A 72,089-nucleotide genomic window follows, 5' to 3' on the forward strand; every position below is an offset into this window, starting at 1 on the left:
GAGGGGCATTCGCTATACTTTCTCAAAACATTGAGGGTACAAACGTCGACAAAAAAAGAGTCGGGTTGTCTTTTGCACATTGGCGATACATCAGGGGCAACAAATGCATTTAAGCCTTTTTTTTGTACATTAGAAAGATAAAATGCATCCGGTATGAATTGATTCCTGGACCTTCCCCTACCCAACCCATATGTTCTCCAGCTCCTACCACTTGAGCTATCCTATATAGAAACAATTTTTTTCCTAAATTAGAAAACAAATCAAATATTAGATAAGTATGATAATGATAGAAGGATAAAATTAGATATTAGAATGTGTGAGATTATTTTCCAAAAAAAGAATGTGTGAGATTAAAAATCAAAAGCTGCTGAACTTGTCTCCAAATTGGAGAGACAAGAAAAAGGAAAAAGGGTCCCACCAAAAAAACAAGTTCTTTCTTCTCTGTTGGGACACCAAAAGGAGATGCTTGTTCAATCTTATGCCTAACAACATAGCGTAAATACAAAGAAATTTGTTTTCTTGTTTGGTACTTCAGAAGATACGCCAGCAAGAGATTAATTAGAAAGGTCTAGAGAGAAAAAAGACCAATATATAATTGCATTGAAAATGAAGTGACTCTAATGAAGACTTGCATTTTAAATGAAAGGTTTAGTTGAAGAACTCGATATTGCAGGACTAAATTAAAGTTACAATAAGGTTATTCTTTGCTTGCTTCTGGAGATCAGAGAAAGGGGGAATATTGTTCATCATCAAACATAAGCATGTTTTTTAAATTTTCCCAAATGCGGTAAGAAAACAAAAAACTAATGATCTACTTATAATTATTCTGTTTTGCATTTTCAATTTTCTCAGATGCAGACAATTCCCGTTAAACAGATGCAATGAAATGCATTGAGACAAACTGACAAAGGAACTTCACATAATTTGGACGGGGTTAGTAGCTGATCGAATTCAATCCCTTTTGCTCATACATACAAAGAATGCTGAATTTATATATTTTCTAATTTTAAGCCTATTTATTGAAGCCTTTTTCCAACTTTTAGCTTGTAATTCTAGCTCCGTACAATCTTCTGTTATAAACTTATATTGTTAATAAGTTTTTCTTTCGATAGTTTTAGGTGTTTTGCTCAACAGCAGTATTTTATATGATTACATATTACCAGAGCTTGTTTGTTAGAACTTAGAAGTAGACGCAACATTTATTAGAGCCTGAGTTCTTTGCAATTTTATATAGGATTGCAGGTTTTTCTTGATATGCAAAGAATATATATTAATTAAGCACAAGGGGTGCTAACCCATATACAAAGAGAGAAAAGAAAAAAAAGAGGAAAGAAATTAGCAAACTAGTGAAAAACTACAGCCTCAATAAAGATAGGCCGGCCAAAACGCAACCCTCAATTACAACAAACTTATGCAAAATACAGTAGGTAGCCATTGCGCAAAATCCCTCAAAACGTTAGCAAGTCAAGCCTTGTGTACATGTTGCAGCATTAAACCAGCACCTGATGCTCTTTTCCACACCAAACTACCAACTAGCAATGAATATAATCATTAAACCAGCACATGTTGCAGCAGTAAACCAGTACCTGAGGCTATTTTCCACACCAAACTATCAACAAGCATTGAAAATTCAACAAGCATTGAAAATAATCAAGCCAGCAACCCCCACGGCTCCTCAAACAATCTGCAACCTCTTCTAAAATAAAATGTCATCTCCAAACCAAGATGTAGAAGCCGTGCTCACCAAGTTGAGAACGCAGCAGCACAAACAAGTTGAATAGTAACACAACAACACTACACACATAACAGCAACCCCCCAAGACATCACAGAGGGTGAATACAAGCGTCCAAGCAATTTTTCCATTCAAATAACGAAAACTCCACCCCCTTCACCTTATGGCGGACCCAATTCCATGAGCGAAATTGAATCATATCTAACAAAGAATCCATATCAAGCACTGCATCTCTAAAAATAATGTCATTGCGTTGGAGCCATACCGTCCACACCACAGCAAGCCACACCACAATCTCACCAAATCTTTGAGATCTACTCCAGCCATGGAAAGCAAAATGCAGCAGATGATCACGCGGCAAATCATATAAGTGTAGTGGACCACCTGTCCAACTATTACAAAGAGCCCAAACCTCACGAACCCTTGTACAAGATGACATCAAATGGGCAGCCGTCTCCAACTCTACATGGCAGAAAGCACAACGAGCATCATCAATACCTTGAAGCACTCCTCGGCGAAGCAATTGTTGTCTAGTTTGAAGTCTATCCAACAACAAGCGCCACGCAAACGCCTTGACGTTAGATGGTACAGGAGCTGCCCACAACAGTTGCATAGCTTGATCAGGTTCCTCCTCACCATTATCCTGCAAAACAGAGTAAGCACTATTAGTCGTATAAGGCCCCCATTGGTTTGGGGACCACAACCACTTATCACATTGGTTTTCTACCAAGCTCACACCACTCACTGACTCACACATATTTAGGACCCACCCCTGCTCTCTCTCACTCAAACCTCGCCTCCATCGGAAATTCCAAGACCACGCCCCATCCACCCAACCACCCACCTCCTTAATAGTAGCATATTTTTGCCGAGACAGATTAAAGAGTCTGTGAAAGCGATCCCGAAGCACACCACTTCCGGACCAATTCTCCAACCAAAACGAAGTTGCATCCCCATTTTTAACAATTTTAGACAATCCCAGTTCAAACCAATTCACTCCAGAACCATCGAGGCACACTGCTTGAACCTCCCTCCACCAGGGAGACACTGCTGTACTCCCATTGTTGTCCAGCTTAGCTTTAACAACTTGACACCATAGACAGTGAGGCTCCGTTAAATAACGCCATCTCCACTTCCCAAGTAATGCCCTGTTAAATTTAATCAAGTCCTTAAGCCCAAGGCCCCCCACTTCCTTGGGTTTGCACACCCGATCCCAACTTACCCAAGCAATCCTCTGACCATCCCCCGAACCACCCCATAGAAAATCATGCATTATACTCCTGCATTCTTTCTCAACACCCACCGGAATTTTGAAGAAAGAAAGAAAGAACAATGGAAGTGAAGACAAGACACTCTGAATCAAGCAAACCCGACCTTCGAAAGATATATGACGGCGACGCCATGGATTAAGTATGGCTCGCATTTTCTGAATGATCGGAGTCCAAGTAGAAGACATATGAGCCCTGCTGCCCACCGGGATACCCAGATAGACAAAAGGAACTGTCATAACCTTACAGTGCAACAATGAGGCCAATCTGCTAGTTGTTCTCTCATCCACAACAATCGTCGCCAACTTACTCTTATGAAAATTAATCTTCAAACCTGACACCAACTCAAAACACCGCAAGATACATTTCACCACTCTGACATTCTGAACTGAGGCCTCCCCAAGGAATAAAGTATCATCTGCAAACTGGAGAATAGGCACCTCCACTTGCTCTCCGACAAGGTATCCTTTGAATTTACCCAAGTGCACTGCTTGCTTAAGAAGACCATTTAATCCCTCAGCTACAATCAGAAAGAGGAACGGTGCGAGCGGATCCCCTTGTCTCAAACCCTTCTCCATACTAAACTCTGATGTAGGACTCCCATTAAGTAGAACAGAAACTGAGGCAGAATGCAGACAACTCTTCACCCACTTAACCCATAATGGACTAAAGTGCATTCTTTCCATCATATAAGTGAGGAAGTCCCATTCTACCGAGTCATAGGGCTTCTCATAATCGACTTTAAACACCATAGTTGGCTTCTTTTTCTGCTTAGCCTCATGGATAACCTCATTTGCAATCACAACACTATCCAGCATGTTCCGCCCACCAAGGAATGCAAACTGACTCTCCCCTATAATCTTCCCCATGACCAACTTGATCCTGTTTGCAAGAAGTTTAGACAGCACTTTGTAGATGCAACCAATCAAGGAAATAGGCCTGAAATCATTTAATTGTTGCGGGCAATCAACCTTTGGCACAAGAGCAATGAATGAAGCATTACACCCCCTTGGGTCAAGTTCCACTACGCCAAAAATCATGCAATACCTGCACAAAATCAGATTCAAGCAAGTGCCAGAACTTCTGAATGAACTTGAAATTAGACCCATCCGGGCCTGGGCTTTTGTCCCCACCACAATCCCACACAGCATCTTTAATCTATGCTTTCTCAAAGACCGCTGTCAACAAGGCATTATCAACTGAATTCAGCACTCTAAATGGCACACCATCCAGTGTTGGGCAAGCTCTTTGTGTACTCGAAAATTTAGCTTCAAAGAACCGCTTAGCTTCCACCTTCACCCTTGCTGGATCCTCTTCCCAACTCCCATCTACCATAATACCCACAATAGAGTTAGTCTTCCGTCTCCATTTAATAGAAGAGTGAAAGAATTTAGAATTTCGGTCCCCTTCCTTAACCCATTTAGAACGAGCTTTTTGACAAAGAAGAGACTCATGATGCTTCAACACACCCCAAAAATCAGAGATCAACTGTTGTCTAGCACCAAGTTCTACCGTGCTCAAGCCCACCTCTTCCTCCTTTTTATCTAGCTCGCTGATTTTACACACAACCTCATGCCTCTTAGTTCTCAAATCCCCAAACACCTCGAAATTCCATTGTTTCAATGCAAGCCTCAACCTCTTCAATTTTTCCTTCAAAACTAACCCAGACGACCACCCATGAACCTGTAAATTAGACCACACGTTTTCCACAAACACGGGTAGTCTAGCATCTTCCAACCAGTAATTCAAGACCCGGAATGATTTTGGGCCCCAATCCTGAAAGACCCGCCTCAAAAGGATTGGACAATGATCTGAAATATCACGATCCATCACCAACTGCGAACAATTAGGCCACCACTCCAACCATGTATTTGAAACCAAAAACCTATCAAGACGGCTTCTCGCTTGACCGTTAGGCCTGAACCACGTGAATCTTCTACCCTGCAAAGGAATGTCCATCACCTCCATATCTAAGATGAACCTATTGAACTCCTCCATCTCCCTGGCATAAGTCACAAAGCCTGACATCACACCCACACGCTCCTCTGCATACCGAACTGCATTGAAATCTCCTGCAAGACACCAACACTGGATCAAACAGCTAGTTTTCCATGTTAGAAGCTAGTTTTCCATGTTAGAAGTTCTGCCCATAATTGTCTCTTATCTGCCATCGCACATGGTGAGTACACATTGACAATTACACACTCTTGACCACCCCAAGAGCCAATCAACCCGATAAAACTTGACCCTTCAACGCATTGAACTAAATTGAAAGCCATAGCATTCCACACACATAACAGTCCTCCTCCTCCATTTGTTGCTGCAATTGCCCTCCACTCACAGCTATAGTCACCCCAAACTTGAGAGCAAAGCCTTTGATCAACAACAACTAGTTTAGTCTCTTGCAGACAAACCATATCAACTTTTTCCCTTGCAAGCATTTCTCTAATAACTCTTATCTTACCACTACTTCCCAACCCCCTCACATTAAAAGAAATTATCTTCATCGGACACCATCAACATCCCCTGTTTTGACCACCACACTCTTGTGTGCTGCACTCCTATCCCTTGATTCAAGCTCCACCAATCTTTCAATCACCTTATTCTCATCTCCTGAAAAACACATACCCAACTCCTTACCCATGACCCACATCCCTTCTGCCTCTTCTTTCTCATCAACTACCCAGACTGATTTGTTTATCTTCCTCATACATGGGTCAGAAATAGTGGGGGGCTGCTTGAGGGGCACATGGAACGAACCTGGGGATTCTGACCTTGGCCTGTGGAATTCGACCAGCACCGCCCATCAAGAGCCTTCCCTCGCGACAACTGCTGCTGGCGAGAGCTTCCCGCTGTCCCTCCATCACCGTGAAGCTGCGCCTCAGGGGAATCAACACGCGTGGTGGGTTTCTGAGTTTTTGGGGTTCAAGCGTTTAACCCACACTCAACACGCATCCTTCTGTAATTATCTTCTGCAATTAATCCTTTCAGACCCGCCCCTGAATGAAAGACCCACCCATCTACCCTCTCCACCTCACGATCCAGATCAGTTTGTTTCTCCAAATTTAGTTTTTGTTTGGGCCGCAGATTAGGAGGAGGAGCTTGGACCCTAGCTGGCCCATTAGAGACCCCATCTGAAATATTAATCCCAATATTTGAATTCTGTACCTGATTACAAATTAAATGGGCCCCACCAGAACCAGAACTAGTTACACCCTTAAATATCTCCCCCGTTATTGCTGGACTTAATCTATCATCAATACCCACCATAACTCCCTCAGGAATAACAGTTGTTGTTACTTTATTTTTCAATCTACATTTTTTTATTGAAAAAATAGTGCATCGGGAACAATATTATTATTGTGTTTTAACAAGAATAATTGAAGTAATGAATGTTCAAGAAACTGCAGCCAACTGTATTGATGTAACTTCAATTTATACCATTTCTCTCTCCTCACGCTCTGCTAGGGTTTCTAGCTGGTGACGTTTGTGAGAGCGTTTCCCCAAGTCCTTCTTGGCCTTACCTACCCCGCGTGGGTTTCCTTTCCCTTTTCCTCGTTTCCTTCTCCCTTTTCCTCGTTTTTTTTTCTTGCTTTTTCCTCGTTTTCTTTTCTCCTTTCCTCGTTTTTTTCTTGCGTCTAGTGCCTTACCTACCCCGCGTGGGTTCCTTTTCCCTTTTTCCTCACTTTTCTTGCGTCTAATCACTGACACCGCTTCTGACCTCTGACTGGGTCAGATCTGCTTTTCCTTTCTCCATTTTCTCCTTGCATTTATTGCTATGGAGCGTAGTAGAAATACTATGTTAACTAGTGAGGAAACCGAACCTTTGGTGATTACGGATCTGGCTGACGATGAAGACTCATCTCCTACAGCTGAGTTCTGGCTTGTGGGTAGGGTGGTCACTCAAAATAACTTCAACGTTCGAGCGTTCAAAACCACCATGGCTCAAGCATGGAAAGTGAAGACGGGTGTGGAAATACGAGAGGCTGGAAAGAACCTCTTCACATTTAGGTTCTTTGAGGAGAAGGATCATGCTTGGGTTCTGAAACAAAGCCCTTGGTCCTTTGATCGAAACATTGTTGCTCTTCAGATCTTGGATCCTCAAGAAAATCCGACGGAGGTGGCCCTTGATCGGGTTCCTTTTTGGGTCAGAGTCCACGATCTCCCGTTGGCTTTGCGCCGAGAGTCGGTTGCAAAATCGATTGGTGACTCGCTGGGGGGCTACATCGCCTGGGACAAAAACGAAGACAATCGTCTGGGACAATTCCTGAGATTTAGAGCTTGGGTGAAGGTTATGAGTCCTCTACGGAGAGGAACAATGATCGCTCGCCCTGGGAGGGACCCTGTGAAAGTATGGTTCCAATACGAACGGTTGGGTAATTTCTGCTATGTCTGTGGAGGTTTAGATCATGGCCTCAGGGATTGTGAGGCCTCCGCTGGAGATGAAGATGAGATGGATCTAGCGGCTTTAGCTTTTGGATCTTGGATGCGCGCACCACCCCTGCGTGCCAATGTGGTTTCTGGTATCCGGGGTTTGGCTTCTAACTCTGGCGTACAAAGTGTGAGTGAGTTTCGTTCTAGCACTATTCCAGATCCTACCTCACCCAGGGGTGTCAATTCTTCTGAGAAGGAGCCCCCTGTGCCTTCTGATGTTTCAGTAGAAGTCCTGGCTTCTACTTTGGCCAAGGTTATTGTGCAAAATCCTCCCCAGGAAAGGAGTGTGTCTTCAACCCAACTTGCCCTTGTTCCCGATATTAGTGACTATTGTGCTGCTGATCTGGAGAGCAATGAAGACCCCTTGAGGGTCACTGAGGACTCTAACGGGAAGACTACTACCCTGGGTAAGGTTAGTTGTCTGAAGGAGCCTCCCCCAAAAGAGGTTCTGACTGGAAGCACTCCCCCTCATCCCCCTGGTTCTCCTGAAGACTCTGCACCGAGCCTGCCATCTTCTGAGGCTAAGGTGGAAAAAAAAGGGTCAACAAAGAAATGGAAGAAGATAGCAAGGGAAGTTCATACAGGTACCAGTTCTGAGCCACACCATGAATTTGTGAAAAGAAAGTGTGGTGTACTTGATGATCCCATGGTACTGGACCCCAATGAATACAATTCCCCTCTGAAAAGAGTCTGTGATGAATCAACGGTGGAGGCTGGAGCTCAGCCCCGCCAACAGCCATGAAAATGCTATCGTGGAACTGCCGTGGATTGGGGAATTCACGAGCAGTTAGAGCCTTGTCAAGGCTCTCCTTAAAGTTTCATCCCCAAATTGTCTTCTTAATGGAGACTAGAAGTTATGTTACTGAATTTGATCATGTAAAAATTGCTATGGGTATGGATTGTTGTTTGGCCATGAGTTGTGCTGGTCCTGGTAGAAGGAGATCAGGGGGAATTGCTATGCTGTGGAATAGCAGTCTAGATGTGAGCCTCCTCTCCTGCTCACCTAACCATATCAGTGTTGTGGTCACAGATGAATGGGATCAGAAGTGGTGTCTAACAGGGCTGTATGGTCACCCTGAGGAAGTTAATAAGGTTCATACTTTGACTCTCCTTGATTCTTTAAAATCTCAGTATCAAGGCATGTGGATTTGCATTGGGGACTTCAACTTAATCTGTGAGTCCTCGGAGAAAAGAGGAGGAAGAATTGCAAACCTTGCCCAAATGGGTCAGTTTAAGGATACTTTGGCAGCGTGTGGTCTGGCTGATGTGGGGTATACGGGTTTCCCATTTACATGGGATAATGGAAGAGAGGGTGACCAAAATATCTGTGAAAGGCTCGATAGATGTGTGGCAAACTCAGAATTCACTGCTAATTTTCCCTCGATTATTGTGGAGCACTTGGGTAAATATGGTTCTGATCACTCAGTCCGGTATGCCATATTGCTGAATGGAGAGCCTAGAGATTGGTTTTCTCCGCATAGAGGACTGCGCCAAGGAGATCCGATCTCCCCTTATCTGTTTATTCTTTGCGCGGAAGTCTTTGCAGGTCTAATTGATGAGCAAGTGGCTCTCAACAATATTCATGGGATTAGGATTGCCCGTGGGGCTCCTCAGATTTCGCACCTCTTCTTCGCCGATGATAGCCTTCTTTTTATGAGGGCAAATTTGGTGGAAGCAAATCATACTCTTGCTTCTATTAAAAGATATGAGGAAGCTTCTGGACAAAGGGTAAATTTTGACAAAACAGAGTTGTCTTTCAGCCAAAATGTGCAAGAACAGTTATGTAATCAGATCCGGCATAGGATGGAAGTTAAGGTTGTAGACTCTCATGACAAATACCTTGGTTTGCCAACGATTATTGGGAGATCCAAGAAGGCTGTTTTCCTCACGGTGCAAGAGAGGTTAGTGAAAAAGTTGAAGGGTTGGAAAGAAAAATTCCTTTCAAAGGCCGGAAAAGAAGTTCTTCTCAAAGCAATTGCGCAGGCCATCCCTACCTATATCATGAGCTGTTTCAAACTCCCAGAGAGTGTGTGCGCTTCTATGGCCTCTCTTATGGCAAATTTTTGGTGGGGGCAAAAGAATAGTGAGAAGAAGATTCATTGGATGAGCTGGGCAAATTTATGCAAACCTAAAGCGTGTGGAGGGCTGGGTTTTAGAGATTTCAGAAGTTTCAATGATGCTCTGTTGGCTAAGCAAGTTTGGCGCCTTCTCCATCGAGAGGATTCTCTGTTGTTTAAGTGCCTAAAAGCAAGGTACTTCCCTAGGTCCTCTCTTCTTGATGCTCCCGTGGGTTTTAGACCAAGTTTTGCATGGAGGAGTATCTGCTCAGCTAGACCTATCATTAAGGATGGGTTTGTTTGGAAAGTGGGTAATGGATAAAAAATCTCAATCTGGGAGGACTCTTGGCTCCCAGGAACTAACTCAGGTCGGATTCTCAGCCCAGTTAAAGAACTCCCTTCAAATGCCAAAGTAGCTTCCCTCATTGCTAGTGACCAACGAAAATGGAATAGTGATTTGGTGGATCATATCTTTAATGTTGCTGAAGCGGCTAAGATTAAGAATATCCCCCTTGCATGGACTGATAGAAACGATATGCTGAGTTGGAAGTACACAGTTAGTGGGGTATTCTCTGTCAAGTCAGCTTACTCCTGGATCCAGCAACAAAAAGCGTCCCTTATTGCCTCTTCCTCTTCTTTGCGAGCTGATTGCAATTTTGTCTGGAAATTAAAAATCCAAAAGAAGGTACAACATTTCATCTATCGCTTACTGAATAGATCACTACCCTGTCAACAGAATTTGAAAAGAAGAGGGGTCCTTGTGGCTCCTTTGTGCTCCCTTTGTGGTGATTGTCTAGATGAGACCCCGGCACATATTTTCCTGCAATGTGAGTGGGTTAGACAGGTTTGGTTTGCTTCTGTTCTGTCTATCCGTTCTGGTGATATTCAGCTTGAAGTGGATAAGTGGCTGCAGCAGATGGCATCTTCTAATGGAAGGGACATAGTAGAGCAAATTGCTATGATTCTCTGGAGCATTTGGAAAACAAGAAATGATAGTTTGTTTAAGAGAATTAACCCTGTAGTTGGCAAGACTCTAGAGATGGCGGAGAGCATGAGAAGAGAATGGCTTAGTCACCACCCCCTGATTTCAAATTCAGACAAGCCCAGCCCGGCTTGGTTACCACCCCCAACAGGTTTTATGAAACTCAATTTTGACGCAGGGTGGTCGGGATCGAGAGGTACAGGATTTGGTCTGGTTATTAGAGATGAAAAGGGAATTTTCCAGATCGCAGCTACTCACTATGAGGACTTCAGACTGGATCCGCTAACTGCTGAAGTTTTGTGTCTTCGCTGGGCCCTTAATCGTGCAGCTGAATGGAACTTGGAAAAAGTGATTGTTGTGTCTGATTGCCAGCAGCTTGTGAAAGCTTTCCACCATCCAAATGACTTCCCTGTCCTGCAACACATTCTACTGGATAGTTATCAATTTGGTCCTAGTTTTAATTGTTTTTCTTTCCAATTCGAAAGTAGGCAAACCAATGTAGTAGCTCATGCACTAGCTGCTGAGAGTTTCTTGTACCACGACAGCACTTGGTGGGGTGACCCCCCTGTGGGTATCCTGTTACATCTTGCTGCTGATTTTCCTGATCAATGATTAAAGTATCTTATTGCATTCAAAAAAAAAAATGAATGTTCAAGAAAAGAACTCACTTATTTATTCATTTTTTAATTTATATTTGCCTTCCTACATTTAATGTGATATTTGTTGTTAATAGAACCTAGATTAAAAATTAAATATCTATGTGAAGTTGGGTAAACATTTGTGGGTGATTTTCATCTATTGTGCTTGATTTAGATGGAGAGCATCTCTACAGATTTGGCAAAGCATGGTGCAGAGAAACTAATTGACAAGGTAATTACAGAATTACGTTATGTGTGTTGCTACACATGTATTGTTGAGGATTTTGAAAAGGCAAAGAGAAGGTTGGAAGCAGAAAGGAGGAGTGTAGAACAACGTATCCAAGTGGCAAAGGGAAGAGGAGAAGATATTCAAGTCAATGCTTCTTATTGGGAAGAGCAAGCTGATGAACTCATTAAAGAGGACGCCAAAACAAAACTCACATGTTTTCCTAATTGCATAAGGAGATATAGAAGGGGAGGGGAACTTTCGAGTAAGACAGAGGAGATTAAAAATTTGGTGAATGAGGGAAACAAACTTGAAAATGTTGGACTCCCTGCTCGCCTTCCAGGTGTTGAACGTTTTTCTTCTCAATATTACATCTCTTTCAAAAGCAGAGAGTCCCAATATAATGAACTTTTGGATGCTCTAAAAGATGACAACAATTATATCATTGGATTGCAAGGGATGGGGGGCGTCGGGAAAACTACATTAGCAAATCATGCGGGCAAAGAACTCAAGAAGTCAAAACAGTTTGACCATGCCATTGTTACTACAGTATCATCTACTCCTAATATAAAAAAGATTCAAGATGATATTGCAGCACCCTTAGGCTTGAAGTGGGAGGATTGTACTGAATCAGAGCGGCCTGGGAAATTGTGGAGCAGGCTAACCAATGGTGAGACCATTCTTCTTATATTGGATGATGTGTGGGACTGGCAACATGTCAACTTTGAAGAAATAGGGATTCCATCTGTTGATAATTTCAAAGGTTGCAAAATTCTAGTAACCACACGTAATGTGCATGTATGCAAAAAATTGGGATGTGAGAGGATAATTCAACTAAATGTCTTATCTAAAGATGATGCATGGATCATGTTCAAAAGGCATGCCAACATAACTGATAGTAGTTCCTCTAAAACATTGCTAAATACGGGACGAGAAATAGCAAAAGAATGCAAAGGATTACCGGTTGCTATTGCAATTATTGCTAGCAGTTTAAAGGGCCAACAACGTCAGGAGGAGTGGGATGCAGCGTTAAAATTCTTGCGGAATCCTTCTGGATCCATGCTCGGTATTGATGAAAATTCAGTTGAAATTTATAAATGTTTCAGGTTTAGTTATGATTACATAAAGGATGAAAAATCCAAGTGATTGTTCCTCTTATTTTCTGTATTCCCAGAAGACAAGCAAGTTCCTAATGAACTTTTTACTAGATTTGGCATAGGAGTAGGCATATTTGGGGAAGTTGGTGGCAAATATGATGATACTCGAAGCCAAGTAGTGTTAGCCACAAATAAACTCATAGATTCTTTTTTACTCTCAAAGGATCACGATGGATTTTTGGCAATGCATGACTTGGTGCGTGAAGCAGCCTTATGGATAGCTAACAAGGAGATTCAAGTAGTGAATATTTCTAACAAGAGTCAAAAGTCGTTGGTTGAGAGTGAGAATAACATTAAGTATTTGTCATGCAAAGGAAAGGGAATAGATGTATTTTCTTGTAGGATTGATGGTTCCAAACTTGAAATTCTAAATATCTTCATTGACGACGAGTATGAAGAAGTTTTCATCCAAGTCCCATTTTCATTCTTTGAAAATATGAAGAGGCTTCGAGTTTTATTTATTTATGGTGACAATTTTTTTTCATTACCACAATCAATTCAATTATTAAAGAATATTCGATCTCTATTCTTTTCTGGATTAAGATTACGGGACATTTCCATTCTTGGAAACCTGCAAAGTCTTGAGACTCTTGAATTCCATGATTGTTGGTTTGATGAATTGCCACCTGGAATTGCAAAAGTGGGCAAAATTAGATTGTTGAGGTTAAAGTCTTGTCACTGTAATAATCCATTTGAAGTGATTGAAAGATGTTCATCGCTAGAAGAATTGTATATTGGTTATATTGATTTCTTATATTACAGTGACATTCTCACAGTCACAGTGCATCATTTAAGAACTCCATTGCAAAGGTACTATATATATGATTCAAGCGCATATGAAGACATGGATGCTTTTCCTTCTCTATCAAAACTAGTGTCTCTATCAGCAAAAGGTCATCGTGTTTTCTCAGAAGAAACAATGAAATACTTTGTTCAAACAGCCGAGGATCTTCGATTGGAAGAAAAGGAATGGAGAAACCTTATACCTGAGATTGTTCCGATAGATGAAGGTATGAATGATCTAGTCAATCTTAATTTAAAATATTTTCCACTACTAGAGTGCCTCATTGACATTGCGAGTATTGATGCTCATGGACAAAATGTCCTCTCTAAGTTGGTTGAACTAACACTAGAGGGTATGGATAAATTAAAAGAACTATGTAATGGTCCTTTTCCCTCTGACTTTCTGAAGAGTTTAGAGAGGCTGGAAATGGATAAATGTGACAATTTGCAATGCACACTACTTAAAGGAAAGCTTTGATCATAAGTTTGAATCAAGACAAGTCAAGGTATGTACTCTATTTTCAGTCTATCTTGTTGTTTGTGAAATTAATTCATGAATGATTTCAATCTTACTACCTTTCACATGGTGCATAAAGAAATACATATATAATGACCTTATTGATCAACTACATTCATGGAGATGGAACTTTTATGTCCCTACTACCTATTCATTCATTGTAGGATCAAAGAGGGAAGGAGAATGTTGAGGTGTGTAAATCCAATGCACAAAACATTTTGTGCCTTCATGAAAGGGTTGGACAACAAATGATCCTACAATTACAAAATATTTGCTTGTATGAATTGCCTCGGATGATGAATCTTTTTGTCGGTCCTAAAAATTGTTTTATTTTCCAAAATCTTACAAATATAAAAATTGTAAGATGTGAAAAATTGGAAATAATTTTTTCCAATTCTACTTTAAGAAGTCTACCAGAGTTGTGTTATCTACTAGTAGAAGATTGCAGAGAATTAAAGCAGATCATTGAAGATCAGGATGCGGAGGATCGAAAAATATCAAAGACATGCTTTCCAAAACTAAAAACACTCGTTGTCATAAGTTGTAACAAGTTGAAATGTGTATTTCCTGTCTCCTTATGTAAAGAGCTTCCCGAGATACAGATTCTAATTATAGACAGAGCAAATGAGCTTGTGGAAGTATTTGGAGGTGAAGGTGATCGAAATGTTGACATACCAAATCTTATGTTTGTAGTTTTTTACAAACTACCAAGCCTCTACCAAGGGAATCAATTTCACACTGTAAGGAATTGTTTGGTACAAAATTGTCCAAACCTCTCTTTGACTTCAACAATGAGGAGTATCAAAGAACTTGAAGATTATTTTTTTGGAAAGATAATAGGTACACTTTATACTTTATAGATAATTTTTTTAAAGCATTGCATACTTATTGCTAACGATGACATTTATATATATGGTTGGAATCATCAAATATAATTCAACATGTGATGCGTTATCTTTGTCATGGCATCTTCTTCCAAATACAATCAATATTGAGGAGTGGCCTTTATATTTTTACTAATAGAAACTCTATTATTATATGTGTACAATGTTAAAATAATAATATAGAACATTTCATGTTTCACTTACCTAAAAGCTTAAGTTTTTTATAAAATTAGTTCTTGACATAGTATTAAAGTCATTATGACCAAGCAGTCTAGAGTTCGATCATTTCCGCCCTCAATTCTTCTACTTAAAAGTTGTATTTCAGCATATGGTAGGTGGTGAGCTGTGAATTGTCCATGCTTCAAGCTCATGCGGGCTCTTGCGTGAGGGGTGTGTTAGTAATGTATTATAAAACTATAGGTTAATTGTCAAATTAGTCCTTAAATTTGTAAGCAAGTTTGATTTTAGTCCCTCTAAGCAAAAATGACGTTTAATAACGGTTATTTTTACAATTACTGTCGGTTTTTAAGTGTCAGTAAACACCATTTTTTCTCAGAGGGACTAAAATCAAACACGCTTAAAAACTTATGGAGTAATTTAACCATTAACCTTAAAACTCTTTATGTGGCTTTTACCCAATAGTTTATGTTTTTGAGATAATAGGTTCTTGAGAAGATATGAAATTAAAGGAGAGAGGAGTGTAATTTACGTATCTTTCGGGGAGGGTAATTTACTCTTGGTAAACACACATAATTTAAATCTTAAAATTTGAAAATGATGATTTACATATGGTAGAAAATTGGAGGTTGCGATTTATTTTTATATTATGTTTTTTATGAGTTAGATGTTAATATATATTTTGTTATAGAACTTCTCGTGAGTTATGAGAATTTTTGGAGTCTACAACCGTACCTCCAAAAACTACAATATGAACTACAATACATGGAAGATCCTCAAGACTCTAACACCGATGACACAACAGCTGAGGATTTTCCAGTTGAGCCCGAAGTTCAAGGAGCATCAAGACGTGAGTTGACTTCTCCGCAGGCTGAATTCAAACAAAATGAAAATGGAAAAATTAAACCAAACAAGTTCACTTCTGTGGAGACAAAAACAAAACAAGCAGCAAAGCAAGAATGTGTTGAAGAAGGAACTACACCGTTTAATCATTCAGAATTAACAACTTCATCATCAAACCAATTACTTACTTCTGAGAAAAAATCATATTCACAGGTGAGAATAGATTATCATATACATTTGAGTTTTCCAATGCATTCTTCTGCTTGCAAGTAATGTTCTTGTGTTTGTGAGTTGTTAGTTGTAATGGGATTCAATTTCAATGACTTAAATTTTCTTTTGTTCTTCCTATAATTAAATCAGACATTTGAATTAAAAAAATACATTAGTTAATTAAAAGAGGGTGATAATCCTAAAACTATAAGGCTTCAGAAATGATGCCGACATCATTTACTTAATTATTTTAATTTTTACAGCAAGATGGTGACTGTCAAATATCCACTCCTTCTTTTTCAACTTCCAATATACACCATTCTGCCGCCAAAGGCACTCAAGAAAATACTAAGATTGATGAACCAGGTGAACTGAAGGCTCTTGTTTCTATTTGCTCTTCTAATACTATTCCATTTCTCTCTTGATTTTTAACTCTTTTCTCTCGCTCCATTTATTTAGTTTCTTCAAATTCTTGTTGTTCATCTTTCAAAACAAAGCATTTAGCTACTAAAGATGTTGATGTTAAAAACTTCCAAGAAAATACTAAGACTGATGAGTTAGGTGAAGACTCTTGCATCTTTTTTCTTTTCTTATATTACTTCATTCTCTCTTGATTTTGAACTCTTTTCTCTTCATTCCTTTATATAGTTCCTTTAAATTCTTATTTTTCAACTTTCAATACTCTGCCACCAAATATGTAGAAGATTATCAATAAAATGTTGAGCTTTATGAGCCACGTGAAGAATTGATCTATTTTCCTTTCTTATATATATTACCCCATTTCTCTTTTAATTTTGAACTCTTTTCTTGCCTTCTTTTTCTTTAGTTTCTTTGAACCCTTATTCTTCATCTTTCATTGTAGAGCATTCTGCCACATGTAAAATTGGATACTCTCACCACAAATTGTGTGTGAGGTAGACAATGTTATTTATAATAGAAAATTACAGAATATGCTAAGGAATATTCTGAGGCATATTACAAAATATAAGCTTCTTGGAGTTTGGCGGCTGTGAGGTCTCTCCCTCTCTTGCATCTGCCTCCGGCTCGTTGGAGTGGTGGTTGTTGGGTTTGCTCCAAGCCTGTCGTTTCCGCCTCCTCAGTTGCTGGTTCAGTCGCAGTTGGGACCTCTTCACTTCTGGAGAACATGCTGGCTCTGCCAGGGCCTCTTCCTTCCTCGGCGGTGCCCTTTGCTAGGGGGGTGGAAGGCGCTGGCTCTGTGTCTGTCGAGGTCTTGTCTGCTGTGGAGCCTGCTCTCCAGCCTCGTCGGCGTGGCCGTCCCAAAAAGTTTCCCCCTTCCTGCGTGAGTGCTGCTCAGCCTCTGGCTTGCGTGGAGGTGCAGGATGATGTTGAGGGCTTTTCTCCCTTGGCAGCGTCGGCATCTCTTCCGGCGTGCGGTGGCCCTTACTTTACGCGGTCGAAAAAGTCGTGGCTTCTCGGCAAAGTCTTGGGGCTTGATTTTGAGGGAACCGACCTAGAGGCTATCCGAGGGTTGGAAAAGGTGTACGAGGATCACTCCAATGCTTGATTTGTGTAGTTTTCCGGGCTATATTTTGGGTTTTCTTTGGGTGTGTTGTTGGTTTTTCCATTGCTGTACGGTTTGGTTTTTAACCCGGTTTTGTTCCTTTTTTCGGCCTAGTTGGGTTCTCTTTTGATCGTTGAGATAACTCGTTTTTTTGGGTTATCTTCTCTCCCTGAGGGTGTTGTCCTTAGGGGTTTTTTGTGGTCATTAATAGATATTCCTTCATCTTTCAAAAAAAAAATATAACAAATAATAATAAAGGAATATCCTGTAGGATATTAGGTCTATTCATCTCTAACACCCCCCCCCCGCGTCAAGCTTAGCGTTGGATTGAGACCAACTCGAAGCTTGGATCGAAAAAGCTCAAACAACGGACGAGGCAGTGCCTTAGTGAAAATATCAGCAAGCTGGAGAGAAGTAGGCACATGATGAACAGCTAAACGACCAGAAGCAACCAGCTCACGAACAAAGTGACAATCCAAGTCAATGTGTTTGGCATGCTTATGAGCCACAGGATTCTGAGCCATAAACAATGCGCTTTGGTTGTCACTGAGTAGAAGAGGAGTCGCTGATAACCGAACACGAAGCTCATGGAGAAGATTAAGCAACCAAACGAGCTCGGAAGCAGTATTAGCCATAGCTCGGTACTCAGATTCACAACTAGAGCGAGCAACAATGGGTTGTTTCTTGGCACTCCAAGACAATAGATTATCACCAAGAAAAATAGCGTAGCCATAAGTAGAGCGGCGAGTATCCGTGCAGCGAGCCCAATCAGCATCACTATAACCAAGAACAGCGGGGGAAGAGGTACGACGAAACGTAAGACCAAAATGTTGCGTGCCACAGACATAACGAAGAATACGTTTGACAGCCTGAAAATGATCTATAGTCGGAGCCTGAAGGAACTGACTAACCGTGTTAACAGCATATGACAAGTCAGGACGAGTAATAGTCAAGTACTGCAAGGCCCCAACCAAAGAACGATAATGCGTAGGATCTGAGTAAGCCTCACCAGAACTAACAAGATTGGAACCAGCAGCCAAGGGCGTCGAAACATGACTGGCCTCAAGCATCATAGCACGAGAAAGCAAATCATGTGCATATTTGGCTTGCCCCAAGAACAAACCATCAGAAGTATAAGTGATCTCAAGACCAAGGAAGTAGCCAAGCTTACCCAGATATTTAATGGCGAATTCAGCATTAAGGCGAGCAATAAACTAAGTCAGAAGAGAGGGATCACTACCAGTAAGAATGATGTCATCCCTATACACAAGGAGATAAAGTGTAGTATGTCCTTTGTAGAAAAAGAACAAGGATGGATCAGCCCGACTACACGAAAAACCATTACGCAGCAGAAAAGAACTTAAGCGCTGAAACCAAGCACGAGGCGCCTGTTTGAGGTCGTAGAGGGCCTTGTTCAACCGACACACATGAGTGGGGAAACGAGGATCAACAAATTCAGGAGGCTGTTCCATATAAACAATTTCAGTGAGATGACCATGAAGGAAAACATTTTTGACATCCAACTGATGAAGCTGCCAATCATTAAGCACGACAAGAGATAAAATAAGGCGTTCAGTGGTAGCTTTGACAACCGGACTAAAGGTAAGTGAGTAATCGAACCCTGGAATCTGCGTGAAACCCTGAGCCACCAAACGCGCTTTTAAGCGCTCAACAGTGCCGTCACTATGAAATTTAGAGCGAAAACCCCATTTACTTCCAACCACATTGGTAGTGAAAGGGCGAGGGACCAAAATCCAAGTACAATTCTTATGAAGGGCAGAAAGTTCATCCTCCATGGCTGCCAACCACTGAGGATGCTTCATAGCAGATTTGAATCCCTTAGGCTCAGTAACAGTATGCAAAGCAGTGAGAAGACCAGTAGGTTGAGCATGAACCAAGGCATAACGCGGATTCGGCTTAAAAATACCATTCTGAGAGCGAGTCTGCGGACGAGCAGCAATAGGAGCCAGGGGAACCTGAGCCACCGCAGGGGAAGTAGTCGGTGGTGAAGCAGGCGGAGCCTGAGTCCCAACAGGAGGGGTGGCCGTCTGTGCTGGGGAAGGAGGAGCCGGCGAAGGTGGTGCATCGTTAGGAGGAACCGGCAGAGCAGGTAGGACATCTGAGTCATCACAAGATGGACAAGACAGAGAACCAATAGGCAGTGAACTCTCCGGAACAACAGGTTGTGGAGATGGAGGAGAACCGGAAGCCGGTTCATAAAACGTAGAGACCACCAAGTCATGAGAGGAAGAGTGAGAACCTGCAAAAGGGAAGCAGAATTCATCAAATTGAGCATGACGAGACACATAAGTCCGAGAAATAGCCGGATCGAAGCATTTAAATCCCTTGTGGTGACTGTTATATCCCAAAAATATGCAAGGAGTACTCCGAGGGCTAAATTTATTGTTCATGTATGGACGCAAGCACGGGAACACCCGACAGCCAAAGGGATGAAAATTAGCATACGTAGGTGCAACATGAAACAGGAGCTGAAATGGAATATGATTAGAAAGCACCTTAGAAGGGACACGGTTAATAATATATACCGCAGTACTGAAAGCATCAACCCAATAGCGAGTAGGAACATGTGAGTGATACAACATAGCAAGACCAAGCTCAAGAACATGTCGGTGTTTCCGTTCAACCCGTCCATTCTGTGCTTGAGTGTGAGGACATGAAAACCGATGAAGCACACCTGAGGAAGCAAATAAAGTCTGGACTTTGTTATTAGTGAACTCGGTTCCATTATCACTTTGGAAAACTTTGATCGGCCGGGAAAATTGATTTTCCACAAACGCTTTGAAGCGAACAAGAACATCATAAAAATCAGACTTGCGCTTCAATGGATAAAACCAAGTAACCCGGGAAAAATCATCCACAAAAATAACAAAGTACGAAAAATCATCAACAGAAGCAACAGGAGATGGTCCCCACAAATCACAATGGATAAGGTCTAAAACTGCAGAAGCTATTTTATTATTATCATAAAAGACTAGACGTTTACTCTTAGCCATCTGACAAGAAGTACAACAGATAGGCTTAGGCAAAATAGAGGAAACATTGAAACAACCAAGTTTATGCAATTGTTGAATAATTTCAAAATTAACATGTCCTAATCGGGAGTGCCACAATTCAAAAGAGGCACGAGGTAATGGAGAACTGGTAGTAAGCAGCGCCTGCGATCCTTGATTAAGCACATAAAGTCCCTTATCACATCGGCCCCTTCCCAGAACGGCTCTTGTTTGTCGGTTATGAATAACAAAAGAATCATCCAGAAAAATAGCTTTAGCATTATGAGTACGGGTCAATTTGTTAACAGAGACAAGATTTGTAGTTAACTGAGGCACAACCAAAACATTAGATAAAGGAACAGAATGTGAAACAGAACGAGAATCAATATGAGTAATATGTAAACCAGCCCCATTACCAACAAGAACACGATCATTACCATAATAGGCTTGAGAGTCCGTCAGCTGAGATAGAGAAAGAGTCATAGGAGAAGTGGCACCTGTATCCATATACCAGTCGGAACGGTTTGAGTTGTCCAATGAACAACCCGCAGCAAATGATTGTACCAAATTAGCAGACTCAGAAGAACGATCCCAGCGAACCGGACACTTATCAGCATAGTGACCCTGCTCACGACAAATTTGACAGTGAGGAGTGTAAGAGCCACGGCGACCAGAGCCACCATTATTGCGACGCTGACGAGATCAACCATTAGAGTTTCCACGATTTCCACCACGAGAACCACCACCGAAATTTCCACGATTGCCACTAGTGGAAGAATGAGTACCAGAAGAGCGGGGTTGATTGCTCGCATGGAAGGCAGCAGGTGGAGGGGTGACGGATTCTTCAAGAGAAGCCTGAAAAATAGCATGGCTCTCGACCTTACAAAGAATGTCAGTAAAGAGAGGTAGGGGTACCTGATCAAGCTGACCCGTGGAAAAATTTGCATATGAAGGGCCAAGACCACGAAGAAACCAATGAACTTTATCATCATTAGGCATAGGTGCACCAATAGCAGCCAGCTGATCGCAGATAGTGCGGAACTTCCGCCCGTACTCAGAAACGGATAGAGAACCACGACGCATGAGTTGAAGTTCATCACGGAGACGTAGTTCTCGGGCCTTGCTGCGTGAGGCATAAGCAGAGTGTAAAGCAACCCAAACATCACGAGCAGTGGTGGCGCTTAGAGTCTTAGATAAGGCCTCCTCAGTGAGGGAGGAAAGAAGCAGACTGTTGACATTACGATCGCGAGCCTGCCACTCAGCATAAAGAGGATTTGGAGAAGGAGCACCATTACGTAGGGGTTGAGTAACAGTTTGTGCAAATGTCTGTTGAGTAAATTCTAGCGGAGGATCGTCGGTAGTGTCAACAATATCATACAGCTCCTGATTCTGAAGAAGAGCAGTAACCTGTTTACGCCAGAGAAGAAAATTATCTGGTTTAAGTTTCACCGTAAGCATATGCACCAAAGTGTTCATGGAAAAAGTCGGAGGAGTAGCATTGAAAGCCATCTGAAAATTCAACAGGCAAAAACAGCCACAGCAAAATCAAGTATGAAGCCTATTGTAAGAAAAGCAGGCACGGGGCTCGAGGTTGCCAAAAAAAATTAATTAGAGAAAGGCTCCCTGGAAGCAACACGCGGAACACGAGGGTGGAGACGCACGGAAATCCACGCGTCCAGCTGGCCATAGGAACAAGGTGGGACCGCACGGTCAACAAGGCTTGATGCTGATGCTGGTGCAGACGTGATGTCAGCAAGAGATGAGATAACAAAAGGTAAAGGTAGCAGCACGGTCAACGAGGGAAAAAGGTGGCAGCACAGGCAACAAAGTTGGATGACGTGATGCTGGTGTGGGCACGGAAGTCTGTGCTGCACGGAATCAGATTGCAGCACAGAACCAGATGGCGGCGCAGGCGCGTGTCTATTGTCAAGGAAGCAGATGGCAGTACGCGGAAAAACAAGGTGGCTGGCAGATACCCACAGGCTTGCTACTGGACAAAAAACCAAAGGTGGTAGCGCACGAAACTCAATAAAAGCACCAACACAAAATTTAGAGAAGCAGTTTTGGAGGCATGGGGGAGGGAAGAAAAAAGAAAGGTGGCGGCACAAGAAGAGAGGTTGGAGCTAGGGTTTCAACCTAAAATCTGATACCATATAAGATTGGATACTCTCATCACAAATTGTGTGTGAGGTAGACAATGTTATTTATAATAGAAAATTACAGAATATGCTAAGGAATATTCTGAGGCATATTACAAAATATAACAAATAATAATAAAGGAATATCCTGTAGGATATTAGGTCTATTCATCTCTAACACCACCAAAGAGGTTGATGTTGAAGACTCTCAAGAAAATACTAAGACTAAAGAGCCGGGTGAAGACTCTTGCATTTATTTTATTTTCTTATATTACTTCATCTCTCTCTTGAGTCTTGATTTCAAACACTTTTTTATCCATTCCTTTATTTAGTTTATTTTTTTTTGTAAATTCCTTTGTTTTAAAACTTTCAATGTAGAGCATTCTGCCACCAAAATTTTTGATGTCAAAGACTCTCAAGAAAATACCCAGACTGATAAGCCAGGTGAGGAATCTTGCATATATTTTCTTCTTATATGCCCTCATTTTTCTCTTGATTTTGAACTATTTTCTCTTCCTCCTTTTGTTTAGTTTCTGTAAATGGAGATGTTGATGTTGAAGACTCTCAAAAAAATACTAAGAGTGATGAGTCAGGTGAAGAATCTTTTTTTATAATTTTTTATATATATTATATTACTCCATTTATCTCTTGATTTTGAATTTTTTTTCTCTCCCTTCTTTTGTTCAGTTTCTTTAAATGATGAGGCTTCCATGAAATCAAGCTCAATTGTTAAGGATCAACTTTCAACCAATGATGATATTGGAGTTTTAGTACCTAAGCCCTCTCCAATTTTAGCTTCTCCCGTTTCATCTCAATCTCCTTCAATTCCATCTGAAGGTATTTTACTTTTCTTTTTTATTTTAATTTTTCTTTTGTGTTTAGGTTGCTTAATTATTATTTTCTTCAATTTCAGGGAACTCTTCTCAATTGGAGGATTTAACTTTTGGTTCTCTTGTCAGTAAGGAGCTTGAGCAATTGATCTCTAAGAAGCAATTGGCTTCTGAGAACTTGTCTTTGTTGGTTGATTTTCTTGTGAAACATCCATCTGTTCGTTTAACAGGAAGTTCGCTTAGTAACAGATATAAGGGTTACGCTTATAGCTGCCTGACTGAGCTACTCAAATTTCTCCAAACACACAGTGTGATGGATGTGTTAGGGTCAAGTCATGCTGAATTTGTGGAGCTATTACAAGATGTGCACAAATTTTCTTTTGATAAAGATTGGTTGGATCGTGTTGAAAAGCGCGCATTGATTCTCGGTTCACTTGTCTCGGAAGATGCATTGAAAATCTTGTTGGAGTCTAAGCGTGTTATGAGTCAACATGTGGAGGATCTTAAGCATCAATTGGAATTATCTGAAGCTATTCTAGAGAGGATCACTCAACAGGAGGCTCAAGTTTTAGAAGCTAAGGCTGCTTTAACTTCCCCTCTTGGCTACTAGCCTTTTTTTCCTTGTAGTATCTATCTATCTATCTATTATAATATAGGAATTGTGAAGCGCGTAATATGGCGCTGCCAACTCAACTTGCTTCTATTCCTTAAATTTGCCACATCAAATTTAAACATGACATGTCAAGATATCTCAACACTTCTCATTCTTTCATTTCATCTGAACCGGTGCTGTAAACTTTGCACACCATAACCATTATTCCGTTATTATTGTGCCACTACTATTCCTCTTTTACGTTACAAATTTTTCTAAAGCCATTATTTCACTAGCACTAAACTTTGCAACCCAGCTGAACGGGGAGCGACCAAACTACCCGTGGGAGAGGGTAGCGGAGAGAGGTGGGGGAGTGGCGAGCCGGCGATCTGGACGTTCCCGGGAGGGGCTCCGATGCTAAAGTAAGTAGAAGAATGAAGAATGTGTAAGTGAAGAGGTGAAGAGAATGAGTTACCTTAATATGGAGGAGGAGCCCTCCTTATATACACGAAGGGAAATTAGGGTTGGAGCCATGCAACGTCATGCATGGCTCGTACTTAGTTCATCATGGGCCGTTGGATCCTCTGTTGCTCCCTGCCGCAAAGCAGTGATCCAATGGTCCAGGATTCCTTGGGATCTGTGCCTCCAACCACTAGTATCGTAGGGTGGTTGGGATAGGTCAACCCCTACATGGTGGGCCCTTTGATTGTCTTGTACTCAAAAGAGAAGTCTCCTCCGTCCCAAGCGGGCCGGGAGGAGGTAGCGATCATTTAGTGGGGGATCGTCCCATTAGGTCCACTCCGGTCGTCCGTTCAAGGGTTTCCTGAGCGGTGATCGTCCACAGGCGGTGGTGGTCGTTTCATTAGGTTTCTGCCCTGGTCGTCCGTGCCAGGGTCTCCCAGAACAGTAGTCCCCCACCTCTGGTCCACTGCCACAGTGGAGCATGAGCTTTAAGGGCGGCGCTCTCGCGGAGGAGTTACTGGGGTTCCCGGAACAGTCATGCATGCTCTGTGCGCGAGTGGGTCCCAGTCGTTCGATCCTCTGTCATTCCTACGGCGCCAGTGAGATCTCACGGTCCAGGATTCCTCGTGTGGTAGGTTCAGTCCCTAGCTTTCTAGGGTGGTTGAGGGAAGTCAACTCCTAGGTCCTGGTCCCACCGTTGTCCTTTGTGGCAGTGTGGGGCCGGACCTAGGTATTTCCCAAGTTCCCAGAACACCAGCATTAGCATTCTGCATTAGCATTCTGTTACTTTGAGTCCCTATTTTGCACAACCGCTTACTTTGAATGCTGGCAGATAAAACTGATGCAGTTAAGAAAGGAAATATACTTCTTGACCATGAATGTGGAAAAGTAGATTACAACCAATGTTAATGACTAGAAAATGTTTTCTTTTTAGATTATTGTTGATATGTTTAAATGGAAATATGAGAAAAATAGGGGTCTACTTGGTTGAGAACATCTATGAGAGCATCTATCAGTAACTATGATGACTCTGATAAGAGCCTATTTCAAAAGTTCAGAAAGATAGGTTAATATATCTCACTTTTGATTCTAGCAAAATCACATGAATTATTTCGCCGCGCATCGCGCGGGTTTGAGTCTAGAGCATAGGGGCGGACTCATTCATAGGCTAAGTGTGGCTGTAGCCACACTAGCTTTTGTGAGAAATAATTTCAAAATATGAACTTGGAAATGTGAATTGTATCATTGATTATATAAATTAATGTTCGGCATTTTGATAATGTAGTGTTGTGGTCTAGTGGATAGGCAACACTCTATGCCACCTCTTTGCAGTGGGTTCGATTTTTGAAGAGAATACTGAACTTTTACAATGTGTTTGATGTTTGGGTCCCTCATCTTCATTTGAAGCTTATGATGTGAAAAATTTATTGAGGATGGTTGAACTTTATCCAAAAGATTTTGTAGTTGTGACGGAAGTGGTAGTGCGACATCAGCTTCAAAATTATGTTAGAAATATTCGATGTGATCCAAAATTTGCAACGTTAAAAGGACTTTCAGATCTTTGTGCAAAACTTGTGGAAACAAAAAAGTGCAATAGTCTTGCGGTAGCAACTGCAAACGTGGAACATGTTTTTGCAGCTATGAAATTTGTGAAGAGTCAGTTATGTAACAAAATAGGTGATTAATGGTTAAATGATCGTCTTGTAACTTTTATAGAAAGAGACGTTCTTCGAACAATTAACAATGATGTTATTTTAGCTCATTTTCAAAAAATGGATAGTAGACGATTTTCATTATAAATATTAAATACACTTCATTATATTTTCAATATATTTTAGTTTATAATTTCATTTATGTTTAGTCACACTGATATATAAGGTCTGGATCCGCCCCTGTTAGAGCAGGTGGCTCTTTTGGGTCCTAGGCATAACCTGATCCGTGTTAAATTTTATATTACTTCGGGTAAGAAAGTATGTTTAAGTTTTACCTCAACCTTTCCAGTCCCTATTTCTGGGTGCATGGCACCACCTATGCCGTCTTTTACTATCATTTTGCTCTATACCACAAATGAAAGTTGACAAGTAGTTACTTAATTCACAACTCAGGCTTCCAATAATTTCTAACTATAGTTGTATGTTGATTATAGTACTATATTGAAGAATGTTCTTAATCAACCAAAACACGCGTTCACTAAATTATGCTTGAAGGTATGGACAAACATAAAAATAATAATGACATCAAAATGCATATCTCTCGATAAAAAATATTGTGTATGAACAAATTTTACTCACATTTTTATTAACCAATATCATCCCACATATTTTTTTGACATCTTTTCAATATCAAACACTATTTTTTAAAATAATTACATATAATATTTACACTAATATTAATTTACCTATTTTTATTTTAAAATATATGATTTATTTAAATTAAATTAAATTTTTCTTTCACCGCGCATCGCACGGGTTTGAATCTAGTTTCACCTAATTTCTATATTTAGCATGCGAGTTTTTTTTTCTGATTAAAAAAAAAGAAACAAGTTTGTAGGTAATAATGGTCCTAGGGAGACTTATTTGTGTGCACATTATTTTACATAGCGGATAATTACTGGCTTGGTCCCGTGGTTTTTATTCTCTCACATTGAGAGAAGTTTTTCACGTTCAAATTGCTTTTGTCGTTATTTAATTTTTGTATTGCTATTATTGTTATTACTATTGATGTTGGCTTTTCTCAAAAATGATTTTGTTCTTTTTTTTACATGTATAAAATAGGTGTGCTCCAAATTTTCCAATATGTGCTTTAGTGCCATTACTTTGGCTAGTTTAGGGTCTATTTGATTACGATTTTTGAAAACTGTTTTTTAATTTTTTTTAAAAAGGAAAATTTACTTTTTGGTACATCATAAAGATTAATTACCCTTTAAGGACCTTTTTCCTCTTCATCACATATGTCCCTTAACTCTTACCACTTGAACTACCATAGTGGTGGTGGTGAGTCGATGCAGTTTGGATCGAAACAGTGGAAGGAAAATGACAATGGTGAATGAGAGAAGAAACAAGAGCGATGGTGAGCCAATTCGATTTGGATCGCGACTGTGGAAAAATAATCGTAGTAGTGAATTGATTAGTTCGGGTTGTGTTAATGCTTTAAGGCTTGGTTGCAGCATAGCAATAACATTTTGTATCCACAAGGAATTAGTAATACTATACCGTTCAATAATTTATGTACTCAAATACTGAGATTTCACAAGATTTGAATTTTTTTAAAGTAAACATAAAAATAAACACAAAGAGAATAAAGATAGAAAACACAACATGTTAGAGAAATTTATGAGATTAGACTCCATTGGTCGACGTTTTTGTATTATATTGATTAAAAACATAAAACGCTCAAGTATATAATTTATCTACCTCAGCTTAACACTACATCATTGATGTCTCGCATCAGTTGATAACAATAAATTTTGAGTTCTAAACATTAATGTCTCACATGATTAAGAAAAAAAGTTATCATGAAGTTTATGTGTTTAACCGACTAATAAAACCAAACTCTATGTCTATCATTAACTCTATTTTGAACTCAAAACATTGTAGCTTTCACTATCAAGTTGAATCAAACAAAGTATCCTAGATTTTTTTTCCAAACTCTATGTCTAGAAATAAAGATTTATTAGATCATTAACTCTATTTTGAACTCAAAACATTGTAGCTTTCGCTCACAAGTTGAATCAAAACAAAGTGTCTTAGATGATCAATCTAATTAGATATAGCTTGAAAATCAAGAAAAAATCACAAAATCATAAACAAGAACATGCTCATGTATTAAAGAGAACTACATCAAATACAAAATTATCAAGCAACTATATCTAATCTCAACAAAGAGAGAAATTAACTATCTATTTCCATGTCTCCGAATGTTAGATCAAGTGGTAAGAGCAAGGTGACATAAAGGGTTGGGTGGGATGAAGGGTGAAGGGTTCGAACCCTAAGAGGACTAGTTTACTAACATTACTAACAACTAACATTTGCCTATAAAAAAACTATCTATTTCCATGAATGACTTTAGAAACATGGAAAAGAGTCAAGAAGAACAGAAGACTCCATGATGTTTCGCTATCGAATCCAGCATCCAATTAAGCCTCCTCTACATGTGCTCCTAGCTTTCTCTCATGTTTCTAAGGTCTAAGGATCAAAAGAAATGAAGATAGAATGGGAAAATATGATGGATATTAGTTCTGCCAGTTTTTTGCTATATAAAGACATTTTACCCGCAAAAGACTCGCTTGAGAAAAGTCCAAGTTTCATTGAGTGAACTACTTTCCTTCATGAGTGGGTTTCCTTATCAACTTAGGTTTGCTTGGGCAAAATCCAAGTTCGCTTGAGAATTTTTTTTTCTTCACGTGTGGGTTTCCTGGTTCACTTGAGCGAGGTCTTCATTGAAAAATCACGTATTCTATGAATTGTGGTCATTCAAGTCACCATTCAAGCTACCCCTTGCTGCTCGAACGAGAATGACTTAGCTTGAGCGAGATGCCTTACCCTTCTTTATAATTTGGTCGCTTGAGCTTGGATTGAGTGAGTCCCAATTGTTTTTGCTCCTCGTGAACCGCCATAGCTCGCTCAAGCGCGCTCAAGGCTCCCTCAAGCAAGACCTTTCTTTAAAGATGGGCTTTCTTGCATGTTTTATGACTTTTGATGGTAGGCTTGGATCCCTTTGCATTCTTTCAAACTTTATTCCTACATCAAAATTAGGGATTAGAACCATAATTTACATAAAAATCATAGCCTAGATATTTACTAAACTGCACAATTGAAGGTTAAAATGATGAATAAATATAGTACACATTTCAAATAAGTGCATTGCATGATATTTAACAACACATAAAATTGACACTTATCATGGATGCGAATGAACTAGGGTTGTGGTGAGCCAATGCAGTTTGGATTGTGACGGTGGAAGAAGATTTAGAAGAATCGAAGTGGCAAACACAAACAAAAACCATAGGGTAAGCCCATGCAATTTGGATCAGTGAAGGTGGTAGAAGAATCACGAGAAGAAAGTCAGTTCAAACCACTATTGCATACCAAGAAACCACTGTATTATTCTTTATATTATGGCGTTAGTCAACCATCATATTACACACTAAAAAATCTCGGTTGTTCAGAATCAGAGTATTATGAACACCATAATTTTTGTTAGTTCTGATATGTATGTTGGGGTTGATTGTCAAGTCTCATATTGCCTAAGTTTATAAAATAAAGAAGGAGGTTAAAAAATTCGCTATTGGAGAATACCACATCGCTTTGTGTGGTGAAGCAAGGGGGAGACCAAGGTTATATATTGGACCTAGGTTCTTTGTTTTTAGATGCACTAGTCAGTAGCACTTAAAGCTTATATCTGACTTAGTTTAAATATTTGCTTGTGAGAGTGTGGTTGTACTGGGGTATTGGGGTGAGAGTAAGAGAAGTCTATGTGTTTAACAATTTTTACATAGTGATAATTCTCTGGTTGTCGGTTTAGACAACGGTCGTGATTTTTTCTCCGGTTTAGACAACACATGTCGGTCTACTTCTGGTTACTGTGTGTTTCTCCGCGACAACCTCATTTCCGGGTCGTCCAAGAGACAACCCACACTTTCCCGCTCCAGTGTTGAGGTTGAGTACCGAGGCGTTGCTAATGTGGTTTCTGAATCATGTTGGCTCCGCAAATTGCTTTTGGAACTTCACTTTCCTCTTTCTCATGCTACTTTGGTATACTATGATAATGTTAGTGTCATCTACCTATCCGGCAATCCTGTCCAGCATCAGCGCACTAAACACATTCAGATGGACATTCACTTTGTTCGAGAGAAGGTCGTTCGTGGTCAGGCACACATCCTTCATGTTCCTTCTCGTCACCAGATTGCGGATATATTCATCAAAGGCCTCCCTCGAGTTCTTTTTGATGATTTTCGGACCAGTCCCAGCGTCAGTGAACCTCCCGCTTCGACTGCGGGGTGTGATAAAATAGAAATATGTTTTGACTTAGCTTTGTATATATACCTATTCAGATTATTGAGAAGATCACGAATTCAGTTATCTTACAATAACCTCGGTGGTAGCGACAGCGACGACGGCTGCCCTGGTGATGAAGATTTTGACTTTCCCATTGTTGGTGTGCCTTGTCCTTGTTCGTGTCCTGATAAGAGCCCACCTTGTCCACTGGCTTTCCCACCTGAACCTTTTTGATCTTCTGGATTCAGTTAGGATCGATAGTTACAAATGTTAATATAGTTGTTGAAGCATGAAGGAGAACGTAAGAAGATGCTTGTGGCAGTGTTCTCAACCTATCATGATGCAATAACCTGTCCTTATCCGTATATGATCCAAATTAACTAAGTACAAGAAAATCACAACTACCCCAAGTCAATTCAAATTGAAACTCATGATTTATTAGTTTAGAAAGAAAAAAGTTAACTACTTGTGGGAAGGCATTGCAGAACTATATATGATGCGTGTGAAGTTTAGGAAAAACAAGTATATTATCATGGGTGGAAAATATCAAAGTATGCAACTTCAATTTGAGGCAAAATATACCTTGTGCACCCAAAGGAACTTCAATCTGAGACAAATTATTAAAAATTGTTATTGATGACAAGCCTATCCCTAGAAAATAAGCAAAACAATAGATGTGTTCATTTTAGGCTAAAAAGCACTTTTGGCCCCTGATGTTTCAAGTTTGTGCAAATTTTGCCCATACTCTATTTTTGCCGATGTTTCTATCCCTCATGTTTTCAAACAGTGCACCGTCTACCCCCCGTCAGTCGGACGTTAAAAAACTAATGGAATGAGCTGATTTGGCTTTTTTTAAATATTTTTTGGACCTACCATGTGGAAATTACAAGTGAATTTGGAAAAAGGGGACATGAGAGATTCAAACTCAAGACCTGTAAGTAGCAAAACATGCATTTAACCAGTTAAGTTACATACATAATTGATATATACATAAAGCAAATTTAATTTATATCATTTCCTTGATCATCATCAACTCCATATACTCCTCTTCATCTCTCCAATCCACTCCAATCCACTCCTCTTAAAATTGAAGCTTCAAATTCATTCCTTTAGCAAACAGAACACTTCTGATGAAGATACTAAAAAATTGAAGATACAAAAGCAAGTAATTTACATATATAGCAAAGCACAATTATAAGAAAAGCACAAAGGAGGCTGGAATTTGCATAAATTTAAACGCAGGATAACTAAAATTAAGCGGGAAAAATTAGATAACCAAAATTACACATGTGCTCAAGTAGGGAGATTAAAAGGACTTTTTTACCACCATAGTGTAGTTTTAGAACATATTTACCATTATAGTGTACCTTTTTTTTTATTTACCAAACTAGTGTAAATCGCCACTTAGAGTGGCGATACATATATTTTTTTGTTTTTTTTTTTTAAGAAATCGCCACTTACCGTGGCGACACTTTAAATTATTATTATATTTTCAAGAAATCGCCAGTACTAGTGGCGACACCTAATTTTTTTATTTTTTTGACTTTCTATTTTAGTGACGGAAATAAATCCGTCACAAAAGCCTTAATTGAAAGCAATCTGTGACAGAATATGGAGAAAGAAATTTTCCGTCGCAAAGGATATTACATCCCAAAATCCAAGAGAACAATATTAAATAAATTAGCGACGGAAATTTGAGAAGGGATTCTACCGTCGCAAAAGGGTTAGCGATGAAATATCTTTTTTGTGACGGATACTTTTTCAATCCATGTTCTGTCACTAATTCTTTTAAATCATATATCAGAATTTTGTGACGGATTTTTTCCGTCACTAATATAGAAAGTCAAAAAAATAAAAAATAAGGTGCCGCCACGGTGGCGATTTCTAAAAAAAAATATTAATAATTTAAAGTGTCGCCACTAACAGTGGCGACTTCTTAAAAAAAACAAAAAATATATATATGTATCGCCACTTAGAGTGGCGATTTACACTAGTTTGGGAAATAAAAAAAAATATACACTATAATGGTAAATATGTTTCAAAACTACACTATAGTGGTAAAAAAGTCGATTAAAAGTGTAACTAAGCCAAAGATAGAATTATGCTTTCAAAGCATTTTTTTGGTTAACTATATATGCTTTCAAGGCTAGTGGAAAAAGACTGATTCTGTAGCAGTTTTGCCCAATAGAATGGACCATGGACATGGTTGTGGCTTGAAGGAATTGATGCATGATTGGTCCAGGCCGTCCATCATAAGAAAACATGTGGAGCTCGGCCTAATAAATCATGCGTAGCCCAAATTTTGATCCAACATATCCAATAATGAAGAACAATGATGGTTACGGTGAAGAAATGCAACAATGAATTCCAAAACAATTGGTTGGATTTGGATCCTCTACCTCCTTCATCCTCTCTCCATCCACATCTGAGCCATTAATTTTAAAATTTAAAGGCTTGGATTAATTTAAGAAGAGAAAAAAAAAATGGATTGGATTTAAATGCTTGGATCAATTTAAGAAGAGAGAGAAAACATGAATTAATCTTCACCTTTAAAATTCAAAATTAATGGCTCAGATTTTGGATGGAGAGGTGATGGAGAGAAGCCCAATGAAAAGGATGTAGATAACTTGCTATGAGTTTATTTTCAATGTGTCTTTAGTCTTTACTTACATTGACTTTCAATGGTTATATTTTTTTTTTTTACATCCAAACGATAAATTGCATCCGACAAGAATTGATCAATGAACTTCTCCACTCAACTCATATATCTTCTAACTCTTACCACTTGAACTATAATTCTAAAATCAATGGTTTAAAATTTATGATATAATAAATGTTAATTAAATGTCGGTGTAAAGAACATCATATAATAATTTGATTTAATAAAAAACAAAAAATAAAGAGGTAAGAGGTTTTGCTAGGGCTTTAGTAAACACCAAAAAGAATAGTAAAAAGAAAAAATTCTAAGATTGAAGAACACGAAAGGAGTGAACAATAAGGAAGGGGTTGTTGTTGTTGTTGTTGTTGTCGCACCGTTGCAGTTGAAGACAGCAGTAATGGCGAGCATTTGGAAAACCCGAACCGCAGTTCGTAGTTTGACCCAATCCTTAGCAGCCGCCACTCACCACCACACGCCGTCGCTCCCCTCTCGTCTCTCCTCCGTCCGCCACCTCCGCTCCGGTCGAGATCCTATCTCCAGGTCAGTCAATCGATTTCACTGCCAGAACAGAAACTAAGCATTTTTATTGATTGATTGAATTTGAATTTTTGTTCAGGAATCATGAAATTATTCCTCCGGTGAACTGGGGGATTCGGATTGTGCCGGAGAAGAAAGCGTTTGTCATCGAGCGATTTGGAAAGTATGCCAAGACGCTTCCCTCCGGCATCCATTTCTTGATCCCGTTCGTCGATAAGATTGCTTATGTGCATTCTCTTAAGGAAGAGGCGATTAGTATTCCTGACCAGTCTGCTATCACCAAGGATAATGTTACTATCCTCATTGATGGTGTGCTTTATGTCAAGGTGTGTTAAACTTTCTTGTATTGTAGTTGTGTTATTTGCCCTTTTTTTTCGTCGAGTGGTTTGTGGTTTGATGCTATTTTTGTCTGGATTACTGCAGATTGTGGATCCTAAGCTGGCATCTTATGGGGTTGAGAATCCCATTTACGCGGTTATTCAGCTGGCTCAGACGACAATGCGTAGTGAGCTTGGTAAGATTACCCTTGACAAGACCTTTGAGGAAAGGGACACGCTCAATGAAAAGATTGTGGTGAGTTTAGCTCTTTGAACTTATTCTGTTTGGATTTGTTGTGTGTGTGTGTTTGTCATTTTTGCTCTGGTTCTCATTTAAGGAAGCGATTTTGCTACTTCAATTTCATGTCATATTTGAAATCTTCTTGTTGGAAGTCTTGGATTACCAGAATGTAGGTTAGTTCTGAAAAGAATTTGGCTCTTAGATGGAGCTACTACTCGAATTTGGTGGAAAGGATGCTCTGTAAAACATTTAATTTAACAGTCCTTCTTGATGCTCAAACTGGTTGGTATTTGGCTCTTAGATGGAGCCACAACGTTCACAACGCCTTATCAATTTGACATCAACAACAAAGCATTTTCTCATTAGATGGATTGGCTAAGTTCACATATGACCATTTACCCCTAACTATTGAGCTATCCTCGATCTAGTAAACTCTTACCGGTGCTTCTACAGGACTTTCCCATAAATGCCCAAATCACATATGACAAGATTCTTCCTTTTGTTTTTTGGCAATCAGCGTTAGAAATATAGTATAAAACCATTCATGTGTCTTCACCTAACAAGTTAAACTTTTAAGGTAGTTGGTTCATGACAGAGAGCTACCTCAACTTTCTATTTGATTGTTGTATTCTTAATCTTACCTTGTCTCGTCCATCAAAACATTCTCATGTTTGCGATGTTAAACTTATTTTGTTGTTGGTTTTAAACTTCCCAGCACTTAAGCCCATACCATAACCGTATCATTGCAGTTTTTATAGCTTTGCGGTAACTTTTTCCTATAAGCTTGAGTGGTACTTTGTTATTGCAGACCACACTCAAAATGAAGGCCGGTTTGAGCAAATTGGCCTTCATTTCGTCCACTCTACACATATCTTATGCTTGACATCTCCCTCTATCCCCTCTTCATTTTGTGTGGTAGACCCAACATTCTTGAAATATGAGACTTGTGTTGTTGCATGTTCTCCGATTTTCATCACTAAGTTAGGACTTGTGTGTCTCTTGCCAAACTTGCATTCCACAGACTGCTTCACTTTTACTTAGATGGAAGCAAGACTTGTCTTCACATCTCTAACTTTTCATTTATGTCTTCTATCAACTTTCCAACTGAGACTATGTGTATGTTTGGTTTCTGAATGTGAAAGTTGGTTCACTCAATGGAAGAAATTCTTCATTTCACATTGAGGTTCATTGGAGATCGAGAATGTGTATTACGAGGCACCCAAGCGTTGTTGTAATTGAAAACCTAAAACACCCATATCATCAGCAAAAGGCATGCATGGTGGGATCATTTTCTGGATATGTTTAATGAATACGTCAATAATAAAATGATAAAAGTTCAAAGTTGACCCTGAGTGCATACCTATTGTTATAGAGAATTCAACTTCAACATCAAATCAGAATGATTATTCATCAAGTCTTGAGTCTGACCTTGAACATGAGTGCAAACTTGAATCTGGGCAGTAAAAGCATTAATCTCCAACGTCACATGCATAATGTCAAGTTTTTTTTTTTTTGTGTGTAGAAGGAACCAAATGCAACTTCACTTTTCAAGTTAGTTTACATTGAGGAGTTTGTAAGAACTCTGAATTTACATGTTATGTGATTGGTTTTAGTTTCACATTTTCCTCAATCATTAGAGATGATTTCAGTGGATATTCAAATTACTCCTATATGTGTGGCAAATTACATCTAGTAGTGCCTTTAATAGTATTTGGGTCATTCTTGTAATTTGAACTTAAAAATAAGAATGCCGACATACTGATCAATGTTATCAATGGCGGATGGCGGTCCATGGCGGAAAACCAAAACAACACCATAAAAATATGGCGGACGCCATGGCGAATTGTGGCGGAAGCATGGCGGCCATAATATAAATAATATAATATAATGTATATACAAAAGCCTATAAAACAAGCGTCCCAAAAATTATTGGCTTTTGTACCCTCCCTTCATAATTTTTGCACATTAATTGCATCCAACGTCATTAGTATCATCTTCTTTCAAAGGATGACAGTACTTCCACCCTGGATTAGTTTTGTTATTCCTTGAAGAAGCTTGTGATGAAGCTCCATCACTTACCATGTTAAGGAGGAGAGGAGAGAAGGGCTGGAAAGTGAATATAAACGGAAGAGAGAAATAAAAACAGGGTCTAAACTCATGAAGAAAAAGGGAAAGGGTCAAGGGAAACAAAACAGAGGCTCACCAAAGGGAGGTCGCCGGACTAGTCGCCGGAGAGGGTGGAGCTTGATGGGGAGGGATGACGTGTTGGAGAGGCAGAGAGCAACATCCTTTGAAGTTTGAATGAACAAGAAGAAGAATAGAGGCTGGGGTGCTTCTAAAGGGGTTTTGAGTGGTTTGGTTAGATTCTAAATGGGTATGGGCCGGGTCATACGAAAAAATTGGCTTTTTTGTTCCAAGGTCCCAAAAATCCGCCATGACATGTTTTTTTCATGGCGGTCCGCCTAAAACCGCCACGTGATACCGCCATTGGACAACACTGATACTAATTGGTTGGAGGGGGGGATTTTTTTTTTTAACTTGTTTTTTTTCTCCTAAGGTTCTTATCACTCCCCTCCCCTCATGAACCAATCAAGAAGGGGTTATTTCCCCTCCCCTCCTCTCCTCTTAAGTCTTAACTAAAAATGATCAAAGTTAAATCCCTCCCCTCTGTTGAACCAAACACACCCTTAGTTTAAAATATAGAAACTGATAAACCCATCTACTAAAGCTCTTTCTAGGCATTTGCTTAGTCATTTGAACATGGCTTATAAACCTGCTTGGTACCATGGTGTTATTATTTGAGTAGATAGTGAAAATTAACTGACAGAAATGGGCTTGCCCTTCCTTAGGAGTCAACCTGGTATTTTCTTTGTGATGTTCCGAAAAAATATTTGGAGAAGTATATAAAATTAACAGTTTATCATGAACTGTCAAATTTAATAATTGTTAATTTAATTGTGTGACTAAATTGTTTCAGGAGTCCATCAATGTGGCTGCAAAAAGTTGGGGTCTGGAGTGCCTTCGATATGAAATAAGTAAGTTTTGACAATGTATGAAAAATCTTTCTTTATTTTCTTACTTGACAGTTTTTCTGTAATTGCTTTTGTGGTTGTCCTTGTGCAGGGGATATCTCTCCTCCACGTGGAGTGAGAGCAGCTATGGAGATGCAAGCAGAAGCAGAGCGAAAAAAGAGAGCTCAAATTCTTGAATCTGAAGGTAATCAATTTGATATTCCAATTCTTCATATGGACGATATTCCAAAATCCTTCTTTAGTTTTATTACCTATGTCAATTCAACTTTGTTGCTTCTATGGTTATGGGCACTGTTGACCTGTATTGTTGTTAAACAGGAGAAAGGCAGGCGCACATAAACATCGCTGATGGAAAGAAGAGTTCAGTCATTTTAGCATCAGAAGCTGCAAGGATGGATCAAGTTAACAGAGCGCAAGGTTAATTGCATGCTGATATATCAGTTTCAACTTATAATTATGTAACAATGTTAATCCCATAAGATTAATTGCATGCTTAATGCTTAACTTGATTTTCTAACTCTTTTTAGTTTCAAATCGTTATTTATATTTCTGTATTCATATGTACTTTCTTTATGAGTTTCTGGAAGACATGATGACATGGATTGGATCATTCTTACTTGATTACCTGACTTGTGTTCCATTGTAACATGTCACCATTAACTCTGTGTTTAAGGGCATGCTATCATCATGTGTTATTTTCATCTATCAATTGCTTTTGAATGAAACCATAACTGATGAGCTTGATTGATGTTCCCTTGCTCCTTTTGTAATGTGCTACCATTAACTCTTAACTCTGTTCAATTTGGCTTGCTGGCAGCATCTATTTTTCTTCATCCATCAATTGCTTTTGGAAAAAAACTCAACTGATGAGCTTGATTACTGTTTCCTTGCTTCAGTGACACTTCCCCCTCAATATTTTTATGACTTTATAACTAGCACTGTTCTTCTTCAGGTGAGGCTGAAGCCATCCTTGCAAAAGCAAAAGCAACAGCTGAAGGGCTTGCTGTTGTGTCACAATCCCTAAAGGAAAGTGGAGGACCAGAGGTAAGGTTCTTCATTTTCTTCGTATTCCATATATCACAGCTTGTACAAGCAGTGAACTATATGTTGCTAGTTTAATTAATTGTTAGTTGTCATATGTTGCATCTGTTGAGAATTTTTTTTTGTTTATATCTTATTAGTAATTGTCTACCTTTTCATGGAGATTTTAGAATATGTTGGCTGAAAAAAGGTAATGACAGCACACACCTTGTGTTTATAGTTCTATCCCTTGCATGTCAAAAATGTTGGGCATTTATAATTTTTGAATATGCTTGTATTCCATCCATATAGACTGAGTGATTGTGAAACTTCTGTATATAAACCACATTATTGCATTCACAGTTTTCAGTGCAGGATCCGGTTGATTTTTTCTTTGTAATGTTTGATATCTTGATTCTTTTTTTTCTTTCTTTTTCTTGAACACGTTCAAGCATTTTATGGTATAACTCCATCCATCTGAATGTTTGGTTTGGTTATAGCAAACTAAAAAATAAGTTCCTCTTAAACGCAGTTTGGCTAAAAGTAAAAAAATGTAAATTTTGTATTGGGTCTGAAAATTTAATACAAGTCTAATACTGTAAATTTTCTTTTCAAATAAAAATTTCCAAGTATTAATCATTTCACTTCAAATTTATTTTTGACCAAAATTAATTTTGAAAAATGTAGGTCGTCTAAAATTAAGCTTGCATTCTTGCAAACACTCGACCAAATACAAACTCAATAGGGTAGAAGGTTAATTATGTTTGTGTTTCTGTGCTTATCAAAAAAAAAAAATGTTTGTGTTTCTGTAAAGCTGGGAAAAAAAATTCTTGTGGTAAATCCGGGGTGTATAAAATTGCCTCATAATTGACACTTGAAAAAAAAAAATCTGAGTCTCGTGGAGTAAGTAACAGGCAAGGAATTACATTGTCATTTTGTTTGCAGGCAGCAAGTTTAAGGATAGCAGAGCAATATATTCAAGCTTTTAGCAACATAGCTAAGCAGGTAATTTGCCTACAAACTGATTCATATGCAAGACTCTGCATTGTACAATTTATTCCCTTTGAAATTTATTTTATATTTGTTATTTGCTTTTTCATCAGGGCACGACAATGTTGCTTCCTAGCTCTGCGTCCAATCCCGCTAACATGATGGCGCAAGCCCTTACAATGTATAAAAGCCTGATTGGTAATGTTAATGATAAGCACAGTGGAAACACACACTCTTCAATAGCATCACAAGAAGAAGAAAATGATTCCTCTGGTGAAGTTAAAGATGAGAACTCGACAAGGGCTAGTATCACTAACCGAATCCCAGATTATTCAGGGACAAATGGGTTTTCACTTCAGAAGCCCCCAACAAGGGACTAGTCTTTGATTTTACAAAACTTCTGATGAGTTCATTTGTTTGTTATATTGATGTTGATTTTGAAAAATGAGTTCAAAGCTCGAAGAGAGGGTCGTGGAAGTGTGATTGGACTTTATATCGCAATAGTTCCTTTAGCATTCATAATATGATACACGATTTATGACTAGACAATGAAATCTCTTCCTAACTAGCAAATTTGGGGAGTAAGAGAATGAAAATAGAAGTTATCTGCCTTATCTCATGTGTACTAGTATTTTCTTCCATAAATAATGCTTGTGCAGATACTTACAACATGCTTCGTTTGAATTTAGCTGTATTTTTTTATGAACAGTTAATGGTTATACGGAGGATTTATTGCATGGGAACAATAGGAGTGCTTCCTGACTTTGTAGCCACACTCTGGAAAATGCAGAGTAGATGTGGTGTTCACAAGTATTTAGCCTTGAGTCCATTTTTTTGTTTGATTTTCAAAGCAATTACTGAATTGTTTTCTTTTGAAATTTTTTATGTGATATTTGGTATTTCGTTTGTAATTGGATGTCGAAATGGTTAAGTAGGGCATTCCATTCCAGGACTTGATATGAATGCATTTGAACATGCAAGAATAAAGCTTTTGCTTACAAACTTCCCAGACATCCTGATTTCTAGAGCTTTATTTCAAGTTAATTTCTATTATAAACCGGAGTTATTATTCATTTACACTATATTTTCTCCTCCATCTCAATCTCAATTTCACTTTGCTGAATGGCTTTGAGGAGCTTCATTATGGGGTTGCTATTGATATAAGTAATAACTATCTTGGATGGAGAAAGCAGCTACTGACTCCCCTGCCTGATACTGGGTGGTATAAATGAGGGGTATCTCTTATGATGCATGGTACATGGACTATTTGGGTTTTCCTCCTGTTGGGCTGTAAATGAATTTGAAATCTACAATTAAGTGCCTATTTGGATAGGAATTGAAAGTCCGTTTTCTTCTCTTGGAATGTGTGTGCGTGATTTCCAAAGTGCTCAAACGTGAAAGACAAAAATTGTTTCGTTTACGTTCACGTTCAATCCAACGTAAATACGAACAGACCCTAAGACATCTAGAATTTATTCACCTTTGTACTTCATTTCAATATATTTACCTTAAACAAAAACCTTCCTTTCTCTTATTATCTCCATGTGCAACACCAACACAACCAGTTGGTGTTGCACATGGATGAATATATTTTTCTTCATTCAAGCACCATTTTTTAAATGGAAAAGAAAACATGTAATTCCATTTCCAGTTTTCCACTATTCCTGAACAGTAACATACTCCTAAACAGACAAAGAGTGAGGGATTAAAAAAGCCCAAAGCAGACGAAGAAGGCTAACACAATGAGCCACACTATATGCAACAGAAGAAGTGCCTGAGCAGAGACAGGCCCCGCACCCCCATTCCCCACTCCGCAGAACCCCAATTTCGCAACCTTCACGCCGCCGCATGCCGCCTCTGCGCACCCGCACCAGTACGTCACGCCGTCCACGCCGCATACCGGGTCGGCCCGGAAACACGTAACAGGGCACGATGACGACGGCGCTGTCACGGCGCAAACCTCCCGCCCTTCGTCTCCGGCTAGCAGGACCGACGGGTAGACGCAGAGGGCGAAGACGGCGATGAAAACCGCAGAAAAGCGCGGCATTCCGCAGAATTCGCGAAGACAATGCAGAGAAAATGGGAGGAAGGAAATTCTTTGTCCCAAAAAGGGGTTTGCTTGGAAATTGGAATAATGCAGAATGGGAGGGAGGTTAATTGGGACTACTTACTCACTAAGGCGATATATTGAGTTGAAATATTTGAATATATGTCTCATAAATATCATACCAAATCTCATCACTGGAATGACTTTTTAATAAATATATAGTTTTTTCAAATGACTTTTTAATAAATACTAAATTGATTTGTTTCTTAATTGGAAAATAAAAAATGTTAATGGTGATTAGATTGATCATGACACTAGCAAGAGAAAGACATTAGATGCATGAGATCATATAAAATATGGTTAATGGTCAAATTAGTCCATGAGTTTGTAAGCGAGTTTAATTTAGCCGCTCTGACGAAAAATGACGTTTAGTGGTAGTCACAAATCAACAATAATTGCATAAATAATTGCCACTAAACGTCATTTTTCGTTAGAGAGACTAAAACATATAATTTTAGGAGGATGTTAAAGAAAAAAATTATTTTTCAGAGATGAAAAACAAAAATAATGTATTTTGACTAGAAGTTTATTTAAGCCAAAAAATTAATATCATGACACATATCAAAATATTATTATACCACCTAAAACTAGAGTAACTTTACCGAATATTTATTTGGGACTTCTTCGTTGTCATTTCTAACGCACTAAAACACCAAAAATTATGACTGAAACTTAAAATATAAATAATTAAAGAAAACTTAAAATGAATGAACACTTACAATCTAAGTAAAAATGACTCTAGTGCCATCTAAAGTCTCGTTACATGAAAGAAGCTTCTATTTTGTTTTGGTGATTTAGACAATTTTTTATTATAATAATATTATAGCTCTTAAAAGATACAAATATAAATATTAATTTTGTGAGTCGTGCTATATAGCACGATAGGATTTAGCACGAGAGTGCACGAGCAGAAGTTAGTGGCGGTTTAAAACCGTCACGAGTTTGCGGTGCCGGGAAAAAACGCAAGGTTTACATATTTATGACGGTTTTAAACCGTCACTTAGTGCCAGAAAAAATCGCAAACGTTACACATTTCTGCCGGTTTAAAACCGGCAGAAACTGCCTCGTGCTCCCATCGTGCTTACATCCTCGTGCACTCTATCATTATCCTAATTGTTATGAAATATATGGATGCCCATCAGAGTTAAGAGTCCATGGGTCAGGCCCATATGTATACTTGTTCAACACTCCAAACCTAATAATATAAATACAAGGGAGTCTGCTCCTAGCAGAGGATCCTCATCACACTATTTTTCTATCTCTTGTTCCTCTCTTCTCCTACCTTATTCACTTACTTACTCTTTATTCATAACACGTTATCAGCACGACACTTCCAGAGTAAGTGCCACATCCATGTGGAAGGTTATAATTTTACAATTTTTTCTTCTTCTTCTTTCTTCTCATTCTTCTTCGAATCATTTATCTATGAGTCCACTATTACCATAGTAATAAGCATAGCCTTACAGTCTAGAAGCACTGTAATTGAATTATTTTGCATGAATCAGGAAGATTCATATCCTTACAGTCCAGAAGTACTGTAATTGAATTATTTTGCATGAATCAAGAAGATTCATAGCCTTACAGTCCAGAAGTATTGTATTTGAATTATTTTGCATGAATCAAGAAGATTCATAGCCTTACAGTCCAGAAGTACTGTATTTGAATTCTTTTGCATGAATCAGGAAGATTCATAGCTTTACAGTCCAGAAGTACTGTATTTGAATTCTTTTGCATGAATCAGGAAGATTCATAGCTTTACAGTCATGTCCAGAAGCACTGTAATTGAATTATTTTATTCATAGCCTTACAGGCACTGTAATTGAATTATTTTGAATGAATCCTGAAAATTCATAGAAAAAATATATGAATCTTAAAGATTCATAACTTACGAGTCTGGAAGTACCATAGTTGGTTATCTAAAATATGAATCCTGAAGATTCATAAAGATCATATCCGAATTGTATTGAGATATATTCTCTTTGAGCTATGAGTTCAGAAGTACCATAGCATGAATACACAAATATTGACATGAATGGAATATTGATCATTCTTCATTCCTTTCTTGATGTGAATGGAATATTATTGAATTTTTCCACCAGAAGTGGAAGAGATAAAGAAAGGTCAAGAGATATATCATAACGGAAAGAGATCAAGAAAAGAGTTATAAAATATACTATATTTAAATTATTTAATTTGAATTGATCTCTTTATTGAATTTACTACTTTTATATTTGTTAGATAAATTCTTTTATGATAATTGATTAAGTTAAATTGTGATATTTTATCTTTTAAATTGAATGACCAATATATGTTGTTATGCAAAGTTCGTAACAAATCTAAAACCTTTTGATCTATTTTTTTTAAGTCGTTAATATACTTTTGATAATGAAAAAGGTTGAGAAATTAGTCTATAACAAAAAAAAATTGTTTAAAGATGTAATTATTAAATTACAGAGAAAAAAAAATCTTCTTACGATTTTTGAAAAAAAAAATACTAATGCTAATTTTCAGGTTATTCGTTTTTTTTTTTCTTTATCTACACATATTAAGATATATACCAATCTTTTCAGTGTAATAATATATTCTATGTTTATTCATAATAGTGAATATAACTTCAATTTGCATTTAGGATCAGTGTTTGATTAAGTGGCTACTAATATTATGGGGAAGATTTAATATGATATCAAATGATTTTGTTACTATTAATAAAAAATATAATTGAAAGATAATTATTGATTTTGTATACATGTAGAAACATTTGTATGTAGATGTACTATATTTTAATTAGTACATAATTTTTTTATTAAATCTTTGATGATTTTTTTAATATGTGTAAATATTTATGAGATCATGAATAGAGTATTTTAGGAATAATTCTATGGGTTTGTGATAAAATTATTTTAGTTATTTATTTTGCACATATATTTAAACTTCCTTCTTTATCATAAAGGAATATTTAAACAAACTTGACTATTTCAAATAAACAAAAGAAGAAAATCCTATAGTCATTTGTCAATATCTACATTATAGTTCCTGAAGAACTATATCGTTATCATTATAAATGATCAAGTTGATTGAAAGATATGTGTCTATCATGTAAGCTACAGAAGTAGCTATATTAAGGAAGGATTGAGATATTCCTTGAAGTGAATATTTCAACAAACATGACAAAAGTTGTGATCATTTAGATCAACGCATGGTTAAATGTCCCAGAAGGACATCCAATGACTTATATGGTATTGTTTCATGAAATGAAACTTTTGTGGTGGCTCTCTAGAAGAAGCCTATGAAATTTCAAAACAATATTTTAAAATGGATCATTGACACTCTTGAATAGATCCATAGATCAATAATATTATATTTTTTACAAACAACCCAGATGCGGTTGCAATCATAGAAGTGATATTTGAATCAATGGTTGATGTGACCATGATAATAACTCCTCATATCGAAAGTCTTCTTGACACAATGTAATGTTCAGACGACGTGTCCTATTGACACGGTGATGAAGCGAATTGCAGTGCAATTGCTAATAGCTTGTTGAGGGGGAGCATAATAATATGGTTGTGACTCACACTTAGGGGGGGAATGTTGAGAATTTAAGTGTGAGCTAGAGTCTCACATTGGCGCATGATCTCATGCCTTATGCTCTCTTTATCTTCCCCTAAATTTGGTATCAAAGCATACAAATATAAAGAGCATATATAAACATTGTTGCTAGATATTGCTTGGATCAGTCGTAATCCAGACATGTAAAGATATCAAACCTATTATGTTTTTCCATGCGATTGATATGAGTTAAAGGAAATTATGAGATGTAATACTCATCTTGTGACACAACTGCCATATTCCTTATTAATTTGAAAGTCTTGAAGGACTTTATTTACATCTAATTGATGTAACAATAAACTATGGGTTGAAAATATCAAAATCCTTGAAGGATTTAAAATGCCAGAAAATTTTACTTCAAACACTGAAGTACTATTTTGAATGAGAAAGTTCTATATATGGAACAAATTGAATGTGATTGGCAGGACCGGTTAGACCATCCCGAGTCTTTTTTTTTCGAAAGATGAATGAATATATTAATAAATCTTGAGTATAATACAACCCAAGTCAAGGATAAAGTACAAACTGATACTGCCAAAGAACCCACCACCAACCCACATAATGACTTAGACAAAATCCCAAGAAAGAGCCTCATTAAAACCTTACTTGGAAAAACCCATTGGGATAAAAACCAAACAAGGAAAAAGAGTACCACAATCCGGGGATAGCCATTCTGCTTCTAAAACACAAAGTTAAAAATTAAAACTGATTCGAGCTTAACTCATTGCTCGAAAATTTGGAAAAAAAGACCCATGTACAGTAATAACAGCAAACGTAAAACAGCAAGAGCATCAAACAGCAGCAACAGCTCCAGCAACGACTTTCAAACAACAGGAAACAGCATCAGCAACGTACAGCGACAGTACAGCAGCAACAGCAACCAGCAGCACTTAACAGCAACAGCAACGACAGCAAAACCAGCAGCAGCAAAAAGAAAACAGGGAAACCAGCAACAGCAACCCACAGCATTCACAGCAACAGCAATGACAGGAAAACCAGCAGCAATAAAAAACAACAGCATGGAAGAACCAGCAACAGCAACCAGAAACATTTAATAGGAACAGTAAAGACAGCAAAAAACATCAAAAAACAGCAGCAGCAGCAACAATTAGCACACCAGCAAGCAAGTAGCCCAGATTCATGGAATTTTCCAATGGTCCTCGAATATAAGCATTCCAAATTGTTCCTGTAAGTAAGAATATAAAACGAAACAACAACACTTTACGATGAGCCAAAACTATGGCCCTGAATAGAACCAAACAGGCTCCACACAAAAGCACCATTTTTTTGCCAACTCGTCCGCCTCCGCATTCCCCTCCCTCAAGATATGAATTACCCCGATACAATTCACGAGTGGCATCAAATAGTCAATCATATTCAACTCATTTGTAAGCTTCCAAGGTCTCATTTTTCCACCGCTCACCCAGCCAACAGCAAGTGTGGAATCACTTTCCAACTCCACATAAGACACCATAAATTGTTGACAAAACAAGAGAGCATAGAGAATAGCCAACACCTCCGCCTCATCAGCTCTTGTAACCTCCACTTTTCTGGAAAATTTGCCAAGCACTTCGCCCGCCCCATTCCTCAAAATACCACCAATGCCAGCACACCCCGACTGAAAAGACCCATCAACATTGAATTTCAGATTCGTACCTTGGGGTGATTTCCAAGGGACAACTCTGCGCACCCCCACCTTGCCTTGAATATCTATTTTTGTAAATCCCTGAGAGAATTGATGCACTCCATAAGGACAATCCTTCCACCAAGCCTTTATCCAAGTAAAAAGCATAAACATATGAGACTCCCATACCTCTTCAGCAACAAAAGATAAATCTTTAAAAATCACATTATTTCTAGCTAGCCACACCACCCAGCATAAAGCATATGGTATCAAGTCCCATAAAATCCTAGGTGTAGATCTTCGAAGTGACCCCCATTCAGCCAAGCACGCCTGAATCGATTCGGACACCCCCCACCAAACACCTTCTCTATGTAACACACTTACCCATAGCTGCCAAACCTTAGGACAATGCAGAAAAAGATGGGCCACCGTTTCAGGTGCACCCAAACACAGCACGCAAGTCGCCCCTTCTTCCAAGGCCACGCCACGACGCCTCAAATTTTCTTTAGTAGCCACCCTGTTCTTCTGGACCTGCCATAAAAAAAGAGCTATCTTGGATGGTAAAATTGGCCGTAGTGATTTTGGAACCGACCAGCCATCTTCCGAGAACCATCTTGCCTCAACAACAGCACATAACGATTTCACACTAAACATGCCCATATTATCATGCTTCCATACCAAACAGTCCACCTGCGCATATACCCCCTGTTTAGGAACCAATTGTTGAAGGACGAGCTGAAAATCATCATACAGTTGTCGTTCCCAACCCAGAAATTCTCTCTCAAAGGATATATCCCAAACCCATGTATGCCCAACCACCACACCGCATTCCGTCACCGATGCACTCTTATGTGACGCAAGAGCAAAGACTCGAGGAAAAACCAACCGGAGTGGTCCCGAACCAACCCAATGATCTAACCAGAACAAAACTCAACTCCCCCTTCCCACTTGACAAGCTATTCCATCCCTGAATACAGTACCAACAAGCCCACTTTCACGCCAAATTGCACACCCCTCAGCAAGAGGAATAGAAAAATTTTTATGAGATAGTGCATCGAAACTAAGTGATATAAGCTCCCGCTTCAAACCATATTTGCCACAAATTACTTCCCCCTCCACAATGCATTTCTCTCCCACCCAAACCGCCAAACCCATGTCAACAGCATGGCCTTATTTTTCCACTCAAGGTAACCCACCCCCAAACCGCCATACCTAGACCCCTTGCATATATCCTCCCAAGCCACCCACATAATTTTATTTGTGCCCAGAGATCTCCCCCACAAGAAGCGCCGCATAATTCTCTCTATTCTCAAAATAATCCCCTTTGGTGCACGATACAATGCCATGTAGTAAAGAGGAATAACATTTAGAACAGATTTAACAAGAACTAACCTCCCGCTTAATGACAAGAAACGTGAGTTCCATGTACCCAATTTTGCTGTCAACCGCTCCAAAACTGGATTCCAAAAAGCTAACCTTCTAGGATTACCTCCGAGAGGCGAGCCAAGGTATATGAAAGGTAATGAGCCCACCTTAAAATTCCACCAGTTTGCAGCTTCCTGGATCAGCACCATATGGGCATTCATCCCAAATACTTCAGATTTGCTAAAATTAATTTTTAGGCCTGACGCAAACAAAAAAGCTTCAACTGCCAAGGCCAGGTTCTCATACTGATGCTGAACACAATCTGAAAATAGCAAAGAATCATCAGCAAATTGTACATGGTTTAAATAAAGGCCTGGAGCCACTTCCACCCCGCATGGGTTATCCTGCTCTAGCAGCTGATTCAGCATACACGACATTCCATTCGCCACTAAATTAAAGAGAAGAGGGGATAAAGGATCACCCTGTCTCAACCCCTTTTCAATAGAAAAGAAATCAGACGGGGACCCGTTAACCAAAACCGCCAAAGAAGCTGAGGAAATGCAGCACTGCATCCATTTAATCCATTTGTATCCGAAACCCATTTCCTGCAAAAGCTCCAAAAGAAAACCCCATTCAATGCTATCATACGCTTTTGCAAAATCAATTTTAAAAAGCAAACCTCCCTGTGGTCTTACAGACATAGAGTGGACAATTTCAGCTGCAATCAAAGAGCAGTCCGCAATCTGTCTCCCTGCTGTAAATGCAAACTGATTCTGAGTTAACAACCTTGGAAGAACCAGACTGAGGCGGGCAGATAAAACCTTGGATAGCAATTTGTAGACACTGCCAATCAAACTTATGGGTCTGTAATCTGATATCTCTTTCTGATGACCTCCTTTGGGAATAAGTGCAATGAAAGTAGAGTTCAAACCCTTTACCATTCGACCTGTATGATAAAAGTCATCAAAAAATTTAAGTATATCATCTTTCACCAGGTTCCAAAATTTTTTAAAAAAATCCATGCTGAAACCATCAGGGCCAGGTGCTCTATTTCCATCAAAATTCTTAACAACTTCCCAAATCTCCTCCTGTGAAAATGCTGCTTCTAATAATTGATTTTCAGACTCTGACACCTTCTGCAAATTCACATTCTGCAGCCGAGGCCTAGCTACTTCAGCCACCCGGAAAAAATTCTGAAAGTGATGCCGCATAGCCTCTTTAATTTCTGCTGGAGCTGTTAACTCTCTATCCTGATATCTTAACTGAGTAATATTCTTTCTCACAACTCGTGCCTTACAGATGCGGTGGAAGTACTTTGTATTCCTATCCCCCTCCTTGAGCCAACGCACCCTTGATTTCTGTCTCCAAATTCGTTCCTCCTCACGGTATGCTTTCCATAAATCCTCCAGAATGCCCCTCCGCTCCATAGATAAAGTGTGTGACCCCCCTTGCTCTTCCATATCCCCCATCACCTCCTGCAGTCTCCCCTCTAACATCACTATTTTTTCCGTCCCCATGCTCCCCTCCCCCTTCGCCACTCTCTTATTTTTCCCCTCAACCCCTTCAATTTTTGTTGCAAGACATAACCCGACCAACCTTGGTAGACTGAAGAACGCCACCAAGACTCCACCACCTCATTAAAGCCGTCCTCCTCCACCCAATAATTGAAATAATGAAAAGGTTTTGGACCAGCATCATGCGTACCAAACATCAAAGACACTGCCCTGTGATCAGACACGTTCCAGTCTAGAACAGATTGAGAAATATTTGAAAATGATAAAATCACCTCTTCAGACACCATCCATCTGTCCAGGCGACTCCATAAGCCATCATTTCGACTCGAGAACCAGGTATACTCCCCATTCAGAAGTGGTCAATCAGTTAAGTTGCTATCCTGCACAAACTGTTGAAAAATAGCATCTCCTGCATCTAGAAGACCACCTGATGACCGTTCTGCAGCCAACAGTACTGCATTGAAATCACCACCTAGGAATACCATGCCAGAATGACCCATAACATGAGTCTTTAGTGCCTCAAAAAATACTCTTCGCTCTGCAACTGTATGTGGTCCATAGACATTCCCCACCAACACTATATGTTCAGAGTTCAGGAGCTTCAACGTCATCAATATAAAATTGTTATCAGTCACGACTGTCAAGACTTGGCAACTATTTTCCTTCCACAGGCACAAGAGCCCTCCTGCTACACCTACTGAATATACCACCACATGACGCATATGCAAACTTTGCGCCCACTTTTCTATTGTTGTCTGTCGATGTTCGTTTAGTTTAGTTTCTTGAAGAAAAAGTAATTCTGGTTTCAGCTGCTAAATTGCTTTTTTCACAATCTCCCTCTTCGTTGTTCCTCCTAGCCCACGAACATTCCATGTGAGCCATGGTCCCGGCATATTAATTAAGATGCGGATGATTGCCGCGGATTTGAGCTTCCAACCCTCTTATCATCAAAGCTTCAGAACCACGCGGTTTTAAACCAAGCTGCTGTCCAATCAACCAAACTCGTTGAGCACGAGTTGTCACACCGTCTTCTCCTGTCACTGGCTCTAAATAATCATCTGGCAAGGCTATAGGTTTGTTTTTGCTTCCCTTCGGCCGTCCCCGCTGTGAGCTTTTCTTAGATGAGTTTGTGTTTGGGGAATTGTGAGGCGTTGGAGTTATTGGATCAGACAGCACAAGATCAAGACTTTTCAGGGGCGTCTGTGTCTCTGGGGGGACGCACGGTTGAGGTGGAAAGCCAATGCAGGGAGCGTTTTGCCTCACTATTTGGTGTGGCGAAGTCCGGACGTAATTTCCACTCGGTGTAGCTTCTTGATCATGGAACGCAGAAGTGGTGGATTGTTGCAAATAAGCTGCAGGCATCAAAAAGTCGTGTTTTGTGTGCAAATCCGTAGGCAAACACTGCTTTATCAATTGTTGAACTTGAAACGGGTCCCAGTAAGTTGAGTAGAGTGGCCATCTATATTTTTGAGTCATATCCTGAGTGTTAAAGGAATATCCTGTAACAGAAAACTAATTATTTGAAATAAAATCAGGATATTTAAAATCAAAAGGGAATATATGATTTTGAATTATCTTTATATCTCCAGCTTTTATATTTCCCTTCCAAGCCTCAATTTCCTCCTCCGTGTAACCCGTTTCCTTCAAAACGTGTAACTGTTCCATGAAATCCTCTCCTACGTTGATGGCACCATTGATGGTTGTAGAATTTGAAAAAAAATTCTGGTCACCCAACTGGTTTGCTTCCAGCCGTTCATGGCTTTTCATTGCCGCCGGTGAGTCATGTCCGACCTGTCCAAGGTGTTGCTCAGGCCTTGTATCACGAAAATCAGCCCCTGGAACGTCAATTGAGTCAGTTGCCATCTGAGAATTCGCCACCTCCACCATGGTTTGAAGCCCTTCTAATTTTTCATTCCGGAATACTTCATCCTCTTCTCCTGAGTCTGCCTCGCCAACAACATCATAGCCTTTGTCAAAACTAGCTTCTGGTTTACCTTCATCCTCAACAATGATGTCGTCATTATTTTCTGAGTCCTCCCCGAAGTCAGTAGCATCTTCAGAGTTATATATCTTCACCGGCGTTGATGGCATAGTTTCTACCTTGCCATAGTCATAGACAGACTCATCTTTCTCTACCAAAATCACACAGGTTGTCCCCTCCATAGCCACTGACATAGTAAAACACTGGAGAAGCGGGTGATGCATACGGACAAGTATGCGAGCAAAATCTGCCCGATGACGGTGTTTGGTTGCAACATCCATGTTCACGAATTTTCCAATTCTATTTCCAACGGCTGTAAAGAAAGTGTCCGACCATAGACCCATTGGTACCTGCCATAGACGAATCCACACCAATTGTTCAACCCCAAAGGTAAGCGATGTACACGGTTTCAACTCCGTTAACTTCTGCTCCAGGAAAAAACTACATTCTGCTAAAGTATCCTCCATCTCTTCTTTGCTCACAAACTCCAACAGAACCTCATCTGCCCCAAATGGGATGAAACGAAAATTATACATACCGATCCAGGCAAGCTCATCCTGTATAACATCAACTGGCTTAGCTTCAAGAGTACGAGCCCGAGCACATCGTTGGTACCACAGACTATCCAACTCAGTGGCTAAGAAGCTCAAATGTTCCATTCCTGGCTGTCGTGCATCCTCATATATATGGCCAGGAGGCTCTTCCTTTGTTGACATCTCTTTTTTGTCAGGACATGTTGGAATATGCTGAATCTTTGGCCTCCATATTTTTCCACTTACCTGAGCTTGCACAGATTTTCTCTCTGCTATTCCCTTCTTCTCCTTCGTGGTGGCTTGGTTAATGCGTGCCTGTTTCACAACAAGATAATTTCCCTCCAGCCTCACCCCATTGAACATTCGAATGGCCTGCCATGCCTCCCCATCATTCTGAAATCGAACGAAGCTATAACGGAAACGCTGCTGAAATTTTTTCTTGAATTGCAGAAAGACATCTCTCACTTGCCCTGCCTTTCCAAAAATTGATTTCAATTTTAGCAAGGTGATCCTGTCGTTCAAGCCACCAACATAAACCGAAAATGACATCCCCTTTGATTTCAAATTCTGTTGATCTTGAGATGTCTGGTAACGTTTTTTTTTCCTGTTCCAGGACCTCAGGTGAACGTTGTTTGCTCCATTGATCACGGCGAACGTAGCCTGGCTGTGACCACCATTCACGTGGAGAGCTTTCAGCCTCCTTCCTCTGATGCCCAGGCCTTGTTGGTCGCTGATACCTTATTGGAAACCTCTGCCTTCCATACTGTACGTTGCGTGTATGACTTGTCCAGGTATGCCCCAGTCGCTGCCATTCGAGATCGGGCCGCCATGAATGCCTTTTCCCCCTAGACGTCTGCCATTGCTGTGGCCGGAACCACCATGATTGGGGCTTCCAAGCGTTACTTCTCTCTCTAGTCCCTCTCTCTCTCATCCCTCCCACTTTTATCAACTCGATTTTTGCATTTGTCTGGACCATCCCGAGTCTTATGATGCGAAAGTATATGAATTCATATGAGCACTCATCGAATAACCTGAAGATTCTTCAATATAATGAATTCTTATATCTTGTTCTCATGACCAATTAATAATTGGTAAAATATATGAGTTTGAATCTCGCATACTCTTGAGTATATTAGATGCGATACATGTGCACGTATTCACTCTTTTTATGGGTCATTTAAGTATTTCTTAAATTTATCGATGCATTGACTAAATGACCAAATATATGTCATCAACTCTCAATATTGATAGAGTGAAAATTCCAACCTTGATCAAGTTGGTAAATGACATGATTTTGAATATCAAGTTGCACATGTTCGTATTCAAATGATCTAGCTGATTTGTTTAATTAAATGCCTCATATTATAGCTAGACAATTAAATATGAGAACAAATATCCTTATTTATGGATATGTGATTTTGCAATTAGCAGCATTGACACGCATCAAGCCAACAATTCATTAGAATTCTCCACATTGCAGTCGGTTCATGGTCAGGAACCTAATATCTCATCTAAGAATTTTCAATGTGCGTTATATATTTTGAATTGCTCCACCACAACGCACTAAGGTGAGACCACAAGGAAAGCTGAGATTATGTAATCAATTTGAGCCATTACCGATAGATATTTCATATCTTGTTGTTTCTCAGCATTAGGGGGAGAGGAAATTAAGCAGCTCTTAAAATTTGTAAAGAATGCATATGTATACTCGCACTATGAACCAGAAGTTCAAAAGATGCATTCTCTAACCTAAGGAATTATTAAATTCCTTATATGCTGTAAATACCCTTCTCTAACTTAATATCCCAGTTGGAAAATTTGTCATTATTAGACTAAGGCATGCCTAAAACTTGGTTCAAAAGAGTATATCCTAGAGAAGGAAGATGATCTTGTTGAGGGGGAAAACTATCTTGAAAAGTGTAGAGACTACAAAAATGTTTATTCCTCCTGAAGAGGTTCAGGTACCTATAATTATTTATTTAAGAGATCTCATATGATTATGTCTCTACAAGTTAAACCAAGGAACCAAGAATATGAAGAATTGTCGACATGATGAAGTAGCGCTCAATATTAGAAATATGTGCGAGAATCTTGAACCCAAAAAAATGAATGGGTATGATTGGCCATAAATAGAAATAAGCAATTCATTTGCTGAATTTAAGGGTCTTTGGACCTCATGTCTATACCCTAAAGGTATAAAGACGATAAGGCTTAAAGAGTCTTTGTAGTAAAATGAAATAATATTGTCATATTTAAGACACATGTGACAATCGTGGTGGATACTTGGAGTTACAACTTATTTGTATGGCTCACTTGAGATTGATATCTCTATAAAACTCCTTGAAGATTGTAAGATGCCTAAAGCATACAATTCATGTTCTCAACAATGAACAAATTACTAGATTGAAGCAATCTAGATGATTATTTGCTTAAGGACGGTCACAAAATGACCCAACCAACTCATGCATATTTATGATGAGATGTGAGATTTCTTATGTCATAATTAATGTTAATGACAATGATTTATTGGGACTCTAGAAGAGCTACCAAAGCTGTAGATTTGCTAAAGAAATAATCTGAGATAAAATGGTTGAGAATGAAAATTCTGTCTAGCCTTATCAATTGAGTATCTAAAGTCTGATGTATTTATGTACCAAGGGACTTATATTGCAAAGGTATTAAAAGGAATCTATATGGACAAATCATGTCCATTGTGTACTCTATTGATTGTAAGGTCATTAAATGTAAATAAAGATCCTTTTAGACCTTGAGTAAAGAATGAAGAATTACTTGGTCCTGAAGTACCATATCTGTAGGGGAGACAAGCACCTCAACAATCTCCACCTTGGCGAATTCCGGACTCCCCCTATGAAGATCTGCTACTTTAGTTTCCTGATTCTGATTTCTGGGATTGAACTCCACCTTGCTCAACACCCTCTTGCTTCACTCCTCCACCTTGGCATCCATCCACTTCTCCTACCTTGGTGTGGCCATCGCCTCTTGAAAGTAGACAGATCTCCACCTTGTTCTGTGTCTTTCAGATCCGTCGGTTTCCCCTCTCACAACGACTTCTGCAATCCTTGTTGACCTCCCTTCGCAACGGAAGATATCAGTCGTCACTATGGTTACTAACCATCGGCCCCTCCGCAGAAGTTACCCGGTCGTTACCATGGTTACTAACCATCGGCCCCTCTGCGGAAGTTGTCCAACCGTTACCATGGTCCCACGAACCATCAGCTCTGATACCACTTGCAGGGGAGACAAGCACCTCAATTGTACGAAGTAGTAGAGCAAGAAATCACAGATAAAGAACACAACATTTTTGGTCACGCAATTCGGCCAAATTGCCTACCTCTGCGGCTATAGAGTAGCTATAGCTCCTTTGTATTACTTGTGGCATGAAGCATGTGGTACCAAGTACAACTTTTGGGGTTACATTGTTATCCTATTTATAGTGGATTCTATTGATCTCTATTTTACAATAAAATCCTAATAAATCCTATAACAATCCCTTAAAACCTTTTACAATCCACATTAAATCAAATCCTAAGAAACTAAAGATTTTAGCCCAAAATACAATGAGCCAAATCTCAACAATATCTTAGTTCTATCAAAGCATTAATGTATCTTGCTAGTCATACTCGACTTGATATATCATTTGCTATTAACTTATTAGCAAAATATAGTTCTTCACCTACACGAAGACATTGGAATGGAATAAAACAAGTCTTTCGTTATCTTAAAGGCACATTGGATATGAGTTTATCTTTTCCCTCTATGTCCAAGCTTGATCTAATTGGTTATGCAGATGCTGGATATTTGTCTAAATATCTCAAACAGGTCACTTGTTTACATGTGGAGGAACAATCATTTCTTGGAGATCTGTGAAACAAACTATGATAGCCACCTCGACTAACCATGCAGGAATATTAGCATTACATGAGGCAAGACGAGAATACGTTAGGCAGAGATTTGTGATTCAATGGGTACTTGATATTGGTGATTTGTCCTCTGGAAAGATGCCGCCAACAACTATATATGAAGATAATACTACATGCCGCCAAAAGAATGATACATCAAGGGAGATGGGACAAAGCAAATATCACCGAAACAAAATAATGGTGACATAGACATCCAACAAATTCGTTCAAGTGATAATTTGACAGACTTATCAACGAAGACTCTTCCAACTACAACATTTGGAAAGCTTGTCCGGAATATGGGAGTTCGTCGGCTCAAAGATCTCTATTAAAATGCATTGCACTCTTTTTTCCTTACCCGTGTTTTTTCCCATTAGGTTTTGCATGGTAGGGTTTTTAATGAGGCAATGTACAAAGACAGACTATAGAATGATGTACTCTTTTTCCTTCACTAGGTTTTTATCCCACTGGGTTTTCCTAGTAAGGTTTTTGTTCTAGCAATGAACATTGAAGAAAGGTATAGTACCTAGAGAGTGGAGAATTGTGCTAGAGAGAGAATGAGAATGAGAGAGAGAATGCTGAATTTCATGTATCATTTCATCAAATGAGCCCAGGTCCCCCACAATTGGTAACTCCCCCTATTTATAGAGTTTGGGCACTATCTCTTGGGCCAATTGGGCCTCCGAAGCCAAGGCCCATCTTAAGGTTAGGGCCCTCCCCCGGGGCGGGCTACATGCTAGGCGTTGCCTCTCTAGGGGCTCGCCCAGTCCACTAGTCCACAAGACACCGAGCTTGAAGTATGAGAGCTAAGTGTGTCTTTTAAATGCCTTTACATATGTCCCATAATACACTGGGATTTGAGCTGCCAACATGGCTTAAGAAAAGAAAAGCAAACTACGTCGCCAACATGGCGTGAGCAAAAGGAAACTAGCATCTTTAGTCATCCAGTCCACTGACTTGGTGAGCAACCTGAGTCCACAAGTCCACAAGCGGCGAGCGACCTGAGCCGACAAGTCCACAAGTCAACAAGCGGCGAGAGCGATCGCTCCGTACTGGCGGTCAGCTGGAACAGGTGCATGATCGTCTACCGGCGGGAAAGGTGGCAGGCATTGGTCACGTGTCGATCACCCAAACGTTGATTGGCAGTATTCCCGGCGAGCGACTAAACTTTGTTGCTGGTATCACCTATCGGGCGATGATGTTTGGCTATTATAGTGGCGAGGCCTTTCGCGCTTTCCCCTATTTCAAAAACCCTTCGAATCCTCAACTGCCCCACGTGATGCGTCAATTACATCAATTTCCCTCTTTCTCCGGAAACGTCACTTCAGTTTTCATAACCGTCCCATCGTGCGCAATAACTCCCCATTACACGCAACCCACTTCCCCAAAAACCATCATGACTTCCAACCTTCCACACGCGTCCAACACGCGTCACCCCTCCAGACTCCCTCCTTTCCCTATAAAAACCCTTCTTCCCTACAATCATCCCTTTCCGAAACCCCTCTTTACCTCCCTAATCGCTTACCAGACTCCTTCTGCCAACTTCCGTTCCGGAGCCATCGCTTATCACCCCTTCCGCTACCCACTCTTCACATCTTACTCCGGTGAGTCCTACTGCCCTTATCTTTGCATCATATACATACTCATCCTCTCCTGTCTTTCACTTCGCTGGTTTCTAAAATGGCTTCAAACCCTACCTCCCCTAATCACTCCACTTCCTCCTCCGAAAGCGACCCTGATTCCACCGTAGCCGGCGGCCTCCGTTTAGAGGTCCCGGAGATCCCTGCTTACCGGCTAAAAACCTTCGCCACTCTGCCCCTTCCAGTCCAAGTAGCCCCCAAACATGAGGCCATAGACCAACCTTCCATCTTCCAAGATAGCAACCTCATTGTGGAATTCGTGGGTTCCTTGGGTGGCTTGTCCAATGATGACGAGTTTAACGCCAAACTCAGGATCTGGATTTGCCTTCCTGAGGACCGCCCCTGGGCTCACAAGCTAGACGGCGACGTAAAGAGATCTCACTTTTTCTTTGCGTACGAATACATGTTTAGCGAGCTTGGAATCAGGCTCCCTTTTTCGCTTTTTGTCCAAACCGTCCTCCGCGACATCAATGCGGCGCCCTGCCAACTTCACCCCAACGCTTGGGCCTTCATTCGATGCTTTGAAATCTTATGCGCCGCGGTTGGCATCGCCCCATCCCCCACCAGTTTCTTCTACCTCTACGATGTTGACCCCAAATCCATCAAAAACAAAGGATGGATTTCCTTAAAGGCCCGGGCCGGCCGGAAGTGCCTGAATCCCCACAAAAGTAACGCGAAGACCTCCTTCGCACGGAAGTACTTTCGCGTGGCGGTTCACCCCGCCTATCCGGAGGCCTTCACCCTTAGGGACGGGACCGCCCTTTTCCCTCTTTACTGGACGGAAAAGCCCGATGGGATTACTGATCCTTCCGAGGAATCCTTGTCCGCCAACGACAAAGATTTTCTGAATCTCCTTGCCCCACTCCCCATCCTTGAGTGCTCAACAGTCCTTGAGAGCGCTGGCTCCTCAAGGACTCCCAAATACTTAGGTCGTCCATGGCTTACTTCTATTATCGACATTTTCTTTCTCGCCTCTTATGTTGTTACTGATGTTTTTTCATTGTTGCAGAAGATATGAACTTCACAAACGCTGAACTCCTGAAAGCCCGCGAGAGGAAAATGGCTCGCTTTTCCCCGAAGTTCAACGCTGAGGGCGACGTGAAAAAGCGGGGCGGCGCCGAGAACCAAGGTGAGGGTGCCAAAGCCCCTAAGAGGAGAAAATTGGTTAAAGCCTCCTCCGTCGCCGGCCCTTCCAACCCTGGCGCTCAGCCCACCACTGCCGCTGCGTCTAAAGGCAAAAGTGTTGCTAAAGCCTCCGCCGCCACAGCTACCGAGACAATCACTGTCCCGGCCCCCAAATCTACTACCGCGGATGTGGCCTCCGCAGCCGCCGCCAAGTCCACTACTATTGGCGCTATAGCTGCCTCCACCGGCACTACAACTACCTCTGCCGGTGCTACAACTACCCCTGCTGATCAGTCGCCAACTGCTGACACAACCGCCAACATCTCCCAACCCTCAGCCGTTGAGAAATCTGCCACCGCTAATGCCACAACAGCCGCGGCGTCGTCTGATGCTCCTGCCGGGGAGAAAATGAAAGAAAATAAAACCCCCCAGTCCCCCCCTCGCCAGGACGCACCTCCTAGCCCACCTCCAACAGATGATGGGTGCCCCGCGTTTTCTCCACCTCGCCGCGAAGGGGGATCTTCTGATGTCGCCGCTACCCAGATCGAGCGAGCTCCTGGTAAAGAGAGCGATTCCTCCAACTACTTCAACATGCTTCCCAACGCCATTGAACCTTCCGAATTCTTGCTTACCGGCCTCAACCGCGAAGTCATAGAAAAAGAAGTCTTGAGACGGGGCATTAATGAAACCAAGGAGGAAACTCTTGCTTGTCTCCTGCGCGCTGGGTGCATCTTTGCCCATGCGTTTGAGAAGTTCAACGCCGCCACCGCCGAAGCCGAGCGGTTGAAGGCCGAGAGCGCTCAACATCAAGAAGCCGCCGCTGCTTGGGAAAAGCGCTTCGACAAACTGGCGACGCAGGCAGGAAAAGACAAAGTTCTAACCGACAAGTTGATTGGCTCGGCGGGAATTAAAATCGGCGAACTGGAGGATCAGCTGGCGTTGATGAAGGAAGAAGCGGATGACCTTGATGCAAGTCTTCAAGCTTGCAAAAAGGAAAAAGAGCAAACTGAGAAGGACCTGATCGCCAGCGGCGAAGCGCTGGTTGCTAAGGAGTCGGAGCTCGCAACATTGCGCGCTGAGCTGGAGTTAGCGAAGAAGGCGCTGGCGGAGCAAGAGAAAAAGTATGCCGAGTCCCTGGCCCTGGCGAGGTCTGACATGGAGGCGGTGATGCAGGCCACATCTGAGGAAATCAAGAAAACGACCGGCGCTCACGCCGAGGCCCTCGCTACGAAAGATGCCGAGATTGCTTCCCAACTGGCAAAAATCAAAGTGCTCGAGGACGAGCTGGCGACGGAGAAAGCCAAAGCCACTGAGGCGAGGGAACAAGCTGCTGACATTGCCCTTGACAACCGCGAGCGCGGTTTCTACCTCGCCAAAGATCAGGCCCAACATTTGTACCCGAACTTTGACTTTAGCGCAATGGGAGTAATGAAAGAGATAACCGCTGAAGGACTGGTTGGTCCTGACGATCCTCCCCTGATTGACCAACACCTCTGGACAGCGACTGAAGAAGAAGAGGAAGAGGAAGAAGAAGAAAACAATGAATAATGTAATTTTTAAGTCATTTAGCTCTTATTGTCCCTTTGTAGTGTACTTTTCCGCCATTCATCTATGTTTAAGCAACCCTTCGCCATAGCTTTTCATATCGCCGTTGGATATTTTGTAAATCATGTTGGAATACTTTCGCCGTACATTTTTTGGTCGCCGCCTTCTTATTGCTTAAAAAATTTAAGAATGAATTCCATGAATGAATTTCCGCAGTAGCACAAATGATAAATTCTTTGGGTGAATTTCCGGGTTAACGCCCCACCACGCCGGAGTAATAAAATACTCAACATCCTGAATGTCCAAGCACTCGCCTTCCATCTTATTCATTCGCCGACCTTATATCTTGCGCTATTTTTTCACGCGTCATATGATTGAATTACGCCTAACGACTTCGTGCATTAATTTTAACTAGGACTTGTTGCTTGGTATTCCACCACCAAGACTTTAGACGTTTCCCCCAAAGGAAGAAATGGCCTCCATTCTCGAGGGCTTCGCCCGGGGCTTTGCCCGCTCGGGGCTTACAATGCTTGGATCCCAATGGCCATTTGGGAGTCCCAAGACTTTTGCCTAGCTAACGGTGCTCGTCGTATTCTGGCGAGACTTATCCAGCACATTGTTTACGGGACCGGCGATCACGTCAGACTTTCCGGGGGGTGATTCCCAGGCGTCAAAGGCCATTTGTGGAATCGCCGCCACCTTCAGGGTTCCAGCAGGCCCCTTTGGGGATCAAGCCTGTCCCACTTAGTGATCGCCGTAATTCTTTATGTCGATCGGCAATTCCGATCGTCAGGGAATCCCTGGAATTTTTGGACACGAATTTCGTGAATTTTCGTTTTATTTTATTGATGGAGCGCCTCATTAAAAAACTCCTTTCGGAGAAAAAGAGCACGCTTTGTTATTGCAATACATTGGAGAATTTGAAAACACTTTTCAGAAAATTTCAAAGATATCTGGCTCCGGCGACTCCGCCTTGTTCGCTTTCTCGCCTGCGATCAACTATAATAGTAACGCAAGCTCAAACCATTGAACGACCGAGGTAGCCGCCTTCCATCAAGCTCTTCTAAGTGATAGGCCCCATTACCAAGAACCTTAATAATGCGGTAGGGCCCTTCCCAGTTAGGCGTGAGCTTGTTTCCCGGGGCTCCCGATCGCCACTTGAGGACCAAGTCGCAGACCTGCATATCTCGGACGCGAACCCTGCTGTTGAACTTTGCCGCCACGCGCTGCTTCATCGCTGTTTCCCGAATGTGCGCCTCATCACGCGTTTCCGACAAAAGGTCCAACTCCTCCGCCATATTGGCTTGATTGTCCCCTTCAAAATCTGGCTGGGTTCGCCATGTGAAGTTGTCAATCTCCACTGGCAACATAGCATCAACCCCATAGGTCATTCTATAGGGGGTTTCCCTTGTAGTGGATTGCACAGTGGTGTTGTATGACCATAGCACCACCGGGAGTTCCTCCAGCCAGGCTCCCTTAGCCTCCTTGAGCCGTCGCCTTAATCCACGCAGGATTACCCTGTTTGCAGATTCCACTTGCCTGTTTGCTTGCGGATGCTCCACAGAGGCAAACCTCATCTGTATGCCCATTTCCCTGCAAAATTCTCTAGTTTGGTTGCTTGAAAACTGGGTCCCGTTGTCGGATACGATCGCCCTTGGAATCCCGAACCTGCAAACAATTCGCTTCCAGTAGAAGTTGACTATCTTCGCAGAGGTTATTTTGGCCAGGGGCTCGGCCTCAATCCATTTAGTGAAATAATCCACCGCTACCAATATAAACTTCATTTGCGACCTGGCGATCGGAAAAGGCCCTACTAGATCCACCCCCCACATGGCGAAGGGCCATGGGGCGCTCATCGTTACCAGCTCCTTTGGCGGTGCCTTAGATAAATCAGCAAACACTTGACATTTTTTGCATTTTTTCACAAAGTCCATGCAGTCTTTCCTGAGGGTGGGCCAGTAGAATCCCGCCCTCAACACCTTGCAAGCCAAAGATCTCCCCCCAATGTGGCTTGCGCACACTCCCTCGTGCACCTCAGACATTATTGCCTCGTATTTTTCCGGCGGTACGCATTTTAACAATGGCGCCGAAAAACCACGGCGATACAAATGTCCGTCGATGAGAGTATAGTGGCTCGCCTCTCGCCGTTGTTCCTTCGTGCATTGCTCCACTTCCGCTGGGTCCCTCGCTAAGATGGACAATATAGGTCCCATCCACGTCGCTCCCCTGTCCACGCATGCCATGAGCTCGCCTTCAATGCTGGGGAACGCCAGCGTTTCCTGAATCACACTTCTATTGTTGCCGGGCTTCCGCGTGCTCGCCAATTTGGCCAACGCGTCCGCCCGCTGGTTTTCAGTCCGAGGAACATATTCCACCACAACCTCTTGAAAAAGTGTCATCAAATATCGCACTCGCTCTAGGTACTTGATCATATTAGGATCTTGACCTGGAAAGTGCCCTTCACTTGGTTCTCCACCAACTGCGAGTCCGTTCTTATCAACAAGCTTCCAATCTTTACTTCACGCGCCAACTTCAACCCGGCGATGAGAGCCTCATACTCTGCCTGGTTGTTTGTGGCCTTGAACTTCAGCGATTTTTCCAGTACTAGATCTCCTGGTCCTTCCAACGTTACTCCCGCGCCACTGCCACTGCTATTGGAGGATCCATCTACAAAGAGAGTCCACTGAGTGTCTACTCTTTCAAACCGATCTGGGGTCAATTCCACCACAAAATCAGCCAGCGACTGTGCGCCAACCTTGCCTCGTTTATCATATTGCAAACCATATTCGGACAATTCAACCGACCAGGCGACCAATCTGCCTGACAAATCCGGTTTTTGCAACACTTGTCTCAGGGGTAAATCCGTTCGCACCCTTACTGGAAAACTCTGAAAGTAAGGTCTTAACCGCCGGGCGGTGACGAGGACCGCCAATGCTGCCTTCTCGATTTTCTGGTATCTTACCTCTGCGCCCTGGAGTGTGTGGCTAACGAAATAAATAACTCGATGTTCGCCATCCACCTCCTGCAATATCACAGAACTCAGAGCACTATCACTCACAGCAAAATACAAGTGCAGCGGGTGCCCCTGCATTGGTTTTGACAAGATCGGCGGTGATGACAAGAGTTCTTTGAGGCGAACAAAAGCTTCCTCACACTCCGCTGTCCACTCAAATGCAGCATTTTTTCGAAGACACTTGAAAAATGGGAAAGATCTATCGCCAGACTTAGGGAGAAAACGAGATAGAGCTGCTATTCGCCCGGTTAAACGTTGGACTTCTTTCACATTAGAGGGACTTTTCATCTGCTGAATCGCCTTGCATTTGTCCGGGTTTATCTCTATTCCCTTGGATGTGATCATGAATCCCAGAAACTTGCCACCCTGAACACCAAAAGAGCACTTCTCCGGGTTAAGGCGCATATTGTGCTTCCTGATCTCGCCGAATGCTTCTTCCAGATCTTGATGATGATCCAAACCACGTACTGACTTAACGATCATATCATCGACGTAAACTTCCATGTTTCTCCCCACCTGCCCAGCAAAAACCCTATCCATCAATCTTTGGTAGGTCGCCCCAGCGTTCTTTAGTCCAAACGGCATGGTGCGATAGCAATAATTGACTCTGGCGGTCATGAAAGCCGTTTTGTTGTGATCGTCGTTGTTGCGCCACTGGCCTTGGCGATTTCCTTGATATCCCGCCCGAATCAACTTATCAATTTCCCGCTGCAAAGTCCAGCAGTCGTCTGTGCCGTGCCCGGCGGACCGATGGAATTCACACCACTTCTTGGGATTGGCGTCCCCACAGACGGCGCCAAATGTTCTAGCAATGAACATTGAAGAAAGGTATAGTACCTAGAGAGTGGAGAATTGTGCTAGAGAGAGAATGAGAATGAGAGAGAGAATGCTGAATTTCATGTATCATTTCATCAAATGAGCCCAGGTCCCCCACAATTGGTAACTCCCCCTATTTATAGAGTTTGGGCACTATCTCTTGGGCCAATTGGGCCTCTGAAGCCAAGGCCCATCTTAAGGTTAGGGCCCTCCCCCGGGGCGGGCTACATGCTAGGCGTTGCCCCTCTAGGGGCTCGCCCAGTCCAGTTTTAATGAGGCACATTCTTAAGGGATGGTCATCCAAGGGGGAGTGTTATGAAATATATGGATGCCCATCAGAGTTAAGAGTTCATGGGCCAGGCCCATATGTATACTTGTTCAACACTCCAAACCTAATAATATAAATACAAGGGAGTCTGCTCCTAGCAGAGGATCCTCATCACACTATTTCTCTATCTCTTGTTCCTCTCTTCTCCTACCTTATTCACTTGCTTACTCTTTATTCATAACACTAATTTTATTTATTCTATGTTATTGATTAATTACATTTGACTTTCATGTTTTCATATGCAATGTCGCGTAAAGAAATTTTACACTAACATCTAATCATTGTGTATCATAAGACTAACAGTTTCTTTTTTGAAAATGAAATATATTATTGAGAAAAAATAAATTAAAGCTTGAGAACAATCCTCTCATTTAGGGCAAAACTCCAACAGTCGAGTTTCCCTGTCACAACTTGTCTTAGTAAAAAAATCAGCCATTGAGTATGATTCTCAATAAATATGACTAAATCTCACACAATCAATCTCCCTACATAAAATATCAATCAAATGCAAGTCCTGTAGAAGTTTCCATAGACGATGATAGGTAAATGTATACCCGCCTACAGCCAAAGCAGAATCACTCTCAATAAGCACATGACGCACACCAAACTCCTTGCAAATCTCCAATGCCTTTCGCTTTATATGCCTACAAACAATTTTGATGTGGCGGAAAATAATTGAGTATTTGTTTAAAAAATACTTACACTTACAATGTACAGACATTAAATCCAAAAAAAATTATGTTATTGCATTTAAATAAATAGTATTAGAGTTCTAATTATATAAGTAATTAATATTACACTGATTTAATAATTGATATTTAATAATTAGCATAGTTTTAGTGCGACTTTCATGAATCCCAGATCTAGATCATAGCCCACCTCAAGCATAAAACCTTTGAAGTTGCCGCATCTTATTGCTCTCCTGCAAAATTGGACACTGCGACCAACAGTTCACCTGCAACGTCCCGCAATACTACACCAATAGCAACACCCCTACCAACTAAAATGGTTGCATCGATATTAATTTTCACCTATCCATGTTCTGGTTTCGCCTAGGAAGGAGTATTCCGCCACTATTCTAGGCATTGCGTTGTTGCAACATCTTCAATAGGGATCATAGTAGCGGCAAGATTCATGGTCCGATCAATGGTCGGAAAATTATTGTTGAATAGTCTCTCATTACGTCGCATCCACACCGCCCAAACAAGAAAGGACTAGAAACTCAGCATTGAACCTCTCGTTTTTTTTTTTTTAAAGAACAACTTATACCTAGTTTATATTTTTTTGGTTTAACCACTAATATCTTCTATTGAGGCAATCTTGTCAATTCATGTGTTATAAATGCTAAAAAATTCCTCAAGAGTACGACTCTTAGGGATTGAAATCTCGATTTTAGAAGTTCAAGACAACAACCTTTTTTGACCACTACAACACTCATTGAATATATATGCATTAATTCATATGACTTTGATTACTTGCAATAATATTTAACATTTCGTCGTCGGCGCCGTTAACGGTCATGGAGGTGGCTTGCCCGGACTTTGCTCCTGCATGATTTAGTCGGTTTTAGCCAGTTTGTTGTCTTTATTTAGTTTTCTGATGTATCGGAAAAAAAAAATATTAAACAACTTAGAGTACCCTAATGCAAATTAAAGAGTTGTATTTGAAGATGAGTTTAATTTTTATACACAAATGACATTTAATTATATCATGCCATGTTGGATCAAACAATTAATTTTTTCTATTTATATTAAAATAATGGAAAATGTTTCTTTCACACCTCTTATAAATGAAAAAGAGGTCGAAGTAGAAGAAAAATAGAAATAAAAGAGAAAGAAAGCATAAGATATGATAAACAATATGATTGAGAAAGATAAGAGAGATAAAACAATTTTTTTTTGAAAGTTAGATAAAGACAAAATAGAGAAAGAAAAGGAGTGAAAAAAATATGAAGCGTGAATAAATCATAACTCTTAAGATTATTTTGGTTACATAAGGAAAAGAATCATAACTCTTAAAATAATAACACATATTCTGATTTGATGAAAAATTATTAAATGTGTGCACAACAATTTTACACTAATAACACATCAACTTTAAATTCCTTTGAAAATTTGTAAAGATATTAGGAGGAATACGCCCAATTTTGGACATCAAATCATGTATCGTGTTATAGCTGTGCCCAACAAAAGGAACCTCCAGCTGCCACATCACCAACCTTAATTAGAAACTATGAAGAATAGAAGAAAACAAATGGAGAGGCTAACTGTCATAACGAACTCTAACGGCCAGCGATGCATCCTTAAGAGTCGCTTTGCATATGGCCATAAAAACACTCTCCCTGGCCACACCAATTGCTATTGTAATCCGAAAAGTGCTCCTAGCTACTCCCTATATTTATTATATAAACACTTTTCCAATATTCATTGTCTCACCCTCAGCTCTCTGGTAACAATTTCCTTTGGTGTTTTTTTTTGTTCCCTCACCACACTACCTCTCTTTCCCTTTTTTTTACAAATCAACATTCAAAAATGGGAGGTTGTGTGAGCAGTCCTAAGGATCTTAAGAACGAAGGGGAAGCCCCAGTTGAGGCTCCCATCACACCAAAGAATGCTGAGGGAGAGACTGTTGCTCAGGTTCTTTCAATTCTCTTTTCTCTCATTTTTCATTTCACCACACAAATGGGTTTAGAATATAACATGACATTCATTACACACCTTGAAATCATCCTATTTGCTTTTGTTTGGTGTACTTCACTACAGTTATGATAAAAATAACTCATACATATATATATATATATATGGAAAAACAATTCTTACATTCGAATATCAACTCTTGCGAAAAGAAAAAACACTTTGGCCAGCCCCTACCGCTTAATGCGCTGACCGTGGGGTGAGGGATTAGTTTCACGGCTGTCGGCCGTAGAAATACCTTGGTCAAGACAAAAAAAAAAACTATCTTTTGAAATAAAGTTAATCTTAACTTCAAATCTACGACTTTCATATTTTAAAACAAAGGAATGGACCCACAAAAAGTGTTTGGATCCTCTACTGCCCCCTCACACCTCTGGAGCACCCGTTATATATTTAAATTGATTCATGATTGAATCAATTATGCAATCACTTTTTCATTAGTGATCCTAGGACGTGTTTGGAAAACTGTTAGGTTTGATGTAAAAGTGTGAAAAATCACTTCAATTTCAATCCAACCAATTTTTCCTTTAGTTTTTCACGCTTTGATATTAGTGAAATAGGTGAAAAGCACTTTGACACCTCTAAGAAACACTTAGAGTATGTTTATATTAAAATCCAACTACATTCAACTTCAACCCTTCAAAAAATTGGTTTTCGCCTTTTGTGCTTGCGAGTTGCGAAAATAGAATCTCACTTTTGAACACAAAATGAATGTGCTTTCAATCTAAACAAAACATGTTCTTAATTAGTCATAGTCATTGGGTACAAAAGTTAATGAATTAGATTGTTGGAGATTAAACAGTAGACAAAACGGTATGAAAGAATCCAAATCGGAGTAAAGAGTCAAAATCATTAAGAAAATGATATTCAAATCCTTATCATTTTCTTCTGGTTCAATCACTGCCCCAATAGTAATAACAATTCACGTATAATTAATTTTTCTTTGCTAACTCTCTTTTTCTATCATATCACATCATATAATTTAGGTGTAAACATTTCAATTAGGTGTCTATAAAATATTTTCCTTCCATTTTTATAATAATAATTAGTTGGTTGGTTTATTATATGCAGGAGAACACCCAAGAAGGAGGTGAGAAGAAGGAGGAGCCTTTGGTAGACATCACTGAGCCTAAAGAGGAGAATGTGGAAGACAAGCCACAAGAGGCTGAGGTTGCTACTGAGGCCCAAGAGGTGGAAGCCCAGGCTGAGCAACCAAAAGCAGAGGAGAACAATGATGCACCTCTTGTAGCTCTGTGAATGTGATCACATATTAATTCAGTGTCCATCCTAATAAACCTGAGGCAAATTGAATTCATATGATGTGTGCTACGGAGCTGTAACATATGGCCGATTTTATTGTCTAAATCACATCATAATTTTTAATTCTTTCCCTTCTTGGAGCTTCATTTGAGAAATAGAATCATATTTTAATATTTTATTATATCTTACCAATTAGCAAATATATATGTGAGCTTTTATTGTGATTGTTTGATTCTTTGCTTAATTGCTTTTTACGTTTTAGAGTTGGGTGAATGTAAAAAACTAAAAACACCTTCACTAAATTTAATAAGTGCATTTTGTTTTTCAATCTCAATTTTTAAACTAAAAACTAAACATGCACTAATTAAAAACATTATTCAAGCTAAAGCCTGCATTGAAACATTATCTTAAACATCAATCTAACACTATAACACACATATCTCATAACCTGCATTACACCAGTTACTTAGGTAGCGTTTGGTGATGGAATAGAACCAGAGCCGTGTAGTATGTAAGGGAAATTAGGCACCAGCCTAAGGCCCCACAAAAAAAAAAAAATTAGGCCCCAATTTTTTTAATCAGTACTAACTACTTATTTGTTTTTTCCACATTTTTAGGATTCTGTTTTGCGTTTTCATTAACTAGTTCCTTTTATGTTTTTTTTCCCTACGATTTCAGTATAGTTTCATTTGTTTAGTGTAATTTTTTTTTTGAACGTTTTGTACTCTTTTGAGATAAATATATTCAAAGTGATTTATTCCTAACAAAAATTAACTGATCAAAATAAAATAATTTAGAATCTCTATCTTCCCTAAAGAATAATCAATCAATATCATAATTAATGTCATTTAAAGTATTTTATTTATCCCAAAAAAAAGTAAATCCCTATTAACCTATCTCAATTCCCTAGGTTTCATTGTTCACACTTTTTTCATCTCCTCATCTTCTGCTCATACAAAAATATTCTTCTTTTCTTGCGATTGAAATCAATTGTCTCTACGACTTAATCTCTTTGGATTTGACACAGTTTGGATTCTGAAAACCTTATACATCCCGGCGTCCCGCGTACGGATCCTTTCATCTCCATCCCGGTAGATTGGTGAAATACGCAGCAAAGCAATACAACACTTTGCATCTTTGTGCCTGACACAACATCTAAACAACAAAATCTTTGTCTATTTTCATTTCCAGGTTCTATCGTTATGTTCATCATCATCATTTTCTATTCATATCTAAGATCAACAATGTTACAAGATATATTGAATGGGTTAGCTTTTTTCTATTGAAAGTGAAGTGTTAGAATTGTTTGATTATAAAACTCTGATAAATGATTTTGCAGCTAAAAAAACTAGCTAGAAGATTAATATAAAAATTAATATTTTATATAATATACTAGCTTTAAAATTCTTATAAAAAAGGCCCCTTTATCATTTTCGCCTTAGACCCCGAAATGTCTGTACACTGCCCTGAATAGAACAGGGCAGAAAATGTTTTATGTGTTGTGTTTGGTAACTCTAAGTTGTAAGAACAGAACCATAATTTTAAGGCCTAACTATAATTACATATATAACTCTAGAGCTGGGTAAGCGGGCTAAAGTCTGCGGGCCAACTCGCGCAACTCACGATCTGCATGGTCAATAGCTCGGTGTATGGTGGTTCGCTTAAATGCGGGCCTATATGAGCAGCTCGTTTAGCCCGCGGTTTAAATGGGTTGAACCCGCGGTTTTGCGGGCTTGTCCGCGAGCCATATAATTACATAAAAAATTATCTTCACAGTCCATGAACTATTTTATTTGATCTTGATAAAGTGGCCCAAAAAAAAAACAACCTAAGAGACCCAAGTGAAATGAGACACTCATCACTTACCAGACAAGTTACCTTACTTACCCTACTTCTCTTCTCTTAAATGCGGGCCTATGCGGGGCGGGCTAGACCGCATACCCAGCTCTATATAACACTGCATACTTAATATTTGATTGAAGATAAAAGTTGAAGAATATTATGCATAGAAACCGTTTGTTATTGCTTATTCCATGAAACAATCACTTATATATTTAAAATAATCACTTATATATTATTTAACTTGTTTTATTATGCTTTTGAAAAAAGTAGAAATCTGATTAGTTCTTTAAGCTATTTCGAGTGCGTTTATTTAGATTAAAAAATAATGATTTTTAAAAAAATCAATTTGAAAATCATGTGTTAGCGTTTTTCATTCCAATTCCAATATCAACATCTATTTGCTTACCTCACATTTCCTTATTCGTGGTATACTATTGTCGCTTTAATTTAAATGATCTCATTTTTAAGTTGTTATCAAACTCATTGATCATTTGTTGTTTTTTATTTTCCAATGTTCTCTTTGCTTCTCTCTAAGTAACCAAAATCATTTTAAATTTGATTAATTAATTCTCTTTTGATATTAAAAGGATGTGCACCGTCAGTGTAAACAAATTTTACACAATCATTCAATTGAATTCCGTCACATCATAAAATATGTCTTTATTTTAATTAAAATTTAAAGCGAAAGTTATTACTCCTTCTACGTAGCATGTTGTGATTGGTTATCTGTCTAAAATTGTTTTACACCACCCACCGTACATATTCATTAAACTATTTTACTATATTGATCTATTGTTTGTAAAACCTACAAATTTCAAAAAGTGTTGTGAGTCGACTTTCAAAGCCTACTAGTCTTTATATGATGTAAGTGAAAAAGAGGGCCACGACATCCTTATTTTTAACATTTACTTTATAATTTTGACTGTCATTTTTATAATAATAGTGATTAATGGAAAAAATTAAAAGCATGAAAACTTTTTTATAACCTATTTAAGTACATATTTATTACTTTCTGAATATTGATATAAAATTATGAATACTTGTTTACAAATAATAGTTTTTTTATAAGCACCGCTGTATGGTACGATAAATAGGAGCACGAAGACGCACGAGTGACGTGGAAATTCTTAACGCTTTTGTCGCTTCTTTTCTAATTCTCCATTTTGTCTCTTCTAGGGATGGCAATGGGTCTCGAACCCATAGGGTACCCGTAAAAAATACCCACTATGGGTAGGGTAAAAACCCGCTAAATGGGTATGGGATTGGGTATGGGTAATTACCCGCAAAAAGTAATGGGTATGGATGCGGGTATGGGTACTATAGTACCCAACCCGCCCCATACCCGCACACACATATTATTATTATTATTATTATTATTATTATTATTATTATTATTATTATTATTATTATAATAATATGAACAAATTAACTTAAGTTATAGCTTTCAAACTTACTTATTTTAAAAAATAGGTGACTATTTAAAGTATTCATAATCATTGCTAATTTACTCCCACTTAATTTTAAAATTAGTAAGTTAATAACCTACAACTTTAGGACTATATTATAAATCCAAAATTAAAAATTAAGTTATATCTTTCTTGCTTATTTGTTCTAAAAAAATATATTCTTAGTTGAATGATTTTATTTGTTACGTAGATAATCTTTTGTATTTATATTAGTGTTTTTATTTAAAAAGTTAGTTGTATTTTTTGTTTTCTATTAACAAAAATAGTGAAAAATATATTTTGGTTATCTAAATTGCGGGTAATGGGCACGGGTACGGGCATATAGGTACCCAGAGGGTACGGGGACGGGCATTCAAGTTGCTACCCACGCGGGTATGGGACGGGTACAGGTACTTTTTTAAAACGCGGGTATGGGGATGGATACTATAGTACCCTACCCAGACCCTACCCAT

At 39.8% G+C, this 72,089-nt stretch overlaps 4 protein-coding genes and 1 pseudogene across 4 annotated transcripts; 3 read left to right on the plus strand and 2 right to left on the minus strand.

Moving 5' to 3' along the window:
• The first annotated feature begins 780 nt into the window (after positions 1-780).
• On the plus strand, positions 781-26,251 carry LOC130745459 (uncharacterized; annotated as a pseudogene).
• LOC130745452 (uncharacterized) lies at positions 4,160-5,508 on the minus strand. The gene is made up of 2 exons (XM_057597729.1): positions 5,244-5,508; positions 4,160-5,073 (listed from the first exon to the last, which is right to left on the minus strand). Exons 1-2 carry the CDS (start codon positions 5,506-5,508, stop codon positions 4,160-4,162), a joined length of 1,179 nt encoding a protein of 392 aa, XP_057453712.1.
• Positions 8,168-11,221, plus strand: LOC130748518 (uncharacterized). The gene has a single exon (XM_057601751.1). It carries the CDS (start codon positions 8,174-8,176, stop codon positions 9,812-9,814), a length of 1,641 nt encoding a protein of 546 aa, XP_057457734.1. The 5' UTR covers positions 8,168-8,173; the 3' UTR covers positions 9,815-11,221.
• A 7,154-nt stretch (positions 26,252-33,405) lies between the features above and the next one.
• LOC130748529 (uncharacterized) lies at positions 33,406-39,868 on the plus strand. Its single transcript, XM_057601761.1, has 9 exons — positions 33,406-33,659; positions 33,736-33,982; positions 34,080-34,229; positions 37,192-37,249; positions 37,338-37,430; positions 37,565-37,663; positions 38,199-38,290; positions 39,212-39,271; positions 39,370-39,868. Exons 1-9 carry the CDS (start codon positions 33,517-33,519, stop codon positions 39,634-39,636), a joined length of 1,209 nt encoding a protein of 402 aa, XP_057457744.1. The 5' UTR covers positions 33,406-33,516; the 3' UTR covers positions 39,637-39,868.
• An 852-nt stretch (positions 39,869-40,720) lies between these two features.
• On the minus strand, positions 40,721-41,424 carry LOC130732026 (uncharacterized). Its single transcript, XM_057584158.1, has one exon. It carries the CDS (start codon positions 41,301-41,303, stop codon positions 40,962-40,964), a length of 342 nt encoding a protein of 113 aa, XP_057440141.1. The 5' UTR covers positions 41,304-41,424; the 3' UTR covers positions 40,721-40,961.
• Positions 41,425-72,089: the final 30,665 nt, after the last annotated feature.

This window comes from Lotus japonicus, chromosome 1 (assembly GCF_012489685.1).
Source record: "Lotus japonicus ecotype B-129 chromosome 1, LjGifu_v1.2".
Lineage (NCBI taxonomy): Eukaryota > Viridiplantae > Streptophyta > Magnoliopsida > Fabales > Fabaceae > Lotus > Lotus japonicus.

Bases quoted from the DNA above. Each gene is read 5' to 3' on its own strand.
- LOC130745452 (XM_057597729.1), bottom strand. From the start codon at position 5,508: ATGAAGATAATTTCTTTTAATGTGAGGGGGTTGGGAAGTAGTGGTAAG. The intron at 5,074-5,243 runs GTTTTATCGGGT...GGTGTCTTGCAG, and splicing joins TCAATGCGTTGAAGGGTCAA to GAGATTTCAATGCAGTTCGG.
- LOC130748518 (XM_057601751.1), top strand. From the start codon at position 8,174: ATGAAAATGCTATCGTGGAACTGCCGTGGATTGGGGAATTCACGAGCA.
- LOC130748529 (XM_057601761.1), top strand. From the start codon at position 33,517: ATGGCGAGCATTTGGAAAACCCGAACCGCAGTTCGTAGTTTGACCCAA. The intron at 37,250-37,337 runs GTAAGTTTTGAC...GTCCTTGTGCAG, and splicing joins GTGCCTTCGATATGAAATAA to GGGATATCTCTCCTCCACGT. The intron at 39,272-39,369 runs GTAATTTGCCTA...CTTTTTCATCAG, and splicing joins TTAGCAACATAGCTAAGCAG to GGCACGACAATGTTGCTTCC.
- LOC130732026 (XM_057584158.1), bottom strand. From the start codon at position 41,303: ATGCCGCGCTTTTCTGCGGTTTTCATCGCCGTCTTCGCCCTCTGCGTC.